The sequence below is a fragment of the Emydura macquarii genome, unplaced genomic scaffold (assembly GCF_026122565.2).
Source record: "Emydura macquarii macquarii isolate MOO-44397 ecotype Brisbane River unplaced genomic scaffold, CSIRO-AGI_Emac_v2 contig_3114, whole genome shotgun sequence".
In the NCBI taxonomy this organism is placed as follows: Eukaryota; Metazoa; Chordata; order Testudines; family Chelidae; genus Emydura; species Emydura macquarii.
This window is the reverse complement of record NW_027133251.1, coordinates 5,292,426-5,364,514: the sequence shown is the minus strand read 5'-3', so window position 1 is coordinate 5,364,514 and position 72,089 is coordinate 5,292,426.

Sequence of the window (72,089 nt, the reverse complement as noted above, 5' to 3'; positions counted from 1 at the left end):
ATGGTGATTGAGGGTTTGTAATTGCGAAGAATACCACAGCACTTTTCTGGGCTACTGAGAGGTGTTGAGGAACATGGGGCCAAAGCCATCCTTGGTGTAAGTCTAATGATGTAAGTAGAGCTGCAACAGGAATTCGTGAGACCCATAATTTTGAAATGAAGACAGGACAGATGTATCAAGGGTTGCAAATCAAATCATTACCAAATAAAGCAGAAGGACCAGAAATGATAGTTGGGTCAACCAATCTGACTCACTGCACACACATAAGCTAACTCATCCCCTTTAACATCTTATCTCATTTGTTCTTGAGTGTCTAATGATGGTTCAGATAAAAGCCATGAGGTAGTCATAGGTGCATGCTCATTTGAATGGTCAGCCTGAGACAGACCGTGTAAACTTTTGGAACTGTCTGCTATTGTAGGATAAGGACAAATTTGCTATCAATAACTAAAGGAATAGTATAACTTTCATAGAATCTGAAGGATCCCAATGCACTTTAACAAACAAGCCATACCTAGCTATCTCTCTACCTATTAGAGCTGGTCAATATTTTTCTGACAAAGCTGTTTCCTGTCCGAAAATGCTGTTTGGACAAAATCGAAACGTTTTGCTGATACATACTGATTTTTGTCTCATACTTGGATGAAAAATTATCATGTTTAATTTCAATAAAGACAAAGCCCTTCATTTTGATTATATTATATAATAATGTTGAATTGATAAAGACAAAACAAAGCAATTTAGACTTATTGAAATGAAATATTTCCATAAAGTAATTTCATTCTTTCTAAAACAATATTTTTTTAAAAATTCATTTCTTAGGAAATTTCAAAATTTTGAATTTTCACTCTGATTTGGGATGAAAGAAAATTTTGAAATGCCAATGTTTTGCACAGAATGGAAATTCTGTTTCGAACAGCAATATTATTTTGAATCCTTTCTCACACATTCTTTCCAAATCCTGTCACCCAGACATGTTTCCAGCATTCTAGTATACTTGTGTGAAATATATGCATCGAAGCATAGGAGCTTCTGCTTGAGAATTGCACAATGATCAAAGTCTAAACAGGATATGCAAGGACACAGCAGAGTCTCAACATCTTGCAAGACTGGGCCCATCTTTTTAAGTATGTACCCAGGACTGAGTTACCATTGTTGTAAGAAGCTGAACTAAGCCATTCTGGAGTTACCAATAAGAAATTCAATTGGCTGGAGAAATTAACTTCTGACCTAAGAAGAAGAGACAGTTTTCTGACCACAATAAAACTTTTTGATGAAGTTGTAGTGGGGTTGAAAGGAAAGTTTAGACTAGGACCTTGCTTGTACCGCTAACTATGGAGATGCTGCAGAGCAGTTCTACGATAATGGGCTGAAGTATAAACTATGAGTCTTTCGAAGATTTGCTGTAGTGTGTGTATGCCTGACTCTGATCTACTTTGCAATGCTTCATTGTTGCCATATGTACTGATTAAAAGGACGTAAGCATAAATACTAAGTACACCATCACAGATGTACTTATAAATACAAATATGCTGTGGAAATAGTGCATAGGTATGTATAAGTAAAGGTACAGGTTTGAGCAAGTACTTTCAACTTCTGTATTCCCTGTAATTGTATTGTCAATATATAGGCAACTACCTAAATAATACAAACATCAACCGCCAGGACTTCTGGTCTTGAAAACCGCAGTGAATCACCTCCCCACTGGCCAGGCTGGGCAAGGAAGTGAGTGTCCTCATTGCTAGTCACAATGATCAATCAAAAGTGAAGGGGGTGAGGCTGCTGCCCTACCTGGCTGGTGCAACGGCATGGCCAACAGAAAAAAACCCTGGCAGTTGAAACTCAGGGCCTGAAGCTTCCAAGATGGAACAGTGGGTTCTGATGGCCAGCCAGAATCTGGGACCATTGGGAAGGACGTGATTGTTTAAAAAAACTATTCTGAAAAAGTACTCGGAGATTACAACAAAAAAAAAAAAGTTACGGATGCTTTAAGTACCTTGGAAATGTACTTAAAAACAAGTACAGAAAATTTAAATTGCGTAAGTGCAAGAATGTAGAGAGCTTTGAATACATAAGTATGTGGATAGTTGTACTTAAGCACATGGGAACACAGCAATGATTTTACATCAGTGTAATTCCATTGTCTTCAGTTGAGTTACTTCTGATTTACATTGGTGTAAATTACAACAGAATTAAGCTCTCATCTTCGCTTCTGGCTGAGCTGCACGCGGCACAGGACCCAGCAAGGGTCGTGGGGGAGTAAAGTAGATTTATGTCGCCTTTGTACTCCTGTGATCCCTGGAGCTGTCAGGGGACAATTTAACTACTGATCTAACTTAGAACAGCCTTAGGGCTACTTTAAATTATGCCATCTGGTAAAAGCAGCTGGAGATTCACTGGAGTGTATCAGTGTATTGCTTATATTCCACATACACCCCTATGCTGGGGGCATGGAGGCCAATCCCTAGCTGGCCAGGTAGGGTGCCATGATCTGGGCCAGAATGTTTACTAGATCAATGGACTCCTTAGAATATGGAACTTCCACCCTTCCCCATCCCCTGGAATATTCATTAACAAATCACATCTACTCATCTTTATTTCTTCATTCACAAAAATGCAAACATAGGCATTTATTATTATTGTAATAATTTATATTACTGAACACCTAAAGGCTCCAACCAGGATCAGGGCCCTGTTATTTCATCACTGTAAGGAAGCGTAACAAGAACCAGTCTCCACCCACAGGAGCTTATAGTATAAATCAACACGGCAGACAAAGGATGGAAGAAAATATGTATTATCATCCCCATCGCCATTTTATAGTTGGGGAACTGAACAGAGGGTAAAAAATCTGGCTTCACTGAAAATCAGCGGCAAAACTCAGTCAGACCACGATTTCACAAATCAGAAATAAGTGACTTGCTTCAGCCTCAGGGGTGTCAGAGGAGAAAGTGAACCCCCATTCTCATGGCTCTCATTTAGCCATTGCTCATGCAGTGTATGTCAACATGTATTTGAAACCCGTTCTCTTTCTAGCAGGCTGTTTTTGGGAACCCGGTCCGTGACGTGCAGGATTAAGAGCAGAGTGTGGAGGGAAAGGGAGGGCTTGATGGAGCACAGACGCCAGAGCACAGTCGCCATTTGTAAGAAACAGGCTTAGAGAAAGGCAGCCGTGCAGATTACAATAATTACTGCCGAGCACCACAAATCCCTTCACCTCAGAGATAAGCAAGAAAGAAAAGAAAAGTATTAGTTGCAAATTGCTTTAAATGTATCAGGAGGGAACATCAAATGCAGGGAAATTCAAAGAGCTACTCAGCTCCATCTACCCAGCATTGCTTCCAAGCAGACTGTCCAGTGTGGAAAGGCTTAACATTGGCGAGCCCCTTCCCTGCTTTTAGCAATAATTCTTTAGCTGAACAGCAACAGCGAATCTATCTCCGACCTGTAGAGTTCTGTTCTTTGGAATATTGTCTACGCAGCAGAGAAATGAAAATTGCTCTTTTTTTTATTAGTATTGTTGTTTGCACAGCAGTGTGTGTGTGTGCAGAATTTCCTGCTGATTCAGAAGGGAGTCAAAATGACCTGCGGTAGTGGGTTTTTCAGTCAGGATTCCAAGGACACTCTGTGTTGAGCTGCCAATATTCACAAGCCTCTATAAAGTGACTCCTGCTGCATTCCACAGCTGGGCTGGGTAGGATGCAGTCCTGCAATGCAAAGATAGACTAGGTGAAACAGAGAAGGGACAAGATTCTCAGCTGGTGTAAAGTGAGGTCAGCTTACCCCAGGTGAAGATCTGGCCCGAAGGAGTCCTCTCCATAATTCCTGTGGAGGTGATCCGACAGTTCTTATTCAGGCACAAATCCCATTGACTTCGCTCAGAGCTATTGTTGACTCTGATGCCTTCATTATGAATCTTGCGATATTTGGAATTTTCCCTTAAAGTCCCAGCTCCTGTAATCATGTGATTACACTATAATATTAGCTTTTTTCCCTTTGTTTTTAGAGCAAGTATTTTGGGACCTTGTGGTTGTGAAGAAAATCTCCACATGTGACCTCCTAAATGTTCAGCAACTAACTAACTAACTAACATCATGGTTTTTAAGCCAATCTCAGGATTTTGCAGGGCTTGATTTTTCGATGCTTGTGGTTGGTATTACTGGCTTTTCCTGTGCAATGACTAAATGATTCTATGACATCCCGCACTGCAGCAAACTAATTCTGTTTTGTTAAATAGGGATGAACCAAATAAATCTCAGACAGAGACCTGGCTATCAAGTACACAGGCATGCAGGATGCTATCTGGCAAGCTAAGACAAAGCTTAGGAGAAGCTCAGTGGCTTTGAAGTTTATAATGGGAATGTTATTTAGTGTTTAGTGCACAAGCCTGACAGTCAAAACTTACAAGCCAGATCTTCAACTCATATATATCTTTTCATAACTAAACTGTTTTCAATGGAGCTATTCTAATTCAGACCAGCTGAGAATCTAGCTCAAATCATGCTATGTAAGCACAGTTCAGTGTTCTTATTCTGCAGAAAAGCTTTCCTTAAAGTAGATGCACATCAGTTCTTTTGGGTTTTATTATGTACATATGTGTGTTCCTACACGTGCATATGGATGCGGTATGCGTGAATTGTGTGTGTAATATTCATCAGACTCACTTTCATCCATATTACAGTATCTAGATCTCCTCAGGGGTGAGTCTTCCTGGTTTCGAATTGCTTCCTCCTCCTCCTGCTGCACTCTTTTGAATTTTAAGTAAAAAAGAGAATAAAAAAGTAGCTAATATGTATGTGTGGGGGGAACAGCAGCACAACTTTCCCTTTAATGCTTTCGCTGAGGCAAGACGCTGCCATGCTTGCCCACCTTGTTCAATTTTTAATGGTGCAAAGAACATGCTCTTTCTCATCATGAGACTTGAGCTATAGCTGTTTTGTTTGGGTTTCAGTAAGCCGCTCATTAAGTAGAGCCAATGGAAAACAATGAGCCAGAAACTGATCTCATTTGCACTGGAGTCACATTGGCATAAAACTGGTGGTAGCTCAGAATTAGATCCCAAATCATTATACCTAAATATAGAGGGCCGGACCCTCTGCTGGTGTAATTCAACATAGCACCACCAAAATCAGAGGAACTATCCTGATTTACACCGGCTGAGCATTTGGCCCACTGTGTATTAACAGGGGGTTTTTTTCTGACGCACAATTGATCTTGTCTCTTACAAAGAGTATTCGCTCTGCTTAAATACATAGGAGGGGAAATGGGTCTAGTGGTTAAAACAATAGATTGAGCTTCAGAACACCTGTGTCCTACTCCCAGCTCTGTAGCTAACTTGCTGTGTAACTCTTGCTTGGCAAAATGTCACTAAAACTTTGCTGTGAATCAGTTTACCCATGATTAAAATGGCTATAATCGTATTTACTATCTGACATAAAGAGAGCAAGGAGCTTAATTCATCTTTCAGATTGTCTCATTGTTTATTAATAATCAATCTCATTGTTACCTTGTGCTTCCCCGTCTGACTTTCTATCCCTCGGTATGTGAAATCCTGGCTTTATTGAAGTCAATGTCAAAATTCTCATTGGCTTCAAAGTCTTAGCTTACAATTTAAGTCTCTTTGCTGCCAGGGACATCTTTTTGTTGTATGCTAGTACAGTGCCTAGCTCAGTGGTGCTTAGATTCAGGTTGGGGACCCTAGGCACTTATATAATAATTCTAATAAATGGGAAGTTTTTGCAGGGAAAAAAAAACTATTTTGTGCAAATATATAGTTTAGACACTAGTTTTTTTATTCCAAGCAGTTAGACATATTGTTTATGCAGCCACATTTCAGCCTATGAATTGCTCATGAACTACACATAGCAAACATAGTAAATGGCTGAAATCCCATTGAAGTCATCAAAGGAACTATGCTGATCCATACCAGATTAGAATCTCTCCTACTATTTTTTAAGCTACAAGCCCCCCTGGACTCAATTGTGAAGTGTTCAGTTGTGCTTTGTAAGCACAGGCTCTGAAAGGGACAGTGTGGGCACATATCGACCCAGAGGCATCACTGGGAGAGAATCTGCTACCAGGAAGAGGGGTCTTAGAGTCATATTCTGGTTCCAGTTCTATTCCTAAAGTAAGTGACCCTTACTCAAGATTTATGGCAAAGCCACAGTTGTCCCATTACAAACACCCAGAAAGGCACACTGGGCACTTTTGGTTATGCACTTCATAACTCCTTGTACAGACAGAGATGTGCAGGTAGAGAATAAGCTAACGTTTATGAACTAATCTATACATCACAGGTGTAAGCAGGGTCTGAATGAGCTCTCCTCTGATATTAGGTGATGAGCTGGAGGAAAAGACGTCAGGAGCAGACTGTGCTTGCAGAGACATGCCTACTCTGTCGAGTTGCAGAGAAGATGGAGCTGCTTAGCCAAAACGATCAGTTTGGGCTGGTTTTGGGTTCCAAATCACTCTAGTATTTTAATGCAGGGGTAATGAAAATAATAACAAGAATTTTTTCAGAATGTGTGTTATTTAGCACCCTTCCTCAGAGCTCATTCTCTTGCTGTTCTTTTTTTCTGGCTACTCCATCCTCCAAAATAATATTTCCCCCAGCCACCTATTCTACCCTCAGGATCTGATGCTGAAGGTGCTGAAACTGCTCTCCATTGTATCTGAGAAGAAGTTGTGACAATCCTTATTCTATTTATGTCCTAAAGTCACAATTATGATACAGTAGTATCCTCTCATTTTTGTGGGTATTTAATAAGTTTTTGAGGGGAGGGTTATGAACTCATATCAGGCTGTGAAATCAGTACCATCTCTATAGTAATGTCTTAAGGCCATTATGTCTTCAAAGCTAATACCTTTTTTGGGGGAGGGGGTGTTCTATTGCTCTTCCAATGTCCTTAAGGGGCAAAAAAAGTAGCGGGAAGAGGGGAAAAAAGATTAAGACTATACTTTGTTATTTGTTCATTGTCAACCTATATTTTCTACTGAATGATTTTTGCCTCGACATTGTAATGAATATATCCTTTTCCATTCTGTCTTCTGGGAAAATCTTTTCCGCCACTAAATGAAGAATGTCAGCAAGTTAACTTATTGTTTCCCCGCATTAATGGTCTTGGAATTAGGGTTTGTTTGGTTTTTTTTCTTTTTCTTGAACGTATGCCCTCTGGATCTAGAGTGATTTACTTCTGCTGTGCTGTGTGTAATCTTTCTATTTAGCAAATCTATTCAGTGTTTAATGTTCTATATGTTTCGGCATCAGGAGATCGAATCGTCATTGAGAAAGGCAGCAGCCAACACTTGGATTTTGCCACCATTTTTGTTAATTTAACATTCTGAGGAGAAGACTCTGACATCAGCTGCATGGTATATAGAACAGGAGCCATTCTGTTGGCTTTATTGTAGTTACTCCACATTTATACCACTGGAACTGAATTGAAACTCTGACCATTTCTATTTATTTTTTTCTTCTTTTCAAGCCACGTAACTTTTGTCCTTCTCTGGTCATATTAACACAGGACACAATTTCATTCACTAGGTAATTTAGTTTAAATCCAAATTGCAGATTATGAAAAGTCCCCATTGAAAACCAGAGTGACACGATGCAGAGCCTTTCACCTTTAGGCCACCAGTTCAAATCCAGCTCAAATCAATAGTGTCTACACACCATTGCTATATTTGAAGTCTCTTAGGTGAGCCTCAGCCCATTTCTTAATGGCCAGTTGTCTGTGTCAGGAATACAGTAATAATGAATGGCAAACTCCTCAGGAGAAGGGGTAAGGAGACAGAACTCCCCTTTCATTGATAAGTCAGGGTAAAGCAAATTGCAGAAGCACTGTAGACAGGTGTGCCTGTTCTTCATAGATGCTAAGGCCAGAAGGGACCATTATATTCTGAGGATGAATGTAGTCAGGATGGCATCTTTCACCTGGCTGATTTAAAATAAAATGAAGCTCATATTCGTCCCTGAACTGACAATACCATTATGACCATTTCCTAAAGGCCCATGGACTTGAAAAGGAGTTCTCTGCATGGAGGGCTTGCATGATCAATTTGTCTGAGAGAATCAGGAGTTTAGCAATGGTTTAGTTTAGAAAATGTTTCATTTTTTTGCACCCTCTTTTCTCCATTATCCACCTTTCCCCTCCTTTCCCCCCCCCCTTTTCTGTTTTGCCACTGAAAAAGAAAAAGAAAAAAAGGGAAAATAAAACTAAAACACCCATGGCTTTTTTTTTTCAGTTTCAAATTTTGGTGGGGGAAAAATGGAAGATTTTTGGGGAACACATTTATTAAAATTTGCCATTTTTGAAAAAAGCCATTTTTGACAAATGTTTTTGTTCAGAATCTTTTGGTTCTTTTGACCCTGCCCCTCAGGTAAGCTGGAGCAGTGTTTCTCAACCTTTTAAGTAGCAAGTACTCCCTAACTTCTGTGCCCCAACACTCAATTTTCCACAGGATTTTATATTTACAGACTAATGCAAGCTACATGTTGGAAGAAGGGCTGAGTATATAAAGCTGTGACATGACAGATGTCAGATCTAGTGTAGGTGGGGGTACCACCTTTACACCGGGGGTTCACAACTCAAGTATGTACCTGGGCTAGAGGTGACGTTGGCCAAAGCTAGGAGGCTTTGAGCAGCATGCCAATGCTGGAGAATATAAAGCACCGTGCCAATTTTTTTGCCGTAGATTTGAGAGGAGGAAAGAGGCGAGAGAGAGAGAGACAGGAAAAGAGGGTAACTGGTAAAATCTGGGGTTGTCATAGTTGTCAATTTCATGGCTCAGTTAGAGCCGTGAAATTGACAAGTTTTCTGGGCACTAGGCTTTGAGCCAGGGAGGTGATGGGGCAGAGGAGGCTTTTGTGTCAGCTGGGACCCAGGGATGTGGGCAGGAGTCTGCTGCCTGCCTTCAATCCAGGACGTGGGTGGCTGCCACCCAGCTGCGAGACCAGCTCGCGAAATGCAGGAGGCTGCCTCTGGGCTCTCACCTGGGAGCTGGGACCCGGCGGGAAGCAGGGGGCTACTACCCATCTCCCCCAGAAGCCAGCGGCCGCAGCCTGCATCCCAGCTCAGAGATGGGACCGGGCGGGAAGCGGGCAGCTGACATGTGCCTTCCCCAAAAGCCGGCAGCTGCCGCCTGCCTCCCTTGACTCTGTTTTTCCCCAGATACCCCCTGCCTGTGTCTCGTGTACCCCCGGGGTACACGTACCAGAGGTTGAGAAACTATGAACTAGAGCACCAAACAGTCTAGGGGCTCAGGCCGTCAGGCAGGGTGGAGCAGGAAACCGTTTGGCACCCCAGCTTTGGAGGACAGTGGACCAATGCAGGCCTCTTGACCTAATGCAGGAGAGGCTGCCACGCTGGGGGTGGGGTTGGTAGTAAGGGAGCCTGAGCCCTCTCTTCTCCACCGGGTCCCAGCCCAGGACCCTAGCAGTGGTGGAGCATTCCGCCGCTGGATCAGCAGGGATCCAGCTGCAAGACACCGACCTGTATTCAGGCAGCAATGCAGCTGGACTAGAGTCGGCTATCCCTGGGCTACTTCCCATCCTCTCCTCGGGGTGTAACTGGCTCCAGAGGTCATCCACTGTATCCGCAGGCTACCCCGCCAGTGGGAATCCCAGTAGCACCTCAGCATCAAAATTCCTAAAAGATGTCATAGAAAATGAGCTCGATTCTGTTCTGCTTCTTGTCCAATCAATACAGCTCTCTCAGCTAAGTGCTGAAGCATAAACCTGTGTTTGTTCTTGGTGGTGATGGTACAATGCAAAGCAAAAGTAAACACATAATATGTAAAATAACGCAAGAGCCTGGTTTTTCGAGAATAGGCTAAAAGAAGTCTGGCAGAAACTTTGTTTTGGATTTGGATAAATCTTGCATGGACATCTCAGACGATGAATAAAGTTGGGCAATCAATCTGGTTTATAGAACAATGGCAGAGCAGTTGGTGTGTTCTCAGGAGCTGTTCTCAGTTCTCAGGAGCTGTTAAAGAATGGCTCTTAAAAAAAAAAGGATGTCCTATTAGCTTGGACTCATAGGAATGAATCTATCTAAGGTACTTATTTGGCCCCTATGACTCTAGCTTCTCACCATCCTTTAATATATTTATCTCCACCCTCCCCACCCATTCAGATAGGGAAGTGCTAGAGGCCCCATTTTGCAGATGGGGAGGTATTATTCCCATTTTACAGATGGGGAACTGAGACACATAGAGACTAATAAATTGCCTAAGGTTGGACCTAGGTGAAGGGGTGGTAAGTCAATTTACTTATCGATTCTGTGCTAGCGAATTCCCCTGTCTGACTTAAAGTATTTGCACAGACCAGGAAACGCTATTCTTGCAAGAGACTATGGCTGGATTTTCTATAGGAACCTTCTAAATACTACAAGTGCCAGTTATAACAGGATTCATTTTTTCTCTTCTTAGGAATCCAGTACCAGTCTTTACCTTAAAACACACACACACAATTAATAATTTCAAATTATTTTTTATGAATAACACTCTAAAGATAAACCATTAAGCACAGTAGTTACAATGCACCTAACATCACTAAGTAGTGATTTGTTATTTTCCTTTAAAATGAAGAATGTAACACAGGGGCTAAACCTTAAATATATATAACAGCTTACAAAATCAATACAGGCATTGGGATGTCTGACAATAGGAGATCTCCTACTTTCATGTAGGCTCACCTTGAATATTATATTGACAATTAAATAAAACATTTACTTGTACTACATAACCAGTGGCTTCAAAATCCACACCACTGAGCACATGCACACCTTCAAATAAGAAAGAAAAAAAAACAAAACTCTTGACAATTACTGTAGATGTTAGGCTAACACACAGTCTCTGGTTCCATGATGTAGTACATCTCCTGAAGACATTTGGCCTCCTTTATGGTATTTTCCCAGTTTCAATCCAACTAACTTCTGGAAAGTTACAGGAAACTGCATTGGGGTTGACCCTGCTTTGAACAGGGGGTTGGACTAGATGACCTTCTGAGGTTCCTTCCAGCCCTAATCTTCTATGATTCTATGAACCCACAGATTCAGTTTGGGTTACTCCGGCAGCTCTATCTTCGTCCTGAAGGGTTGGGCTCGCTCTGACTGGTGCTTAGGATGCTTATCAATTTTGTACCCTTGCCAGAACTCTCAGTTGAATGGTCAGAAGCTTCCTGATTCTAAGGGGGCATGTGTTTACAGGCAGGAAAGTCTGTCCTGAATGAGTTCCAGAGAGGTAGCCATGTTAGTCTGTTTTCAGCAAAACAACGAGAGTTCTGTGGAACCATCTGACGAAGTGGGTTTCTGCCCACGAAAGCTTATGCCCAAATAAATTTGTTAGCCTTTAAGGTGCCACAGAACTCTCATTGTTTTGTCCTTAATGAAGCTTTCCACCCCAGCTTCAAAACCACTACTAAGCTGTTTACTTAGCTATTACTTTGTCCTGTCGTGAGTGCAGAGGACTAGCCTAGATGACCTATTGGAGTCCCTGCCAGTCCTACACTTCTATGATTCTATGGTTAACAACTTCCTGCCCTCCCTCTAGTGTGTTGAAATAGCAACTACTTCGTTGCTGTCACCCAAGGCTCTATACCCGCCACCTTCTCTGGGAATGTTTCCATATCAACCTAGAGCAAGTAGAAAGAACAGCTGCAATTACAGCAATAAGTGTTTTTGAACACGTTTGTTCTTATCTGAACACGATGAGATAGGAAAAAGAAAAGGGGGTTGCATAAGGTCACAGAAGAACTAAATGGTGAAGTAGGAACTTGAACCCAGATCTCCCCAGACATAGATTAGTGCCTTAATCACTGGACCAGCCTAAAGTTAAAGTAATTTTAATAAGCTCTTCGTTTAGTAGTGACTATTTCTTCTGGGATTTGTTTTTTTTTTAAATCTCAATTTATTGCTGAATCATTTGGTGATGATGTTTTTCAGATGTGTGTGCACAGATCATCACTGAATAATATAATGGGATGAAGGAAAGCAAATTGGGCAGCACTTCCCAAACTATGGGTCATGACCCCAAGTGGAGTCACTTCATCAGCAGATGGGGTCACAGCAATCCGGAGCATGCAGAGAACGCCATTTCACAAAATGGCCTCCTCCACACAGTGTGACCTCACATGCACCATATGCACGAGGTCACGTTGCATGGAGGATGCTATTTTGCTCTACAAATCGGCACCCTCCATGGAGCATGACCTCACACGTATCGTACGTGTGTGAAATTATGCAGTCCAGAGGAGGGGGGACACCATTTTTAAACGGCAACACACTGTCTGGGGTAGTGGGAAACAACACATCTGAAAATGAGGTCATGCAGGGAAAATGTTTGGGAATCATTGAAATAGGGCATCTGCAGTCCTTGCCAATACAGCAAAGAAAATAAGCCGCAGAGAGCACAAACTGGCAAACATGACAGGAGAAAAGCGGGCACCTAGAATATATAGGTATATGTTATACAGTCTGTGTATGGTTATACACACCTATATATATCATATATACTCTGCATATACACACAGATATACAGACACACCCACACACATATGAACCCCAATTTAGGAGGAGAAACAATATTCAAACAGAGACTCAAAAGTTATCAGAGGTCTTGCAGAGATTCCCCCTGGAGCTGCCGAGAGCTGAGTTTAGTAGCCAGTAATTTCCAATTTCTTAGATAACATGCAGGACCATGTGCTGATTAGCCCTTAAATCACACTCTCCCTGGAAAAGTAAAGTCTTTAATTTCTTTAATGGGTAAAGACATGTCCCTGGTTTCCTCTTTTTCACCTTCAGCTGTTCAGAGGCAATTGTGAAACAGCCTTGGTATTTCTTTTTGGGCAGGGAGGGTCAGCACAGGTTGCTCACGATGAAGAGCAGTCGAGAGGGGGGCTCACATTTGGGGGGTTGGCTTCTCAGGTGGAATAATGAAACATCATTTTAACCTCTGCGTTTTTAAAGTGGCACCTGGGGTTTTTAATCTCGAGTCTCCCTTTGACGTTAATGGGAGTAGTGTGGCTGAAATGAACACTCAATGCTTTGAGAACTGGAGGGGGGGCAAAGAATGATGGAATCATAGATGCTGCAGAGGTAGAAGACCTGTTACACCAGGATATCTGGCCTGCTTTCCTACTAGTCTAGGACTCTTCCTCACAGTTCATTTGTTAATGCACTGTCCAGTCTAGTTCTGAATGTGCAAGATATCAGTCTCCTACCTCTTTTCTTGAGAGACTGTGCCACTGGATAAGCTGTTCCACATTTTACATGTGGAAGTTTTCCCTTTCCCAATCTTGTCCCATCACTCCTTGTTATTCCATTTGTAAATCCTGATTAATTCCCCTCACTCCATGTTTTTTTTTTTTGCACCCTTTAGATATTTGCAGAACACATCCCTCTCTCCCTTTACTCCTTGCTTAGTTGATCAACACATATTCAGCTCTTTTAACCTACTACCTTCAAAAGTCAAGCCCTAAAACCTCTTGGTCCTCTGGATATTTTTCTCTGACCACCCTTGACTTCCTGACTCTCCTACAGAGAACGGGGAGAAGGGGCAGGGGATAACCTCACTCCAATGCTGAGCAAAAGCAAAAGCCCCATCTCCTCACACCCACCTCCTTCTGTTCATGTGCACAGATCTAAGTAGCAGATCTAAGTAGCTCCTCAGGGAGTTGTGTGGCAGGAGACAGATGTGGAGGATGGGACTGGGAGGGAGATGGTCAGGGAACGGGGGCATTTCCTCCCCAGATGTGATCTGGAGAAGAGGAAGGCAATCCACTTTCCCCCAGAAAGTCTGAGGAAGCTTTTCCACCCCTCTCCCACACACTCAATGAGACACTGAAAGTTGTGGTGGGGGGCAGCTAACTTTGCCCCTTCTGTTCTTACGCTCAGTGAGGGAATGGGGTAATTGAGAATCACAATCTTCCACTCATCAGCTTACCAGTGTTGCCTGTTGTTGTTTTCTTATCCAAGTTTACTCTGCTTTCACCCCACCTAATGTAAGGGCATGACTATTTCTCATCTGTAACACCAAACATCATTACATCTATTTACTCTCTCGTTTCATCTCTGGAGCAATCTCATACATATCTAAGCAGTAAGAAGGAAGACAAATGAAGATAATACTTTCTTTTGCGATTTATACAAAGCGAAACAATAGGCATTTACTGCAGCAACATTTCACCAGTGCCTGGTGTAGAGAAACACCGGAAAAAAAACAACCCACAACCGAGCATGTATTCCTAATTGATGGTGAAAATACCTAAGAAAATTAATTGGCTAAAATAATCATTAAGTCCAAGCTGAGGTTGCCACTCTAACTCACCTAACATCAACAAGCAACATGCCAGGCTGTGTATGCTGGTTCTATCCATCTGTGAGGGGAATATTTCTGGTGGCTATTTTATCACCTTTACAGCCACTGTATGCTGTATGAATGGCATGAGTGGGTTGTAGCAGAATTTGGCCTATTGTGTCGGTCCTGCAGATGCTGAGATGGATGCATCCTATATAATCATACTTTAAACTTTTATGGGGCCTTTCAGCTGAGAATTTAAATGTGCTTTACTATACTTATTTATTAAGCATCACAACAGCCCTCGAGGGAGCCAAGTATATTTACCTTCATTTTTCAGATGGGCGAGTGGGGCACAGAGAGGGTAAATGACTTGCTCAAGATCTGACTACAAATTGTGGTGAGAACTCAGCAGTCCTGACTCCCAGCCCCTCTGCCTGTTTGCCCTACTTCTTCTGGATGCACCTAAGCATTGGAACATTTAGTTCTTAAAACTGTGAGCGAACATCCTTTTGTGGCTTGTCTCAACGCAGTTCTCCTTTGGTGATGTTTTTGAGCGTGGACATTATGGGTCGCGAACACCTCGCAAGTTTGGAGCCTCGGCTCAGTAAATGTAATAGAGTGAAAACATCAGGCCAGTTCTCTTGAGTTTTCATGGTCTATTTCTTTGCTTGCAGCAATGTTGGATAAAAGTATTTACCTCTTAAATGTTTACCTAATACAGTCTGAAGTGGTGACCTCAAGTGGTCTTTACAGCTCACAGACCATAACAAAATAGTATGTATTAGCAGCTGTATTCCCTTGAAACTGGTGGCTATGGCACACTATTTTTCCTCTTCCCAAGAATGCAAGTAATATCTGTTCAATTCCTAGCATTCATGGATGTCAGTGGTCACTTTTGACTTAACTTTAGAAACTATATTTATGTCGGTGGAGGGAAGAAGAAAAGATTGTAAGTAAGATGGTGTTGTCTAGTGGTTAGTATCCTGGACAGAGAGTTGGAAGCAGATTATCTTAATAGGAAACATAGAAATTGCCATGCAGGATCAGACTACATGTCCAGTTACTCCAGTGATCAGCACCAGATGATTCAGTGGAAGAATCTGCAGAAGGCAGTTTCAAGATAACCTTTCCACAGTGGAAGATTCCTCCTGTCCCCCTGTAATCAGAGATGAAGCTATGTCCTGAAGCATGAGAGTATATATCCCTTCCAAAGCGTTCTTTCCTTCTATATATGCTATTATAATTCAGATATTCTTCTTACCCATAAAATTCTTTCTTTCTTTCTTTCTTTCTTTCTTTCTTTCTTTCTTAACTGTCAGCTCTGTTACACAGTAGGAATTTTGCCTATAGTTGAGAGTGGTATTGGGTTTCTAAGAGGTAAAGAAGACTTTTGAAAACAAGCAAGGAAGGCGAAAGATGCCAATCAGTCCTAATTTACTCCATAAATACTATCTGACCAGCTATAGAACAGGTTAAAACCATCGGTGATGGAACTAGAGATGCTGGAGAAGCATCAGCACCCCCTGGCTTGAAGTGGTTTCCATCATATACAGGGTTTAAAGTTTGGTTCAATGGTTTTCACCACCCCCCAAGAAAGCCATTGAAAAATGTATGTGACCAATAATATTTGATGAGTTCTAATTAGTGTGTTAATTAGGTCCCATCAGACCCACATACTGTAGACAGTTTGGTTAGGACATCTATGTTAAAAATTGTTATCCAGACCAGAACTGGACAACAAGAGAAAGGGAGCATTTGATTGTGTTTAAGCATTAAGGGGAAAACTCCCTTCTCTGAACTACCGAATGTGTCTCTCCGTGAAATCGCCTCTGCTGTGTGTTTTGCACTTTTGACTGCTGTTTATGAAAAATGGGTCTCTAATGTGTCACAGAAATCCCCACTGTGAGTCACAGAGAATTTTTCCCCTGCTCCTTCCGTACAAAAATACCACCTTCACCTCCAAACATTTTTCCTTGCTTGCAGACAAAGGGAAGACCTTCAGCAATTGACATAACTGTGCTGTCTCATTTCTGCCTAACTGTCTCATCGACTGTAAACTCTTCAAGAACCTTCTACCTAAGGTCCCAATGATGTCTCCACCCAACTGCCTCTGACCTAAATGCCACCTTCTTCTAAGGCCTAATCCTTGGTCCCTCTGACTAATTGTCTCTCATCTTCTAAAAGACAGGCTTCTCTAGAACCTGTGCCCCCATAACCTCTCTGTCTGACTCTTCCTCTTGGTTTCCAAACTTCTAGTACAAGGCAATTGGTGTTGAGTGTACACCAGGCACTGTTTTAGCAGCAGATCATATACAGTGCCCACATGATATGACAGTTGCTTTTGCCTGGGGTTTGTGATGAGAATCCATTAGCAAGATAAAATCTACAGTGCACTTGAAAAGCATTATTTTCCCTCTCACTGCTGATCCTTTGATCTCCTCTCCTTCTCATGTTTCTGGGTTTTTTTCCCCTCTCCTTTCAACCTAAGGCATCCTAAGGATGAATACTGATGAACCAGCTTGGTCAAACCCTACAAATCATATTCAGGAAACCAATGTTTTGAGATAATGATCTGACCAAGATTTTTATGATTTGTGTGTCAGGAAATCTACCTACACTGAGGTTGTTTTCGGCCGGGGGGACGGAGATACATTGTTTAATGGTTGGAGAAAGGGTTTGCAAATAAAACAGCCTCTGTTTTGTTCCTGGATTTGACACCAAGTCATTTTAGGACTCTGTGAGAGTCACTTTCTGTGCCTTAGTTTATTCATCTGTGAAATGTGCCTCATAATATTTAGTTACCATCTCAGTAAGGGTGTTGTGAGACCAAATTAGTCAATGGCTGTAAAAGGGTTTAAGATCCTTAGATAAACAATGTTAAGTACAATGGACCACATTCAGACCTCAGGTACAATGGTATAAATCCAGAGTATCTCCATTAGGTCAGTGGAGTTATTCAGGATTTACACTGGTTTAACTGGGGTCAGAAACCTCTTATTATTAGAGATTGCCTTTCCAATCTGAACACACCTGAGCTCTGTGAGTCTCTGCCGGCAGATTTAATTATTGAATCATTACAATAACTGAACAAAACCCCATTATTTTGCAATGTTAGTGTAAACCTGGCTACCCCAGCTGCAGTCGCACCTCAGATTGGAATGAAGACACACCTTCAGCCTCAAAAACCTGTCTCCTAAAAGGAGTGTATGTCTCTTTATTTTCCCTCCCCCAAGACTTTTTATTTTAGCCCCTTCACAGGAATGGACTCACTCCTGCAAAAGCTTGTCTGGCCGCTTGAGCAGCGGGGCTAAACCAAGATATCAAAGTGAATGGTCCCTGCATAGTCCCAAGTGTTTGCTGAGAAGGGTTTATGAGGACCCTCTACTTCCTTGGCATGTTTTCTGACAATCCAGCTGTTGAATTAAGTCCATACATACATGCAGTAAACATCACAGTAACCAGGTCAACAGATAATATTCCCAAAGTATTACATGCCACTCCAAATCCATCGCACTCAGAATTATTGAATGAAAGGCTTAGGTGAACATATCGTAGCCCATGCAGTGCTCGTAAATTATTTTCCACAACTATTGTCTGAGTGTTCTCCCTGTTAGTAATTTAATAGCAGCACTGTGCACTTGTCCAGTTATGTCCCATATTAAACGTTTCTGTTTCTTAAATGGATGACACTCATATCTAGGAAAAGTTTTCAAATCAACTGTGCAACTACTTGTGCAAACACATATTCACAGCAGTATTTATATGTGAATACATATTCCTAGGAGTATGTGCCACTCTGTCTCTTTCCTAGAACTTTCTTGCAAACAGTACTTTGCATCTGTACGAGGTGACCACCAACCCTTTCCTGGCAAAGGCATAGCTTTTATTTGAATGAAAGTTCACACTTTTTCTGTAGTCGTTGCCCAGTTCTAGTGACTATACTAAATTCAGTCCAGATTGGTAGTGAATGAAAGCTATTAGCCATCTGAGGGTTCTTTGGTGGTCTATGAGTTGGCAACAGTCCAGCTACCCATAGCTGAAAAAATCATTCACCAAGATTGGCATCCTTGATAGCACTTCCAACATACAATAGCCAGACACTATGGTGATAGGCACTATAGAAACCCTAAGATAAATAGAGAGAGGGGTTTCTATGGAAGGTGTGGGGGAAGAATAGATAGGAACTAAAGACTAACTGGAGTATGGAGACTGAATTATTTGTATGCCCACAGAGATTCCGGGTCAAGCCTGAGAAGCATTGGTAAGACAATATATAGGAGAAAGCATACATTGTCAGTAGCTGTGCTGTACTTTCTCTTTCGATAAATAAGGAACTTGGATTTCCAACTTTTCCATTCCGGCACTTTCCACCAACTCTAAACCAATGTTTTAAAAAGATGGTGTATTTCCAAAAAAAGGGGAGGAAGTTCTCACATCTTTTGAGCTTTGCAATGCCCGGAGCCGTTCTCTCATATTTTTATGACTAGGTGATAAGTAATGTAATTGCATGGGGCAATTTATATTTGTAGGGTCATTTAAATGCTCCTTCTCTAAATATATGTTTTATACTTTAAGATGCTGAGGGACTTGCTGCCTGGCAAAGCATTACTTTTTAATAAGTCATTTAAAATGTCTTATGTATCATTTTATGACAACTTTACAGGGGGCTTTTTTAGGAGAAGGCGCTTATCCCCTGAAGACATAACTAATGAGTTTATTTCTTAATCCTCAGATTTTTTGTGGAATTATATTATAATGAAACCCATAAAATTCACAGGATTTGTAATGAAAGCAACCCTGGTGTTCTTAAAAAAAAAAAGAGAGAGAGAAAAGAAAGATTCAAATTTCAATTCGGAGCCCAGTGCTATCATCCTGAATCAAGCAAAACTCCCTGTGAAATGGATGGTAAGGGGGCCATCTCCTACGGGGTTTTGTACAGCATCAGCCATATATGGCACTAATCCTGTTTAGAACCTCTAGGTGCTTTGAGAATACTCGTCATCATCATCCTCATCATCATAATGGGGTTCCACAAGGGTTAAACCAGGGAAAACATTGGCTTCTCAAGCCTTATTCTGTTTGCACTTACACTTGTGGAGCTCCACTGACCTCCATGAAGTTATTCCTGATTTATATCTTTATAATCAAGGGGAGAATTAGGCTGTACACTTTTTATTTGTGGACCATATGATGTTCATTGGTGCTTACCCACAAGGAAGCAAGAGGCAATTTAATTCTTTCCATGCGATCCCTCAGCAATTATCATCCCAGTACCAAGTTATATCGTGTCACTGCAAATAACCATCATCCAGGAGCTTTCTACTTCCTCCCTATGTTGGCTTCTGATAGCAGTGCTCATCACAACTGGAACTAGGCACAATTTTTCAAATGAAACCTTTTTGGGTCAAGCAAAACATGTCATGAATGTGGGTAGAATCAGCCTAATTGTTTCAACTGGAAAATATCCTTTTTTTAAAAAAATAAACAGCCAAAAGAATTTGCCAGAACTTTTGGAAAAAAATTGGTTTTGTCTCATCTCAAAATTATTTTTTTTTTCCATTTTTTTTTTAAATTAACGGAGAATCAAAAAAAAAATCAATTATCAGTTATTCGCATAGCTCTTTCAAGGGAGATAAAATTGTCCTGTTTCACCACGGTAGATGTACAATCAGACAGTAATATCTTGCTTACTCTGGATACCTAACTAGAGAACAAAGAGATCTCAAACGGATGAGCTTTGATGGAGGAGGATCTTTCCCTGTGAGTCTAGTGACGGTTCTATAGCGAGAGCACTTAGCCACTGGTTTTGTGTCTATGAAATCCAATGAACAACTTGTTGTCGGGGGTCTGAATTTCACTTCGGGTTTTGTATAATACACTGGTGCAAAATGTAACCACCTGGAGCCAAGATGTTCAGACAAGGCAACTTGGTGCAAATCAATGTCACGCAGAGAAACAGCAAGAGTTCCTAAATGGGAAACAGTGTAAGAATATTATGGGGCATGCCCCATTCTTCTTTGCTGTAAATTCTAAACTAATTAGTTCCCAGAGCCTGGAGAGCTCTATGCAACAAACCACAATGTGTGCAGTAATGCTTTGTGAGTGCAGGAGGAAAAACTACTTCTGAAATCAAAGACAAGTGTTTATTACTACTGTAAATCAAGCTTCAGGTGCCTTCCTTAAAATGGAACCAATGAAAATCAAAAGACAATCGGGCCTTAACGCACTGTACGGCTTCCAGAAGTCAGAAGTGTGCAGTCCAGCCTGCAGGAGCGGCCTTTGCACTGCGATGTGTGAATCGTGACCATGTTGGGGATGATGAGAACCTGGGGGCTAGCAGGTTCATGACAGTATGTCATTTGTAAAGTGTGTGTTCTCGGGGCGCAGGGGCGTGCTGAGGTGGGGCGCTCCTGCCTGGTGTTTGTGGATGCTTTCTGGACATCATCAGGCAGGTTGGGTTAGGGCTGGGAGAAGGAGGACGTGTGCTACTGGATCACAAGTTGAGTCTAGCACATGTCAGAGGAGAGAGGAAAGGAGCCGCAGGAGCTTCTGTGCCTAAAGGGAAGGACAGGAAGCAGGAAAGAACCAGCAGCTCTTACTACGTGGGATTCTTGCAGGAGGGAAGAGCAGATAACTGTCAGCTATGAGGAGTGTTGTTAGGTCTGCGCATGCGGGAGGATTGTGGGAGGGTTTCCAGAGGTTGAATGGGATATTAGAGCAGAGGTCAAGAGGGAGAAGGTCAGAGAGGGGAGCCAGTATAAGGGAATCAAGGTGGGCCTGCTGTATATGGGAGATAGTGGAATCCACAGGTAGCTGGGAAGGGGAAGATTAGCAGTTCAGAGGTATCTGGGTCCCTGAGGAGACAGAATTAACAGTAATGAATGGGTTTACACTGCTTCAGTTCCTCAGTATGATTTAATGAGAATGAGCATGCCCTGCTGCAGCACTCAAAGGGTTAACAGTGATGGGAGTTGCATGTGCGCATTGAGAAGACAAGAAGTCCATTGGTACTGCATAGTTTTATATCTGTTTTTGTTTCTAGTTGTAGGCTTGAGCTGATAATTGTTTAATTAGGTACAAAGACTTTTTTTTTTTTCAAAATTCAATAATGTCTGACTATATTTTATCTGAAATAATGAACTGATACTGTGATAATAATCATGATAGAATAAAATCAAATAAAAAAAAAAACATTTAAAAGATTCCTATTATCTAGCAACAAGTTCCATCCATTGGTCGTAAACTTAATTGCAATATATTTCCTTAATGATCTGGCCTAATTGGGACTCAGAGATATGGTATCTTTTGAACGTTCCCTTCCTTTAACAAAATATTTGTAGTTGGTTCCATCTGAAGTACCTTTAAATGATTAGGTTTATGTATAAATAATTATTTTCCTCAATATTTAATCAAGACGTGGAGGAGAGGAATGGTGGGTAATAATGGAAATTAGCAATGAGAAAACCCTTTTGGGTCATCAGATTTGTTTCACTCTTTCCACCATGGAACAGGGCAGGATTGTTCCCTACAGTATATTTTGTAGTGCTTTGTCCAGTCCTCTTTAAAATTTGATCAGTTCAGGCTGAAAGAGTAGCTGGAATACAAATAGACTGTTACAGCCAAGTTCTATTCTCAGTGGTACCAGTATAAATCAAAAATATCTCCATTAAAGTCAATGGTATTGCTCCAAATTCTCACTTTAGTCTCTGCAGTCGGCACCGGAAGCACCATGTACAGCAATACAGTGCATGTAACTTTAGGTGGTTACTGGAGACTTTTTTGTAGAAGAAAATAATAGCTGCCTGGTAGATCTTGAAGCCTGCGGGTTAATCAGATATTAATTTAGGAATATGAGCTTAATTTGGGAGTAAGGAAAACTGTCAGTGTGCTGACTTTCCCTATGACCCTGGGTCCTCTACCTCACTGGGGTGTGGTTAGGTCTAATGGGTGATTAAAGCAAGCTGAGATCCTTGGATGAAACATCCTTTATATGTGCAAAATAGAGGTATTCCAGTTCTACCATACTGGGTCATAGAAAAGGTAGCTGTCACCTCAACAATGTAAACTTGCGTCATAGACCCCAAAGTTGCAGCAATTCCAAACTTGTGCCCTAAACAATAAGCACAGCAGTTCTACCACCCAGAAGTAGGATGGGGTGGGAAATGGATTTCCAGACCATCAAAAATTTTCCTTGTTCCACATTGGACAAAACCAAAGCCTTAATATTTTTCCCGAAAACACAGTCAACAAGTAAGCATCTCCCCTCCCTCAATGCCCAAAGTGGTTAGAGTACTCACTGGGGATGTGGGAGTCCTAGTTCAAATCCCTGCTCTGCCTAATCCCAGATCAAGGACTTGAATCTGGGTCTCATACATCCCAGGTAAGTGCTATAACCATTGGCCTACAAAGTCAGTTTCTCTTTAGCTTAATGAATATTTAATTATCTATACAAAATGAACAATTCTCCATGAGGAGAAATTGACTCTAGCCCGTTGAGTATGGCCCTCAGCTGGGATGTAGGAGATCAAGATTCAAATCCCTGCCCTAAATCAGGTAGAGACTTGAGCCTTGGTCTTCCATGTGAATGTCCTGGTTATTCTGGAGTGGGGTGTCTATGTCTGCTTTTGACCAGACATTCTATCCTGCATCTAAGAACCCTCCTCGTTGGAACTGATAAGTTCCCACGAAAATGTTCAGTTCCAATAAAAAGAGCTGGGCCTACAATTTTCTTAAAGTGGCTCCACACAAAGTCACCTTTTACAGAGTAACCATTTCCGTTGCCTTAGCACATAACAGGCAAGACTATGAAAAGCCCAAATTGCGCAGAGAGCTCCAACAAATAGTCATCTCACATCCTGCCCCTCCATCCTATTGTTGCCCTTCACCTTTCCCATGGAAAATAAGGCCCACTTTGAACCACATTCACACAGCACATGGCAGATGTGCATGCTTCTTTCATATGTGGGGATTGAGACACAGTCCTATTTGTGACTGTGTAAATGGACTTCAAACTATGGAACGCCTCATCACCTGATGTCCCAAATGGTCATATTCCAGTGATATTTCTTCTGTCCACTCCACGATACCTGAAGCAACTATTTGGGTCACTAGACTTGGACATTCAACACTGCTGTTTGTATACCATGTAAAAGAAGACGAATGATGGATGATTGTTCATGTGATATGCATGTGCAAATAGACGCTCTCTCTTCTATGATCAACCTTACCTTCCTATTTGAGTCATTCAGCACGAATCACAATCCACCTTTCTGTCACCCCAGTTTTCTATAGCGGAAGTGATATTAATGTGAGAGGAAGGAGGTCTTACGGTTAAAGTACTGGACTTTGACTGACTAAGGCGATCTAGGTTCAACCCCTCCCACTGCATCAGATCCTCTCTGTGACCTTGGACAAGTAATCACTTAATATCTTGCAATGGCTCAGTTCCTCCTATGTAAACTGGAGATAATGGTTCCCTTCTTCTGCCCTTGGTCTCCCTTGTCTATTTAGATTGTAACCTCTTTAGGGCAGAGCATATCTCATATTACATGAATGAGCATACTTAACCCACTATAGCCTTACTTTTGGTTGCAGTCCCTCGCAACTATTGTGATACAAACAATAATAATGTCACTAAAGTTGGACTGTGACATAAGTGAGCGAATCAGGTGAGAAGCACAATTTGATAAAGAAGGAGAAAGATTCTGACAACATGACCACATGTCAGTAATTAGAAATAATAGGGAGGGGGAATAAATAGATAAAATAAATAAAAAATAAATATATATTAAAAAGTGTGTGACATTGTAATTGAGTTTGGGTGATATATAGTTCAAAACAAAGTTTTTTTCTGTGGTTTACTCATGTTTGGCAAACTAGTAAGAATGTAGGAAAAGTTAGTGCAATGGTAGGAAATATCAACAGAGTTATGATTTAGGGTCAAGCGGGTCTTCAGGATCCTGCCTGAATAAAGGAGCAAATATATACACAAATGTAAGGCAAGAAGCTATGCAGTTGGCAGTAGGGAGGAGATAAAAGAGGGAGTATTTTTCTAAACAGTAACAACAAAACCTTGGAAACAAGCTGTGTCAGTCTTGAGTACTATTTGAGGTATGGGGTATTAATGGATGAGAATAGTCAACATAAATAATAAAATTTTGGCTAGTTGAATATAGTCTTCTAAATTAATAGACTTATAGCAAATCTACACACACACAAAATGCCTCTTTGTTTTCTATGTATTAATGATCCTGTCTGGGGCTCAATTATAATGATATCACAAATCACAACTTGGAACTGAGGCTGGTATGTTCCAAGAAGCCTAAGGGTGTTAGACACCTAAATGCCACTGAAGTTGGGTGCCTAACTTCTTTAGGAACCTTTGAATAGCTCACCCAAATCTCTTCTTGCAGACTGAGGGGAAATGACTTCTAATTACACAGGGTGTTGCCTTTAACTCCTAAAAGTTCAAGAAGAGTTCCAGGCCAAACATTCACAAATTTGGAACATCCAAGTTATATTATAAACAGATTGATAAATAAGGGAATGTGTTATCAGAATTCCATGTTCCTTCACTTCTTCCAGCTCTACCTGTTGGCTAATGATCAATGGACCCTGGCAGGATTGGATTTAAATTGATAGACGTCAGTAAGCACTGATTGCAGCTGATCCTCTGATATCAATGAAATAAATATCAATCACTAATAGTCAGAGAATTGAGTGTCACCAGCCCAGGGGCAGCACTGGGAGCCCGCTACAGGAGGGGAAGGATCCGTGACAGCAGGGCTGCAGAGGGCTCCCTGAACTGCTGCAGGGCTGGTGAAAAATGATCCCTGCAGGTGTAAGGTGTTGGGAAGGGCAAAATAGAGTAGAGACCCCCAACTAGGACTCCAAGGAGGAGGACATGTCCCCCTCCATGGGGAGAGGCATCCCTGCAGTCCTGGACAGAAGCCATTCAGCGTTGGGGGTGGCCTCCCCCATGCCCAAGGAATCCCTTCTCTTCTTCATGGCCCTAGCCTGGGGGTTCTCTGCTCTGCCTTTCCAGGGCCATAGCCTTCACCGCACCTTGTGCCCTCATAGATTGGGTGTCCCAGGCCCCGCAGCTGTGCAGGGAGCCCTCTGCGGCTCTACTGCCATGGCCCTGCTCACTCACTCACCAGCCAGGAGTGTGGGAGCCAACCCCGGGCAATCCCGGCTCAGGGTCTCTGCTCCACCAGGCCAGGACTGCAGCTTCCCCCCACCTTACACCCACATGTCTTGGGCCCCTCGGTCATCTAGGGAGCCCCTCTGAAGCCCCACTCTCAGCATTGACCTAACTATAACCACAGCACTACCCTCCACCCTTAACAAGCTTTTGCACAATAGATCGATTAGCAGAAAAATAGCTGGCTGCTATTCAAAGGCATATTCAGTCTTCCAAGAAGAAAGCAAATATATAGCTTTCAGACTTCCCTCATTTGCTGATTGGCTGTACCATTGGCTGGTCCAAGGTTGTCTACAATCTGTAGATTATGAATCGCCTTCTGTTTCAGCTCAGATAAAACAGCGTGCATTGATGATCAATAGCATGGAGTTAAAGAAGCAGGGAAAAAAAAATCTTGGCCTTACACAAACCATCCCTAAACTCTCAGGCCTGACTGATCATTCCAATGAATATTGAGTGGTTGAACCAGTGTTCTATGTGACTGTTATTAGTTGCTAGTCTGTACAGATAAGAAGATCACAACCAAAAAATGATAGCTTTTGCTTCCTAATTATAAAGGAAACCTGTGAAATCTGGATTAGTATTTTGGTCCTTGTCCTGTTTTTGTAAATTAAGCCATGGATATTGGTGGAGAGTACTTGTTCAATTCCAGTGAAGAGTACTTTTGCTTTAAAATACTTCAGTCAAAAGCAACAAAGCTCCTAATTTGCCAATTGAATGTTCAATGTACATTTACCTGTCTCACCTTGTGTGAGACAACATGATTGACTTCATTGCCCTCAAGAAACCCATATAAAAATGATGCTCAAGAATCACGCTGCCGTATTGCTGGCTATAATCTTGTCGCTTCTATCAATTACCCAAAACACGGCTTTGCCACACATATCTAGCAGGGCATTGAGGATTATGTCATCAGGAACAACTTTGGAACCTTCACAAGCTCAATAAAAAGATCAGCAAGATAATGGTAGTTAATGTGTATAAACCACCAAATACATATTGGTCTTCTACCCTTTATGCACAGTCTACCCAGCCATACATGTTGATGATTTCAACAGCCACCACACAATGTGGGGCTATGATAGTACAATACTGTGGGTAAGGCACTTGCCAAATGGTAACAGACAAAGAAACATGCCTTTTTTCTGGTGCCTGTTCAGAGTCTCTGGGTTAAGTTTAGAGACAAGATCACAGGCTCTGGCTCTCACAGGCGATTTCAATCACCCTGATATCTGCTGGGAGAGCAATATAGCAATGCACAGACAATCCAGGAAGTTTTTGGAGAGTGTTGGGGACAACTTCTCAGAGCAAATGCTGAAGGAACCAATCAGAGGCTGTGCTCCTCTTGACCTGCTGCTCACAAACAGGGAAGAATTGGTAGGGGAAGTAGAAGTAGAAATGGCTGGCAACCTGGGCAGCAGTGACCATGAGATGATCACGTTCAGGATCCTGACAAAAGGAAGAATGGAGACAAGCAGGATACAGACCCTGGACTTCAGAAAGCAGACTTTGACTCCCTCAGGGAGCTGATGGGCAGGATCCCTTGGGAGGCTAATATGAGGGGAAAAGGATTTCAGGAGAACAGGCTGTAATTTAAAGAAACCTTATAGAGAGTGCAGGAACAAACCATCCCAATGTGCAAAAAGAATAGCAAATATGGCAAGCGACCAGCTTAGCTTAACAAAGAAATCTTCAGTGAGCTTAAACACAAAAAAGAAGGTTCCAAGAAGTGGAAGCTTGGACAGAGGACCAGGGAAGAGTATAAAAATATTACTCAAGCATGCAGGGGTAAAATCAGGAAGGCCAAAGCACAACTGGAGTTGCGGCTAGCAAGGGATGTGAAGGGTAACGAAGGGTTTCTGTAGCTACAGGAAGACATTAGCAACAGGAAGAAGGTCAGGGAAACTGTGGGCTCCTTACTAAATGGGGGAGGCAACCTAGTGAAAGATGACGTGGAAAAAACTGAAGTACTCAATGCTTTTTTTGCCTCTATTTTCACAGACAAGGTCACCTCCCAGATTACTGCACTGGGCAGTCCAGTATGGGTTACAGGTAAGAAGCCCTCAGTGGCGAAGGAACAGGTTCAGAATTATTTAGAAAAGCTGGACATGCAGAAGTCCATGGGGCCAGTTGCAATGCACCCTAGGGTGCCGAGGGAGTTGGTTGATGTGATTGCAGAGCCATTGGCCATTATCTTTGAAAATTTGTGGTGATCGGGGGAGGTTCTGGATGATTGGAAAAAGGCAAATAAAGTGTCCATCTTTAAAAAAGGGAAGAAGGAGGATCTGGGGAACTATAGACCAGTCAGCCTCACCTCAGTCCCTGAAAAAATCATGCAGCATGTCCTCAAGGAATCTATTTTGAAGCACTTGGACGAGAGGAAGGTGATCAGAAACAGTCAGCATGGATTCACCAAGGGCATGTCATGCCTGACCAACCTGATTGCTTTCTGTGATGAGATGACGGTATGTGGGGAAAGTGGTGCACATGATACACCTTGACTTTCACAAAGCTTTTGATATGGTCTCCCACAGTATTCTTGACTACAAGATACAGAAGTATGGGTTGGATGGATGGACTATAAGGTTAGAAAGCTTGCTAGATCATTGGGCTGAACAGGAAGCGATCAAATCAGATGAGGTTCAACAAGGACAAGTGCAGAGTCCTGCACTTAGAACAGAGGAATCCCATGCACTGCTATAGACTGGGGACCGACTGGCTAAGCAGCAATTCTGCAGAAAAGGACCTGAGGGTTACAGTGGACAAGAAACTGGATATGAGTCAACAGAGTGCCCTTATTGCCAAGAATTGGGCTGCATTAGTAGGAGCATTGCCAGCAGATTGAGGGAAGTGATTATTCCCCTCTATTCGGCACTGGTGAGGCCACATTTGGAGTATTGTGTCCAGTTTTGGTCCCCCCACTGCAGGAAGGACATGGACAAATTGGAAAGAGTTCAGAGGAGGGCAATGAAAATGATTAGGGGACTGCGGAACATGACTTATGAGGAGAGACTGAGGGAACTAGGCTTGTTTAGTGTGTAGAAAGAGGGGGGATTTCATAGTAGTCTTCAACCACCTGAAGTGGGGTTCTGAAGAGGATGGAGCTAGGCTGTTCTCAGTGGTGGCAGATGACAGAACAAGGAGAAATGGTCTCAAGTTGCAGTGGGGAAAGTCTAGGTTGGATATGAGGAAAAACTTTTTCACTAGGAGGGTTACCTAGGGAATTGGTGGAATCTCCACTGTTAGAGGTTTTTAAGGCCTGGTTTAATAAAGCCCTGGCTGGGATGCTTTAGTTGAGGTTGGTCCTGCTTTGAGCAGGGGGTTGGACAAGATGACTTTGTGAGGTCTCTTCCAACCTTAATATTCTATGATGTTATGATTTTATGTATACAAGAAAGGCACTTTCATTCTGCCTGCTGGAGCAACGGCTACAACCCAAGTCTCTGTTTCCTTACCAAAGACCAGTTTGGAATCACTCAAAATGCCTCCAGAATTATTCTTGGCACCTCTCCACATATCTGTCATTGACCAGTGATAGTCAACCTTGGCACTGAACTTGTAGTAAACCTGTCATACCACAATGGTGATGGAACTTTGAAAAGGCAAATTGACCAGGTTTCACTGAAACAATTAAAGCCACCATTGGTACAATTCCACTGAAGCCTGAAATTGTTGATAAAAATCTGCTGTCTCATCTGAATAGCTGCAAGAAAAAAACATTTTCCCTGGCTATTGAAAAACCATAAAGAGAACAACAATCACTGTAATGGAAATACACGTATGGTGGTACCATAGCAGTACCATAGCACTTTGGTGTCAAAGATAATAACAATCACTGTAATGGAAATACACCGTATGGTGGTATCATTGCAGTACCATAGCACTTTGGTGTCAAAGTCCAGAGACAATAAGACCAGGGATTGAACCTTCAATCAAGGTCCTGCTCTGCTCGGTGCAGCTAGAGAGGATGTGGTGGGAATCAAAGTTAGCAATCTTTGCAGCTCCCCAGCCCTGGGTAGCCAAACCAGCCCTTTTTGCCGTTTAGAACGGACTCAGATGTAGAATGGGATTTTAAATGATGGTGTAAAGTAAAGTATGTTACCCTAGAAGTCAAATAAAATGTGTGAATCTGGGCCAGATTCATCCCTGGTGTAAGTGGGGGTAAGTTCACTGTATTTAGGACAGATTTGCATGAAGGCATGAGACTTTTTCACCTCTTGTTTTCTCTTTCATTTCATGTCACCTATTGATGTACTTTGAAAGACTGGCAGGAGAGTTACTGGGTGCAATGACTTGGAGCAGCACTCAGCTATCTCGGATATGAAACGGGCCCAGTGAAAAGCTTTGCAAAAGTGTGAATCTTGAATGTTTTTCTGTCCCCAGAATAATCTATGCAAATGGGCTTTGCTTTGTCTGGAACTTCAAGAGCGGTCTGAAAACACCATCTTCCAACTGGTAGCCTGAAGAGGTAATGGGTTGCCTTTGAATTGGAGCAAGTCTACATAGGTCCCAGACTGCGTGAACCCCCATAACCGGGTCTTCCACACATGTAGCTATCAAGTCAATGAGTCTTTTGGGGCCTTTGCTTAATATGTTTTGTGTTTTGCCATTAGAGTAAATGCCAGTTCTTGTTGTTACTTGATTCCCCAGGCTTTTGGAGTACGTTTTTAAGTCCTCATTACCCCACCTCCCACTCCCCCAGTGGAATTCTTAAGTGACAAGAAGCTGGAAAAATACAGATGGCATAATTATATATTTTGCAGTTGATTAATCACCACAAAACATTAATCACATTTGGTATAACAATACATAATCAAATTCTTTATAGTAGGAATTAAGTTTCTTTCTGTTAGGGAATGGATTCCTTTAGGATATTGACATGGCTTTTCAGCATCTGTTTTGCACCAATTCCACATCTGCATTTGATGTAATCTGCTTTAGGGCTGTGCAGAGAATATGGCTTTAAGGTCTGTTTCATGTTTCCAAATGCACATGTTAATAATAGCAGAAGTGCAGATAGGGAAATATCTGCCATAGCAAACTATTCCACGTGTGCAGTCCTTGTCCAGTCTTTGCCTTGAATGATGCTTTTTCTTTTCTCCTACTAAGTAAACCTGTTCAATAAAATAGGAAATTCCTTTTGAAACAAGTCAAGTCTATATTATGTTAACAGGAGAAATGGTGTTTAACTAGGGTGATGGGTTTATCAGAAATGTGAAAGCCAATCATGTTATATGCATCAGTATTATTATAGGACATAATTAAAGTTTTTAGTTACCTGGCACTATCTTTTGCAATGGTGTTTTCACTCCATTTCATTTTCCTTTTTGTATTATAATAGTGTAACCCTTTTGGGTGTGTGCATTAGAGAGTGCTGAGGATATCAGTCTGTAACAGCAGGTGCTTTAGAGCTGGGCTTTTTAGCGCTCGTGCTTTTAGTTTGGGAGGTTGCCTGTTCAATCTCTAGTGTGTCAGTCAAGGCGGTGGCTAAAAGCCCCATCTGAGATCAGCGCCCCATTGTCCTGAATGCTGTAAAAATACATACCAAAGGGCAGTCCTTCAGAGGCAGAGTTCCTCCCATATTCCCTTCACACACTAGAGGGAAGTAACTTACTGCAGCCCTTGAACCGGGGCAGCTTACTTCTCCTCCTCAGACATGGTACCAAAGCTCTGTACACTCCTCGTCTCTCTTTATCCCTTCTGAGCTCGCTCACTTGCTGAAGGACCTACCTGGAAAGAAGGTGCTGCACTCTGTATCACTCCTGGAACCAAGATCTGAGTGGGTCTTACAAGGTCTTATAAAAGAGGAGGTCACTCAGCGGAATAAGATACAGACATAATCTAGCCCTTAGGGACAGATTCTCCCACCCTTCCATTGAGATGTACCTTACTCCATTGAAAGCAGGGGGAGTACATAGTAACATGGTGTGCTTACAATCTTTGGTTCATTCCATTAGTCTAGCCGAAGGAGACTGAAGTTTTGGCTGCTCTGCCTACCTTGGGACTGAAGTTAATGAGTAACCTCCTGGCACCTGTCAAAATGGAGAACTCCCCGTGCTGCAAAACAACCCCACGGTTAACAGGACACCTGCCAACCTAGGGATAGATAAATATTTAGGGGACTATGGAGACCCGAGACTAGAGGACTCCTTAACTTACAGACAAAACCAGAAGGAGGTCCAACAGCAAGAAGTTGAAGTCAGCACTGTTTTGGGCTGGAAATAAGATGTAAATGTTTAACATGGGGGGTAATTAGTTATTGGAACAGCTTACCATGGGATGTGGTGATTTCCCTGTGAGATGGATGACTTTCTAAAAGACATACTGTAGTTCAGACATGCATTATTGGACTATGTGCAGCAATCAATGGGTGAAATGCTATGGCCTATGCTATGAGGTGAGATCAGATGATCAGAGGGGTCTCCTCAGGCCTTCAGATCTATGACTCCCCCAGCGACGTATCTAATTATTTTTACGTCCCAATCCTACAATTTTCAGTGGAACTATGTTATAATAAAACCCATAACAGAAACAAGATTTGCAGTGAAAGTAACCCTGGTATTCTCTTAAAAACAGGATTGAAATATCAAAGATCAACTTCGGAGCAGTCTTGAATCAAGCAATACTCATGGTGAAATCAGCAGTGGAGACTATCCCTGTTTCACAATGCTTAGCCCACTGGGGTCTCTAGAACGTGGTTCTCTAATAGTATTAATACTACTGCACTGAAGATGTGAAGACAAAGCTCTGCCCATTCCCCAGTCTTCTCTGCCTACTTCCCACTACAAGTATTAGTTATTCAGCCCCTATTCACCATCAGTAGCTGAGATGTAAAGAAGCTTTGTAAGGAAGACGGGAGATCTTACCCACTCTTATGTCCTTGTAGACCACTTCACGATCCAGCTCTTAATTCTGTACTGTAGCCTATAGAACTAGCCTGCTTGCTTGCATTATATAGAGATATATATCTTTTCTTATATATAAATTTATAATTCTATTGTAATCACACAATCATACTTACATTTATATGTTGGTGTAATGCAAGGTACCTTACAGGACATCCTGGATGACAGCTACATTATTATTATTATACACATATTCGGGAACTAGTGTTGAAAGTGTTGACGGTATAACAAAAGCAAGACATATATGGTCATGTTTGTCCTAAATGAGTTAGCAGTTAGCAGACATACTCGGGACCTTTGTCCTAGACAAGTGTTGAAAGTAATGATGTCAGGCACAAAAGGTGAGGTAATGGAATCTTTGAAATGGAAAGTAAAATGTCATGGATATCCTTAATATTCATGAACCTGCCAGCCTATAGAGTATGGGTACCCCAATAATTTGGGGGTGGAAAATCCAAATATGGACTTAGAAGGAGGACCCATATTCTTAGGGTATAAGAAGGGGAAGATTGAGCTGTTTGGTGCGTTCGCCATCTACTCCTGCTTGAAGCTTTTTTAGTTAGTGTTAAGATTTCTTCTTTATTTTATACTTAGTCTTAATTTGTAGTGTTAGTCTTAGTTTATAGCTCTTAGCTCTTAGCAGTGCTTATTCCACCCCTCTGCTCAAGAGTTGAGGAATCAAACAGCTCTCTCAACCAGGGAAGGGCGTGAGTATATTAATCCAAAGAACATCATAGAAATATATATATTATATGAATCTTTAAAATTAAGATTGTATTATCCATTATTCATTTGATTGTTTATTTCCTACATCAGTCATTTGTTTATCATTTTATGTTATCTTAATAAAACTTATACAATTATACAAATTTGGTTATCACTAAGAAACTTCCTATTGTACACCTGGGGGTCCTTATATATAAATTCTTCTGGAGCCTGATTTAGGACAATAACCTTCTAATCCAAGCAATTGGCAAACCTATAACCCTATTAAATAATGAATACACTTGAAAATCAGGCTACAGTACATAGTCCATATCTCACTCATAAATCCTACTGATGTTCATAGCCATTTTGCCCAAGGAAGACCCAACTGAATATTTGAAAGTATGGTGTGGCAAGAGGAATAAGAGCTGAACGATCCTTTACTTACATTGAGTAGTAAATTCCTGTTCATGTTCACTCAGCATGGCACTAGCCTAGCTCAGCCTAGCAGTGAGTCAATATAATTGTCTTTGATCCAGAGTGTTTAACTCCTGAATTTCGTGTCTGGATTCGGGATGTCCTATTAAGGTTATCTTATTATTTATGATAAATTATTGTTGGAAAATTGGCCTATAATCTACAAGGAACAAATTTGTATATATTTACGTGCTTATTAATTCAGCTAAACTAAATCTTCTCAAGTTTGGTTTTCAAATAAAGAGCTGGGGCATGTTAACCCTGTTTTCTGAACAAATAAATGTCAGTTGGTGTTTTATATGGGGGGCAGGGGATGATGTTACTGGCTTCTATGAAGCACTTTTAATGCTGTGAGCAGCGATTCTGTATAAATGAAATGACTGATATTCTGCCAACAGAAACCTCAAAAGGAGGTTGAAAGACACGAGAGCTGCCTCTGAAGTTGTGGGATAGGGAAGTGTTATATTTTATTCTGCCTTCTAATACAGGCCCAAAAGCATGGGTTTAGTAAAACAGGTCTGCTGTCTGAACCGAGTCCAAGTCAGTCTCTCCGCACAGGCGCAGTGATGAAGAACCCGATCGGTGTGTCATGTAGAATGTTCTTGTTTACCATAGGAAGGAGGAGAGCACAAGTCATAGGTTTCATTTTCAGTTTTACTGCATGGCAAGGAAACACTGGACCTGACTCTGAGCTACATACTCATGCTGGTGAGCAGTTACTTCCACAAATAGTTCCACTGACTGCAACAAAGCAGCTTTGGGATAGAAGTGCCTATAAATATAAATGTGAGTAATAGGCTCTGTATCTTGCCCTTAATCCTCAAGCACTCAAGTGGGCATGGCCCTGAGCAAGGGATGATGGGTAAACTGCACCATCCAGAGGGTAATCCTACCAAGTGCTTTGAATCAGACACCCTTCTGAGACACCATTTCTCCCCATCTGCTCTAGAGGTGAAATAAGAGACCACAGTCTTTGAAAGGATGCGGCTTATTTGCCCATTCAGGCCTGGCCAGACGTGTAGCCAGCAAGCAGGGAGAAAGGCAAGGCTCCAGCCACTCTTTGCCCACTCTCTGCTCCCTCCTTGCTCACAGGGGTGGAGGGCAGGGAGCTGTGCTCTGCGCCAGGTGGGAACTCAAGATCTGGGTTGGGTTTGCTTAGCCAAGCAGGGTCAGAATGCTTCTGGTACTGCCACTGGGTGGGATGGTTCTATGCTGTCCCCAAGAGAACTCTGTGACTACCAGGCATAACTTAGACTTCAGCAACTTCACCTCAGTGTTTGCAGTGTTCTGTAGGAAAATTCAAGTAGTTTTTCAAATACTGAGGTAAACGTACCTATCTACTTCTGTAAGGCAAAAGAGGCAAGTATTTAAGAGTGACTACTACATACAGCTACCCTTTGAGAAGTGGCGAGAATATTTTCTGAGAGCAGCCTGGGAATCTACCACGGGGACGGGTGTGGTATAGGAACTAGAGTAGAAGAGAATAAAGCTAAATACTAAGGTTCTTATTCAGTTTTCACTCAGTTCTTCCACAGCCAAAAATCCCCGAGATGTGCATGGGTTTTTTTGCCTGAGTAAAGACAGAATAGAAAGCTTAGGAATAAGCAATTTTCAAAAAAGCACCTTGATTAGCTATCTCCATTCTTGTTTAAACATATTCCTGCTATATTGTTGACGGAAAGGATTTGCATATGAAAGCGGAATATGCTCCGGTGTTGGGGAAATGGTGAGGTGCTCTCTGCGTATTTATGGAAAACAAACTGTTAAGGAGTGACAACTCGCTCTGAAATTGAAGGGGGAGGCGGAGGGGGGGAAGAGAGAGATGGAAATCTGGCAGCTTTTGACATGTATGCATAAATCTTCCTGAAGGGTAGAGTCACCTGAGGATAGACAGTGAGAGAGACCATTAAACCTCTGGATTCCTTAGGAACACATGGAAATTTACAAGGAATAGAATAATGCCTCTGAATGTGCACTGAAGGCCATCACAAATGCCTCTGCTGCCGAGGCGTTCAGCAAAGAGGGACCCCGGTCACGCATGCTCCCTGCACGCAGCAATAATGTTTGGCCCCCTCGTGACACTCCACAGTGCCTGCTCACCATGGGCTGGAACAAATAAGAGGGAGCAAGTAGCTGCGCAGCTGTAGGAATAGGATAGGAACCGGACCGTGCCCCTGAGGATATGCCTGCACTGCAGCCGGGGTGTGATTTGCAGCTTGTGTAGCCGTGTCTGTTCTTGCTAGCTCATTAAAAATGGCATGGCCTGCACCAGCCAGCCTGTCCCCGGCCCCCCTCCAGGTATGTAGTCACTTGTGCAGCCCTCACTGTGGCGTCCTCCTTTCTGTTGTTTGCAAACTAGTTACCGTATGTCTACCCAAGCTGCAAATCACCGCCCCACCCTCTGGGTAGCTGTGCCTGGAAAGAAGCCAGGAGTCACAGTCTGGTTCCTGCCTCCTCCTCTCTCCATGGAGGGAGGTATGCTGGGCCAATCCTTTCCCTGGTGCCATGTGCTTCCCCATTGGTGCTGGTTGGTATATTGGGGGCGGGTGGAGCCAATCCACACCCATCCGCACGGGAAGAAGAGTGGTAAAGCCTGGCAACAGTCGCTCTCCATCCCATGAAGGGCCTTGCGATGTGGGTAGCCAGCGCAGGAGGCCACGGGGGCTCCATTGGCCCCCTTACTCCTCTACATGGGTGGGCAGAGCTCATCTTTGAACCCACTGCCACTGCACGCACTGTGCTCCGGGGCGTTCATAGACTGCGTGCTGGTCCGTGATGGCACAAAAGGGCCTGCAGGCCTGGACAGTCAGCCACAGCCTTCGAGAGTCATTAAAAAGTTACTGAGCTTTAGGATAAGGTTTGTGTTTGCAGCCTTTCTCCGTCCTGGGAAAAAGAAACATGGGCAAAAAGAGACTCAAACAATTCACTGTTTGCTTTATCAGACGAGAATGTGCTAGAAAATCAATAGTGATTTTCTGAAATTCAGCACTTAGGAAATTCTTTCCTCTACCTTACCACGACTTTAGACAATCCCTAGGAAGGCTAACAGTAAATTACTTAAACTCTCTCTCTCACTCACCCGCATCGCTAATTAGACCTCTCATAATACCATCAGATTGCTCAGGCCTGGCTGTTGTTATCAGCATAGGGCAGGTGTGTCAACACAATAAAGTTTCTTTCGGGTAAAGGTATGTTAAATTGTTTAGGGGGTACGATGACCATATTTTCCAAAGGGAAAACAGGACACTGTGTGGGGAACACTCGAGCCCCCCACACGGAGTTGGCTTGAGCCCCTCACCTGAGCCTACCCCTCATGTGGGACTGGCCTGAGGGACCCCCCCCCGGGTGCAGGGCTGGCCTGAGCCACCTGGCGTCACTTCTTGCTCTTGAACGTTCCTCAAGGCCCCTCTAGGGGGGCACACCCCAGTTTTTGGGGAAAAAGCGGGCATTTGTCCCATTTGCTCTTGCCAAAAAATCAGAACACCCAGGACATAGGGTGACCATATGTCCCTGCCAAAATGGGACACGGGGTCACCCTATGAGGTGAGATTTTCACAAAGCTTAATTTAGATGCAAGTCATCAAATATCCTTCATTATTTTCATTGTCAGTCAGACTCGGTGCTCTACTGCAGGAGGTTATGACTTACCTTCCGTCGGTTGTCAACATTCTCCTTCCTGAGCCATCATCTCTCTTCTTGTGACTTAACAAAGCATGAATCTGTAACTCGGTGTTCAAGGTGCTACGTGACCCCTCTTGGTCCAATGCACAAAGCATGTGAGTCTGTTACAGATCCCAACCAGGAGAATGAGTGCCAGATTTTTTAAAGTATCTACTTGCCTGATGGGATTTTCAGTATCACCTAGGCCCCAACATGCATCAAAATCAAAGAGTTTTAGGTGCCTAGATGCTTCTGAAAATCCCATTAGATACCTAAATACCTTTAAAAATCTGTCTCTTAGTCTCTTAGCTCAAGTTTATACCTCTGGAGGTCCCAAATTCAAACTTCAGTGAATTTATCTTCCCAACAACCATATAACATAGCGAAATACAGGGAAATGAGACACAGAGAAAGACTAAGGGGCAGATTTTAAAAAGTATTTAGGTGCCTAAAAATCTGGCCCTAAGTCATTTTCCCAATACCATATAAGAATTTAGGAGCAGAATAAGGTACTGGAACCACCTTTGCCAAGCTGCAGTCCAGAGCCTCAACCACAAGAGATTCCTTCCTGATACGTTTCAATGGTTTTTTTCATGGACAGAAAAAGAAATCACTTCTGGCTTCATGAATTCGAATATTTAAAAGAGCTCTTTCTAGTCTAACTGAGATATTGCAAATGTTGCTAGCAGATTCTCCTTTGGTGGGGACATTGGTCTGGGTCAAAGCCAATGTTTTAAATCCCTCTCCAGAAAAGAAAAGAAAAGAAAAGAAAAGAAAAGAAACTCAAATTCAGCAAACTTTTATAGAGCAAAAAGAGAAGAGCCCCTGACTATACAGTTGTGTATTCTCAGGAGTTTATAGTTCTCAGGACTATATAGTGTATATATATATATATATATATATATATATATAGGAGTATATAGTTCTCAGGATTATATAGTTGTGTGTTCTCACTTCTTACTGTGCTGAGCGATCCATATTTTAAATGTCCCCATATACCATTATCATGCATAACAACCTGTCACTTTTATTCATGTCTTCTTCCCAATATCCATATTCTGACATTACCATTGAAGAGGTTGAGTGTGCTCAGTGGCTCCTTAAAAATAAATAATTGAAAGCTACTGTAAATTGTATTAAGACCTGACACCACTGACCCTCTCCTGCCTCGGTCCATGGCAATCTCTTTAAGTGTATTCCCTCCTAAATTGTATTGTAATTTGAAGATGCTGAAGTTTTAAGTTTTTTGACTCAAATGCAAGTTTCTTTTCTGATACATAATTCATTTTCACTTTGTTCTCGGTGCTGCGTGTGCAATCGCATTTTTGGCAGCGAAATGCAGGCTGAAATCAACAACTCTGTAAAGGGTGAGAATGAAATCAGAATGGACGGCTCGGCGGAAGAAATATTAAGCATGTCACAATGTTTTGTACTCTATCTTGTGGAATGGAGACAAAAACCTCAAACAACTATGGGTTTAATAGGAAAGAATGACATTTAAAGTCTGAAAATTATCCACTGCTGATGTCATGCTGTTGTTGCATTTAATTACTTTTCACATCACATAAGCTGATGACTTCTGAATGTTTTCAAGCCAGAAGATTTTTTTTTTTGATGAGCAGCATATTCTCCCACTTTTCATTTTTTAAGGTGGAGGAAATCAGTCAGTGACTATAGATTGGGGCCAGATCCCCATCTGATATAAAACAAGATGGCACCATTGACTTCAGTGTAGTTATACTAATTTTCCCCAGCAGAAGATCTAGTCCAGCAACTCTGAAAACCCTGTGCCCTCCTGGACCAAATCCTCAACTGTCTTCAATGGAACTATGTTGATTTATACCAACTGAAGAACTCACCCCTTTTCTTTTCAGTATCAGTAAAAAGAATGCATCATAACAACAGATTCATTACAATAAAAAAGTGAATGGGTTCATTTTGCAATAAACCAAAATATAATTATAATTTTATTCCTGACACATTTTAATAAACAGAAGATTGGAAATGAGTTCGCAATGTGATATAGCAATGAAAAAATGTCATTTTGAGCTGCATATGAAGAGACATCATATCCTGGAGCATAGAGATGACAGACCTTTACTATCTGAGACCATACCTAAAGCATCTTTGTGCCAGAAACATATAGAGAAACTAGAGGAAATTCAGAGATGAGTAACAAAAATGATTAAGAAATTGGAGAGATGGATTTTGAGGAGACATTAAAACAGGTGGATATGTACAGAACAGCTAAATAATAATTAAGGAAGGCCAGTTCATGTCAACATGTATCTGAAGGACGTACACATGAAAGAGGAAAACGAATGATCTGGAGTGGTACAGAAGTAATATATTTGAGAGGACTGCATTAAAATGGAGGAAGGGAAATTTTGGACCAAATATTAAGAAAAATCAGCAGGTTGATTGAACTATAGAATGGCTCCCCAGGCCCATCTCTTTCCTGAATGAAGTCACTTAGAATGTATTGCAGCCAACAATCCTGCATCGACAGGGGAATAAACAAGCTGGCCTAGTTGCTGATGCTCATAGATGAGACACACGATGTGGGGGAGATAACATGGTATGGGGCTGATGGGTCCGATTGGCAGACGTTTCAAAGGGCAAATCCATGTCAGGAAATAGTGAGTGCCAAATTCGTCCCTGGGCTGTCTTCAGTGGGGGTTATATTAGGGATGAATTTAGCTGGCCCTGAGTTTTTATGCATAGGTGAGTAACGCATCTTAGTGATCGGCCAGAGACAGTTGTTGAAGTCCACTAGGCACCAGTTGTTATCACTCCAACACTAATTCTGATGGAGGCTGGGGATGATTTCACCCTCCTCTGATTCATGCCCTTCCAGCTAACCACTTTACACCCTTCTAATTAATATAAAAAACACAGCTGCAAATGCAAGCACCACAACTGCTGCATCTGAGCACCCCACTCCCTCTTTGAATCCCTCCCCTGGCTCCCCCTTCTCTACCAAATCATGTTCAAGCTTTTTGTCACCACCTTCAGGGCCCTGTGTATCTTTGCCCTTCCTTATCTGCCTGCCTGTGTCTCTTTATGTGTTTCTGCCTGCTCTCTTTGTTACACCATTGGTGCCAATTTTGTTTGTCTGATACTCCTCCCAACTGCCAGTAAGAGTCCCCTCGGCCTGGAACACCTGCCCTAGGGTTCATGCCAGGCCACTTGCCCTGTCATTGTTCAAATGTTGGGGGGTTGGGAAAGCTGGTGACCATCCTCTACTTACGGAACCTTTTCTCAGGTTACAGGATATTATCTCAGCTCTATTCAGCTGCTAAACAGCAGGGGAGGACAATTGGATGAAACAGGTCCTGCTTCCACTGGAGTCCATTCTTCCTGAAAACACTGAGGTGCACATCCTGATTCAGGAAGAGAAAGGATCTGGAAGACAAAGAAAAGATATCAGATGGGATCTTTAACAAATCCCCCTTTTGAAACCTGACACAAGAGCGTAACCAAAAAAAAAAAATCAAAGTAGATTACAAGGAGAAAAAGGAAAAATGTATGAAATACAATCTACATCAGTCGATTTTGACAGCTGTGATAGCATAAGCCTGAATTAATGTTCCATAAATATACATTGGGTATTTCCATTATAGTAATGTCAGCTTTCATTGTCAATTGAGCAGGTGCCTATATAGTAAACCACATATGACTTCTGAGCTGAGCTGTGAGCAGTATGCTCTGATATGAAGTGCTCCTGTTATACAATGGGACACAGTCAGCCTTCAGTTCCTCAGTACTAGAAGGAAATAGTGTATTTCCAAAGAAGCAATGGGAGATTTTAACTGGGAATCTATTTTTGATGTTCATGGGAACCCTTTGGATAAATCCTTTTCCAAACCTAACCCTAAAAGTGCTGCTACATGAGTTGGAAGGAGCAATAGCACTCTTTCAACCCAAATGGTCCTGTAGTAGTTTAAGAATCAACACACCTGCTAAACACACAGATATCTTCATAGACCACAGAAATGCATATAGGGCAAAACTGGAAGAATGGTCTAGTGATTAGGATGCTACCCTATGACTTGAGAGACCTAAATTCCACCACAGACTTCCCGTGTAAACCTGGGCAATTTGCTCAATCTTTCTGTGCTGGTTCCCCGCCTGTAAAATGGAGATACTAGCGCTGCCTCACCTCTGGCAGGTGTTGAGGATACATGCCTTTAAAAAGATTGATGCTCACAGATACCATGGTGATGGCGGCCACATAAATACCTAAAACGGGTAGAACTGATTAACAATTCACGGCAGTGTTGGATAAGACAATGTAGGAAGCGAAGAATCATTTGAAAGGAAGGTTCATGGAAGCCACTGAATATTATACCTTGATCCGGTTGTAAGGTGGGAGGATTTTGTTTTGTGAAAATGTAATTCTTTAAAACAAATTAAACATTTTGAATGTTGGGGGTCAGTAACATTCAGTGCAAGTGGATATGTGGGTACTAGAGAAATCTGAGCTTTAGTCTGGTCCTTAGGGAAGCATTAAATTAGACTATGTAAAACTCTCCATTGGCCTATAAAGCAGAAACACAGGCAGTTAGGTAAGTTGGTCAGAGAGGAATAAGGGTACACCCTTTTCATTGCATTACCACACCACAAGAAGCATCTAAGAGGGAAGTCTTAAATTAACAAAGCCTTAACTTCAAGCAAAATAGGAATCAAATACTGCATATTCTTAAAGTGACAAACAAGCTGCTCTGAATGAAGTGTCACAGTTCTCCTTAGCAGAAAGTAAGGCAGAATATAATTGTTTGTCATTTTTATTTGTTTCGGCTCTCTTCAAATTCCAGGAACATTTAATCGGACCATAACAAACTGTCTAAACAACCACGCAGTGGTTGTTTCCATTGCATCAACAACAAAGTTAACAGCACGGACTTATTTCCATTAAAAATATATAATTTTTATATGTGAGTTGTCTCTAGCTCACTGAAAGTCTTATTTCCCCAGCTCACTGCATGAGACTAGTCACCTATAGCATAATTTAGTCTCGCAAATGCTGGATTTAATGAGGAAAACTAGCATATTGGAACAGCAATCTGTTGTATTGGTCACATCCTCTCACAATCTCTGCCTGATCTTTCTAGTTTTGGCAAATTCTGAATTAGAAGTAGAGAAATTAGAGATGTGGTGATCTTCTTCGTACCATCCCAGCTCCCCCTCTGAGAATCAGACCACTTTTATTTAGGCGCCTAACTTTAGGCATCCAGTTTTGAAAAGTTCAGCATCGGTGATTTGCTCCTGGCTATATGTCAAGTTAGTGAAAGAGTGAGGAACGGGTATCTCTTCACACTCAGGAACCTGCTCTGACCATAACCGATACGGTGTTATGATAATGATTCTGGTGATGAGTATTCAATCACTTTCCCTTTGTGATTATTCCAAAGCCTAATTTCCTTCTATTCAGCCTAAATTGTCCTTGTCTTCACGTTCTCCTTTTAAACCTATTTCCTCCTGTCTCATGTCTTCCTTGATAATCCATCTGCCTCCACAGTGTCTACACCATAGATATAGTAGTAAATAATCATTATTCTCACCCCCCCCATTAGTCATTCAGAAAAAGCTGGATGTATCTCACTCACTTGATTTCTTTCTCATAAATCAAATCTAGAATAATATGGGCCCCTGTTCAATAGCCAGCTCTGCCACTGCTGCTTTGTCCAGGATCATTGGGATCATATGCAGCAACATCTGGAAGAAAGGCACTACTAACCCTGAGAGAAATGGCTACTAAGTAATAAGAAGGAGTCACTGCACTTTTTCTCTTCCCCTGCTGGTGAACAGCCGACAAACAAGCCGCTGTACAATGGGTGGGGATGGGAAACCTCAGGGTTTAAGGTTTAATATGAAAGTGGCCCATATAGTAAACTGTATGGTACTCCGTGTATTACCTCCGAAGGACAAAGATCTGAGGAGATCCTGCCAGGATTTGAAATCATCATTCTAACATAGTCCAGATGTTCTAAACCAGAAGATTAGACCAATAAGCAATCTCATTCAGAAACACAAATAAGACCCTTTCCACACAATACACAGCTAATGATGTGTACTCATTAAAGGACTTGGAGGTTAGTTTTGGGAATGTATTCATAAATTCAGATAGGTTACTAAATAATCTGAACTTCATGAGTATGCAAAACTAGGCTATATGGGTTGCAAGGATGGGTTGTCTCTCAAGATTTCTATTGTTTCCTGTCACACCAGGAATACCCCAGAATCAGTCCGTTTCTCAACATCTTGTTTAAGTCCCAATCAGAACCAGGAACAGGAGAGAGACATGAAAATGAAAAATAAACTTAACAACAACAAAATATCTGCAACTCCTAAATGATTTAAGTTAGTTCTTATTTTATATTAACTGGTTCACTCCTTTCTAATATAGCAGGTATTAATTGTGCTACCTATTCCTATCCACAGCATCCTCTGAACCAGCTGGGGAGAAGATTAAAGCATCTTATAATTCCCTTACACTCAAGATGGAAATAAGATAAGTATTTCTGAATCCTACTGTGGTGGAGACTTAGTGTAATACACAGGTCTAATGTGTGTGAAAAAGTACACTTTTAGTGGCTAAACACACAGCTAAAGTTAATTTTGTTTAGCCTTAGTGATAGACACCTGTACTTTTGATGCTGAAGGTCTCAGATATGATACCAGACCATGGCATCTGTTTGTGAATGAGGCCCCAGTTTATTACGATAGCAGCAATGGAGTTTATGCCTCTTTCTCTGCATCATTTTTGTGAGCAAATAGTGCATCATTTACCAATTGCATACCTTCAGAATGGACCTCATATGAAAAGACCACTATAGCACAACTAAGATGCACGTTTTTTCTCACTGCTTTCATTTTACTGTCCAGGTGTTTTTCTCCACATGCTACAGTAGAGTTTAATTCTGATGAGATAAAACATCAAGCAGTCATCATTTGAGTGATTTCTTCAGGTGCACAACTTTCAGCATGCTGTCGTTGTATTTCTGGAGCCAACAGAGAAAGAGAGAGATACACAGGCGCAGAGGGAGCTCATGGAAAACACAGCTGTCTGCTGTGGTAGCTTTATTGTTCTGGCTGCAAAACTGAAACTAGCACAAAATTGAGGCTTTGCACTGGGGGATGGTGGAGTACAAAGGCCCCTGAACATGTAAAGGGAGAGGATATCACACCCCTCTACCCTACTTTAAAAAACTTTCCCAACACATATACATTAGCATTTACATGGTTAACATGAAATACTATAAAGCATTGCAGGCTCTTAAATTGCAAGGGATTATTCTGCCCTGGAATAGCAACTCACTAATTAACCACTGATAAATTCAGGTTCACAACTGGTTTTTCACTCTCTTGTGATAATATGGTGATGGTGGTGTGGCAGTGTCCTGAGCAACAGGGACAGTCAGTGGGAAGGAATCAGCTGAATCCAGTATGGAATCTCCTGGATCTGGTACCAACATTTCTTTCGACAAGTCATTAAAATTAGGAGTTGTAACAGAAGGAGGTTCAATTGGAGGAACAGAAAGTTCTACTGGAACATGCCTGGACTCCAGTACTAGTCGAGGTGGCAACTGGTTCATATGTCATTTCCATAAGACACCATTGGATAGTTTTACCATAACAAAACAGGTCTGGTGCATTTTACAAATTCTCCAGGTACCCATTTCATTCCAGAATTGAGGTTGTGAGTTCACACTAACTTGGAAAGAATGACGATGAGTCTCACATCATTGAACAATTTGCATAGCTTGGGATGTGGCTACACATGAGGCAATATCAGGGCACAGCGGGTCCAAATGGGTTAGTCAAAGATCATTTCAAGAGAAGAGTTGCAGGAGACTCCTGGGTAGTAGCATGTTGTGTATACCTGTAAACAAGGGGGAAAATGTCCAATTCTGACTTAAAATAGACTTGTTAGCTTTTCAGGCATGCTTAAGTGTTTGTACAAAGCATTCTGCTAGTCTGTTAGTAGCAGGATGGTATGGAGCTGAGTGTAAGCTGAATTCCATTTGAAGCTAGGAACCTCTGGAATTCCTCAGAACAGAACTGACATCCATTGTCACTCACCATCTGTAATGGTAAACCAAACTGGCTAAACAAGATACAAAGATGTCCAATGGTCTTGGCACCTGTAGTAGAAGTCATTCTGAAAACGTCTGGCCATTTCAAATGGTTGCTGACTATGACCAAAAACATATCACCTTCTAAGAGTCCGGCAAAATCCATGTGAATAGCTGTCCAAGGAGTCTGAGGCCATGACCAAGGGTGTAGACAAGCTAGGCCAGGATCATGCTGAATTTGTTGACATGTAGTATAGCACTTTGCCTTCCTCTCAATGTTTTTGTTGATTCCAAGCCACCAGACATGACTCTAGGCTATGGCCTTTGTCTGTACAATGCCAAAATTATCTTTGTGAAAAGCTTCCGAAACCTGAGATTGATGTGATTTTGGAATGATCACTCATATACTTCATAAGATAATTCACATCAACATGACACAAGTTCTGTAAACTGAGGAGTCTTATGAACCATCACTGTACCCTGTAGTACCATCTCCTTCACAGAAAAAGCACGTCATCTTTAATGTTTCTTTGTTGATGTCTGTACTAGTGGCGGACAACGTATCCATGAAATTGAAATAGAACTCTTGGTCTGAATTTTTTGGGGGCTGACAAGAACTTGGTCTTGGCAGTTGCAACAGGCCATCAGCTTGTCATGCTGAGTCCCTTTACGGAATTGAATAGAGTAGGAATGTGCTGGAAGTAGCAGTGCCTATTCTTGCATACAAGCAGCAGCTAAGATAGAATTCCATGTTTTGGTACAAAAAAAACTGAAAATAAGAGATGATGATCTACCAGCAAGATAAATGTCTACCATCCAGATAGGTACAGAACATCCAAATTCTTAAGAGAATGCTTAAAGCGTCTCACTCTATTTGTACAGAGCTCTTCTCAGGAATAGTTGCAGGTTCATGATGCAAAGATAACTGGTTTCTCCATGCCATTAGGAAAAACAAGGGAAATAGCTGCATCCACCTCATATGATGAAGCCTCACAAACCAATTGCAATGGTAACAAAACATCAAAATGTGTAAGAACTTTGGCTGATGTCAACAGTTTCTTTGCTTCTTTAAATGTGCACACACTCTCTTTAGTCCATTTCCATTTTTATGTTGCTTGTAAAAGATATAAAGGTGCCACCATACTGTTGCCAGATTAGGCAAAAATTAGTTAAGCTGTATTAAAAATTAATATAACTGTGACATGTTCTCTGGCAGTGGTGCTTGAAGAACCATCTTCTTTTTCTCTGGTGATTTTTTTAAGCCTGTGGCATCAATTACACATCCAACGTATTCAACTGAAGTTTTGAAAAATTCACATTTGTCTCAACATACTCTCAGTCCATGGTCTTCCAAACGTTGCAAGACAGTGTCCAAATTTTGAAAATGATTCTTTTGATCCTTTGCCGTAACAAGGATGTCATCCAGACAACACTGAACTCTGTTCAGTTCCTTCAGAATCTCATCATGGCTTTTTGGAACAGGGCATGTGCTGTTCAAAAGGCAACCTGCTGTAACAAAATAAGCCCTTTTGTGTGTTGATTGTGAGATATTTGCTAGATGCCATATTGATCTCCATTTGTAGGTATGTATTGAGCAAATCTACTTTACTGAAAGACTGTCCACCACTAAGAGTAGCAAACAAATCTTCAGTAGGTAACGGACACTGGTCTGCAGATAAAACTGGATTCAACATCAGTTTGAAATCTCCACAAATTTGGACTGCCCCATCCTTCTTGATCACTGGTACGATGGGTGGAGCCCATTCACTGTGTGAAACAGGTGACAAGACTCCGATGTTCACTAACCAGTCCAAATCAGCTTCTACCAGAAGCATCAGAACATAAGGCACAGCTCTGGGCTTTCAATATTTCAGCTGACTGTCAGACTTAACAGTGAGCTTCACAGATATGTTTTTCATCTGTCCAAGCTCTTTTTAAAAAATTCTGAAGTGTCTGTCTAGTATTTCTTGAAAATGTTGAGGTGCTTTTATGATTACCTTAATGTTGATCCAATTCCCCTTTAGCTTCTCAGGCCAAGATCTGCCAAATAGTGGTGGATACTTTCCTTCAGTCACATACAAAGGTAAAAGGACCAATTGTCCAACTAGTTGAACTTTCACTGGAGTATCCCCTTTGGTAGTAACTTGTCTCAGTATAAGTCTTCAAAACAATGGAGGCTTCTTCCAGAGGAATTTGTGACAAAGTCTGGTGAAAGGCAGATGAACAAATCAGTGAAACAGCAGCTTTAGTACCAAACTCCATCCTTGTAGGAACTTTTTTGATCAAGGGTGTAACTATGATGCCATCTCTGAATCCAGCTTCTGATAACTAATGTAGTGCTAGGTCTTGTTCAGTGTCACTAGAGCTCCTGTCTTTCCCAAAATTATGAATTCCTGATTTTGATCCTTTCTTCGGTTCAGTCTTCATAGGTATCTTCTTGGGTGCATGGTTATTCTGTGTTGCTGGTTGCTGAACTGCATGACAGGTCATGGTGATGTGTTCTTCCTTTTGACACTTTCTGCAAATAACCTGGCATGCCCAGCAATCCTTCTCAGAGTGTGTAGTTGTCACACAATGGCCACATGGAAATTCTTTATGTCATCATTTGTCTTGTCAATGCAGGAGGTGAACTTCTCGGTTCACACTAAATTCCAGAGAATCTTTCTCTGTGATCTCCATTGCAACAATCACTTCAACAGCCTTTTTGAATGTAAGCACTGATACAATAAATAGCTTCTTCCAGACCTGGTCATTGCATAATTGAGAGACTAATTGGTCATACAGGGCATCACTTAATGTTTGTCAAATGCACAATGCTCTGACAACTTCTTTAAAGCAGCAATAAACTATCATACCAACTCTCCACTTCCCTGATGTTGCTGATGAAACCAGTATTGTTCTGCTATCATCAGTAGGGTGAGAGAAAAATGCTGCATTTCTGCAGTAATTGTGGCATTATTGGCAGTTTTAGGCAGAGTTGGAGACAATAGGTCATGCAGCAGTGCATATGCCTTCAGTCCCATCTCTGTCAGCAAGACTGAAACTCGTCCATTTGGAATGGTGTTGCTCAAATTACTTAAAACATTTGCGGTACACTACCCATGATTCACAATTTTCATCACACTCACCAGCATTGCCCACAAAAGGAGTAATTTCTCGGTTCTTCTGATGGACTTTATGCCTCCCAGACGCCTTTTCCACAGGGAAATTCTTTTTGTTACTGAACTGTCTGCCTCTCATTGCCCTCTACTGGCTATGTGCTTACACTCACTTTTGGCTATATTTGGGCTCCCTATGTTACAGTACCCTTATTATAGATCATAAAAGATTAGAGTTAGAAGAGTTAGAAGAGACCTCAGGCGGTCATCTAGTCCAACCCCCTGCTCAAAGCAGGACCAACCCCAACTAAATCATCCCAGCCAGGCCTTTGTCAAGCCACACATTAAAAACCTCTAAGGATGGAGATTCCACCATCTCTCTAGGTAACCCATTCCAGTGTTTCACCACCCTCCTAGTGAAAATGTTTTTCCTAATATCCAACCTAGATCTCCCCCACTGCAACTTGAGATCATTTCTCCTAGTTCTGCCATCTACCACCAAGGAGAACAGCCTAGCTCCATCCTCTCTGGAGCCCCCTTTCAGGTAGTTAAAGGCTGCTATCAAATCCCCCCCTCATTCTTCCCTTCTGTAGACTAAACAAGCCCAGTTCCCTCAGCCTCTCTTCATAAGTCATGTTTCCCAGCTACCTAATCATTTTTGTTGCCCTCTGCTGGATTCTCTCCAATTTGTCCACATCCTTTTTGTAGTGGGGGAGCCAAAAACTGGACACAATACTCCAGATGTGGCCTTATCAGTGCCAATTAGAGAGGAATGATCACTTCCCTCAGTCTGCTGGCAATGGTCCTACTAATGCAGCCCAGTATGCCTTCTTGACAACATGGGGACCCTTATCCTTTGTTCTGTCTTTATTTGCCTACTTCCCCCTCTCGATCTGGCTGGTTCATGCTGTCCCAGGAACAAAAACAGCAGTCTGTCACCCTATGCCTCTAGGTGGACTTAATCACTTTTTTCAATGGTATTTTTTACTTACTTTTTCTTCTTCTTGGTCAGGCAATGGGAGTATTGGATACTCGTGGGATATAAATTCCTTCTCGGCAAATGTTATATTTCTGGAGCCAGCAGAGGAGATAGATACAGATGCAGAGTGAGCTAATGGACACACACCTATCTCCTATGGTGCCTTTATTGTTCTGTCGGCAGAACTAAAACTAATATGAAAGTGAGGCTTTGCATTGGGAAGCAGAAGAATGCAGAGCCACTGACCATTTAAAGGGTCAGGATATCACAGTCATTAGGTTGCTAAGCTAATCAAGTTACCTGAGTCCTCATTCCAACACTTAGAGCTACTCAGAGAGTCCAGCAGAGTTTTAAACAAGACTACACCAGCACTGAGGGTAGATCTATTCCTACTTTTGAAGTTGGTCTGCTCTGGTTAGAAGAGACATTACTAGTAGCTAATTACTTTCACAGTAGTGACACAGAGCTGCAGGGCTCTGTACTGTTATACAGAGTGGGCACAGAAGGGGTTAATGTTGCACAGAGCCTGATTCTCCTTCCAGTTACACCAGTGTAACTCCATGGATTTAATAGAGTTATTTCTGATTGGTGCACCAACAAGTGAGAGGAGGCTTAGACCGATATGGTTCAGTGGCCTAAGGGTAACGACACTGCAGGTAATTGGATAGTATAGTGAGGAAAAAAACAGTTATAGAAGTTTGGTCAGCGGACCGTGCTACACTCAGAACTGATACAGGTGCTGGGCTCTGACTGGAAAGAGAGACAAGTGGTAGTCTTGAGTTTACTTCTTGCTGAATTGTTTGTCATGGCCTTATTCTGTGGAACCAGTAATCTTCATGTTGGAACAGCCTTCTGCATTTTCAGTGCAAATTTTGCCTCACAACTATTCAGAGTCTAACAGAACAGTTCCTCTTTTAAGCATTAGAAGGTGATGAAGCCATGTGGTCCTGTAGATAGGAGACTGTTAAAAAAACCCAGGGTTCTAGATCTAGATTTATCCTTGATTTATTGTATAATCTGGAGCAAATCTATGTGCCTCTGTTTTCCCTGGCTAAGAGTGTACACTCTTTGGGGTAAGGACTCCATCTTATGTGTATTTAATATGTTTAGCGCAATGGGGCTTGAACTTATTCAGAGTGCTGCTGAAATACAAGTAAGAATAGCAGAGCAATAGATAATTTGAGCGAGAGCAACATGAATCTAAAGCAGTGTTTCTCAAATAGTGTTCGGGCTGAGTTGAAGGGTTTCGCGAAAAAGCGGAACTGCGCCGCCGAATTTAACAGAAATCGTGCGCCGCCGAACAGCTGTCAGCGCGCCGCCGAAAAGCCGCGAGCACGCCGCCGAAAAGCCGCGAGCACGCCGCCGAACAGCTGATCGCGCCGCAGAAAACAGCTCAGAGAGCGCACCGCCGAAACCAGCCTACACCGCACCACCGAAAAGGGGAAGATTTTCTGGACTTGGCGGCGGAGGGTATGGCATGGCCACGCAAGGGTGCCGCAGTGAAATATGATTGAGAAACACTGATCTAAAGATATATTTCCAGATAATAAAGTAGTGAGCTACAAGAGGCAAGAGCAGCAGTGAAAGCGATATCACCAACAATGCAAGAAGCATCAACGAGAAACCAGATTCTGATGCCCATATTAATGTGAAATGAATTGTACCTTCTTTCATGAATAGGCCCACTGACTTCAAATCGGCTACTTCAGAAGTAAGGTACTACCCAGCTTGAATAAGGTTATAACAATCTGGTCCTGTGAGACAAAAAAGAGAGGAAAATGGGATGTTAGGCCTGGTTTATAATGGTATTTCATCATAAGCATTAAATGAGATTTGCTTTCATCATTCAAGATACACATTTTTCATCCCTTCCAGACATCTGCCCATTTCTTTGATTACATTTAGCTATGGTGAAAGATGCTATGTTGACAGCTTTGTAGCATGCTCTTAGAACTGGTACGACAGAAAAATATATCCAAAGTTTTAGCAGAACCACTTAAAAATATTTTTCAGATTTTTTTTTCCATGAGGCATCAGCTGTAGATTGCTATTCAGATGAATGGAAGATAATAGGGAATGTTCTTGCAGTTAGTTTTCTAATCAAATCAGACTGGATCTTGTTAATAAAAGTGACTCGTCTGAACAGAACTGTCTGTGATTAAATGATCATTTATGTTATTGAGAAACAATTGCACTGGATAAAAAAGTACAAATGATCCTTGGTTTGCTCAGATTGAAAGTCAGCTGGAGTACTGTGTCCAGCTGTGGGTGCCACACTTTGGTGAAGATGTGGAAAAATTAGAAGGGTCCAGAGAGGAACAACACAAATGATAAAAGGTTTAGAAAACCTGGAAACAAAAGGTTAAAAAAACTTGGGCATCTTTAGTCTTGAGAAAAAAAGAGTGAGGGGGGAACTGATAACAGTCTTCAAATACGTTAAGGGCTGTTATAAAGAGGATGGTGATCAATTGTTCTCTGTGTTCACTGAAGGTAAAACAAGACCTAATGGGTTTAATCTGCAGCAAAGTAGATTTAGATTAGATATTAGGAAAAGCTTTCCAACTTTAAGGGTAGTTAAGCACTGGGACAGGCTTCCAAGGGAGGTTTTAGAATCCCTATCACTGGAGGATTTTAAGAACGGGTTGGACAAACACCTGCCAGGGATGGTCTAGGTTTATTTGGTCCTGCCTCTGTGCAGGAGGCTGGACTAGATGATCTCGAGGTCCCTTCCAAGCCTACATTTCTTATGATTCAATGAGCTTTTTAAAAACTAAGTATCGAGTCGGAATTGATTTTATTTTTGAACAGAATAGTTTATCTTGTAATCACAATACCTAGCTTTTGCATAGCATTCTTCACCAATAGATTTTAAAGCACTTTACAAAGGAGGTCAGTATCAATATCCCCATTTTAGACATCGAAGTCTGACCTGCCCAATGTCGCGCAGAAATCCAGTGACAGAGATGGGAGTAGAACCAAGTCCTAATCTGATGCACACTCCGCTAGGCTGTGCACAATTTCCAGCAATAGAAGCTAAAGTAGATATAGGAGGACCCTGGTTGAAATGAAACAAGGAGAAAAACCTACTGGAGTTCATGTTAAACATCACATTTGATAATTTACAGTTTGTTTGCTTTTTAACCACTTTTGATCATTGATAGAGCTGGTCAAAATTTCTTACGTTTTTATTTTTTCATAATTTTTTTAAATGAAACTGAATTTCAACAGAAAAAGGGAAGCAAATGTTGACATTTGCACAGATCCAACAAATTAGCAAAGCCTCAAAATTAGCTCTACCATCAAATTAACTGGAAAAAAGGTCAGCTCCTGATGTTACTATGCTTGATACAAATTGTCAGTATTAAAAAGTCTGAAATTTCACAGCCATCTTTTTAGTAGGATAAGTTTTATTTTAAAGATTTCTCTTTAATTCAGAAAATTCTTCTGAACACAGAAGGTGAATTCATGTTTGTCCTTATTTATGCCCTAGCTTGGCATATAACTTTACTCATGTAATCAAGAGAGGAAGGATTGTTTGGTTACTAGAAGGCCAGCTTGGAACTTGGGTTCAATTCCCTACTCTGCCATAGCCTTCCGGCCTTCAGGCAAGTCACTTACGGTATGTCGATACTGATGACGACAAAGTCACCGCCGCCAGATCGATCTTTCTGGATCAATTGAGCAGTCAGTGTAGACCCGCTCAATCGATCAGGAAGTCGACTGAGTAAAACCATCCCCCGCAAGTAGTGTAGTGCTGCGTCAACGAGAATACAGTTCCCATTGGCGCAGTGCAGTGAAGACAACGTGCAGAAGGAAAGCACAGCAGTCGACAGGATTTACGCAAGCTACTCTATGTAGCTTGCGTAACTCCCCTCGACTGCCACCGAATCGCCAGGTTGGCGTAGACCAGGGCTTAGTCTCTCTGTGCCTCTGTTTCCCATCTGTAAAATAAGAATAGTAACATTGCCCTACATCACAGGGGTGTCATAAAAATAAATACATTTGAGATGGTGAAGTGCTCAGATACTGTGGGGATGGAAGCCAGACCTTAGGTAGAACTCCCATTGATTCTATCACTTGGGTCCTAATGAGACCCTTCTCACAACTTCATATTTTTCTCTGATGCCAGCTGTGCCTTACGCTCCAGAATACTGTTCTATGGTGGCACCAAATTTTCACTCCCCTTTTCAGCTACTTTATCCAACTTCAGCCTTGTTTAACTGATTACAATGCTGAGCACATCAGTGGCATTCAGTAAATAATAGTTTGTAATTAGTACTATTGAAAAAAGAGAGAGAGAAAAACATCAACATAATATTTAGCGGGCCAAGTTCTCCTTTCGCTTGCATGGTGCAACTGAGAAGAGTTTATTTAGTTCCCTACTTGGAATTCAAAATTACCTACGTTAAATGTTAGGCACATCCAGTCCATAAAAACATAAACCTTAATCAAGTATAAAATACTTTCCATAAGTTACAGAACAACACCTCCTCTCCCACAGCAACCAGCATGCTTCCATCTCACTGTCTTCATCATTATCATCACCTCTGAACCATCACCTGTACCATCACCCTTGGAGAAAAGCAGAGCCTTGTGCCTTTTTTTTATAGCCCGGCTTGACAAAGCCCTGGCTGGGATGATTTAGCTGAGATTGGTCCTGCTTTGAGTAGGGGGTTGGACTAGATGACCTCCTGAGGTCCCTCCCAACCCTAATCTTCTATGATTCTATGACTATGATTCTATATCCTGAAGGGTACTGAATCTGGCCTCCGAAGAAGTAAGTTAGAAATAGATTGCTGGAATTCAGGCTCCCTCTCTCATACCTGCCGGTAATCTCCTCCTGGTTAAACAGGGTGTTAGTTTGAACAGCTGAGAATATCATAACTGCTGTAGTACCACATGACGGGTGAGATGATCTCCCAGGTATTCAGACCACAAACCGTTTGAGACTTTATTGGTAAAGAACAGCTGCTTAAGCTTGGCCCAGAAAGAGACTGTAAACTGGTGCAGGTGCCAGAGCCATTTGCTTCCTCTGGGTAAAATTCAACCCAAAAAAGGGCCTGCAAAGTGGCTATCGGTCCTAAAAATGAGGCTGAAGTGTTGCACCAGCCTTGTGCTGTTTCCCTGCACAGGGATGAATCTGCGCCTGCTGCTTCATCTATAGGGCCCCACATTCAGCACCAGCAGTGATTCCCGAATGTTTTGTAGATGGTGTCCCAGGTAGAGCGCACAGCAGCAGTCTAATCTCAAGGTGACACTGGCAAGGAAGGCCAAAAGAAAAGGAAACAGCACCCTTCCTGCTAACAGCCCAATGTAACTTATCTTCTTGGGCCCAATGTAACTTATTCTTCCTGAGCTTCTTGTTGAGAGCTTCTAAACTCCTTAAGCTCCGAGTAGTTTTTACTCCCCTTCCACCCCTCATGGATTCTATTCTTGTTTTTTTCTCCTGATGGAGTCCCAGGGGATTTTGAGGATAAGACTGTCTGAGCAAGATTATGTCACGTGGTTTCAAAACAACAGCTTTCTCTTTAGTCTCTCTTCCTTCTCCAAGGATTTTGGTGGTGTTGCTTCAGTGGTCTGTGAAAGTTTGACAAGCTTTTAGGCTGGAATCCCCCATGGGTCAAATTTCCTGAGGTCTGGGGAAAGCTCCTTGACCTTGTTCGACATGAGTCTGCTGGTCTAAGGGTCACAGTTGGCTCATGCAGTTGGCTTTTGGTTGCTGTGTGTGTTGTGTTTGTGGTGGAACCAGGGGCATGCTCAGGATCTAAATGTGACTACTTTTGGAGGGGCACTTTAAGGACTGGCCCCTCCACCCAGTGCCGCTAGGTCCCACTGCCTCCCCCACCCACCAGGCCCCAACTGCCTCGCCAGGTTCCCTCTCATCCCCCCAGAGACCTTGGGCCCCGCTGCCTCCCCACCCCCATTGTCTCGAGCTCTCTTCTGCATACCCCAGGCGGGCTACTTATTGGAGACTGTGGGTGAGGAAGAGGTGGGACTCAGCAGGCTTCCCTGTGCTCCCTCTTGCAGAGCTGTGTCCCCAGCCCAGCTTCCCTGCTCCAGATACCATCTAGTGGGTTCAACGGGAACGTTAACTGCAGTGCATTTCCCAGGCACCTCCCTTCAGCTTTAACCACTTTCTCATTTACATTTAGAAAAATGACATATAGTAATTAGGTTCCTAATAAGTTTTCTTCTTATCCAAAAAAGATTCCCATTTAGGGGGGAAGATAGAATGCCCTAGTCCAGAAAGGAATTGTCCAGTCCAAGTACCCAGGAATGGTGAAAAAAAAATAATGTAGCTAACGTAAATGTGCCTGCATTGTTCCTATGCACATCTTTGTCAGGTATCCTTGGCTAATCACCATTGTGACAGTATCACCTGAGGAGAGAAGAAGTCTCTCAATTAGAATCATAGAATCATAGAATATTAGAGTTGGAAGGGACCTCAGGAGGTCATCTAGTCCAACCCCCTGCTCAAAGCAGGACTAACCTCAGCTATATCATCCCAACCAGGGCTTTGTCAAGTCTCAGCTTAAAAACCTCTAAGGATGGAGATTCCACCACCTCCCTAGGTAACCCATTCCAGTGCTTCACCACCCTCCTAATAAAAAACTTTTTCCTAATGTCCAACCTAGACCTCCCGCCCTGCAACTTGAGACCGTTGCTCCTTGTTCTGTCATCTGCCACCAGCGAGAACAGCCTAGCCCCATCCTCCCTGGAACCCCCTTTCAGGTAGTTAAAAGCCGCTATCAAATCCCCCTCACTCTTCTCTTTTGCAGACTAAACAAGCCCAGTTCCCTCAGCCTCTCCTCATAAGTCCTGTGCTCCAGCCCCTAATCATTTTGGTTGCCCTCCGCTGCACTCTCTCTAACTTGTCCACATCCTTTTTGTAGTGGGGGGCCCAAAACTGGACACAATATTCTAAATGCGGCCTCACCAATGCCGAATAGAGGGGAATAATCACTTCCCGTGACCTGCTGGCAATGCCCCTCCTAATGCAGCCCAATATGCCATTAGCCTTCTTGACAACCAGGGCACACTGCTGACTCATACCCAGCTTTTTATCCACCGTTACCCCCAGGTCCTTTTCTGCAGAGCTGCTGCCCAGCTCGTCGGTCCCCAGTCTATAGCTGTGCATGGGATTCTTCCTTCCTAAGTGGAGGACTCTGCACTTGTCCTTGTTGAACCTCATTAGATTTCTTTTGGCCCAATCCTCCAGTTTGTTTAGGTCACTCTGTATCCTATCCCTACCCTGCAGGGTATCTACCACTCCCCCCAGCTTAGTGTCGTCCGCAAACGTGCTGAGGGTGCAATCTACCCCATCTTCCAGATCATTAATAAAGATGTTGAACAAAACCAGCCCCAGGACCGACCCCTGGGGAACTCCGCTTGTGACCGGTTGCCAGCTAGACATGGAGCCATTGATCACTACTCGTTGAGCCCTATGCTCTAGCCAGTTCTCTATCCATTTTATAGACCATTCATCCAACCCATACTTCTTTAACTTGCTGATAAGAATACTGTGTGAGACAGTATCAAAAGCTTTGCTAAAGTCAAGGTATATCACATCCACCGCCTTCCCTACATCCACAGAGCCATTAGAGCAATTAGGTGGATCCCAGGCCATTTAGAGCATTATAGATCAGAACCAGTACTTTTAACTGGACCCAGTAACCAACGAGGGCCCAGTGCACATCAGAGAACACTAGAGTTGTGTGCTTGCTTAACAAAGGGTCAGCCTCATTCTTCAGTGTATTCAGTTTGAGGATGGGTTTAAAGTGGAGCCTATGTAGGGCACATTTCACTAATCTAAGCCTGAGGTGCCAAAAACAGAGATCAAAGGAGTGAAAGCTATATCTGAAAGAAACAGTCAGAACTTCTTGGCCAGACGATGGTGAAAAATCTACTGTGGTTAGTTCTGCTATAGGGTCATCTGACAGTAGCTGGGATGCAGTAATAACCCAGACTGCAAGATCATGTAACAAATGGCATGTTCACCCCGTCATTAAAAGAAGCAGATATAAATCTCTTGGATCTTTTTCTTGTTTCTCCCTTCCTACCAGCTTTACTCCCACTATATCCAGACTAAGACTTCATCCATGAGCCATGAGCTAACAAACACAGGATAAAGTGTGCAGAGCACTCCCTGAAATAGAGATATAGAGTGCAGGATGACAATAGCATACTGAAAATACTGTAGTCCATAGCTCCTCATATTTGTAACTCTACATCCTAGGGGGAAGCCTGGAAGTAACTCTGCACATATTCTGAGGTAAGAACCATCCAACCCAGACTTATAGGGAAATTCTGCACACATAGGGAGAAAACAATACTGATGTGCAGATCCTGGAGGCGAATTCTACTTTACACTTACATTTTCTCTCCTTAGGTCGTGCAGATCCATGAGAATCTGGGTAGTACCTGCTATATTTGTAACATATGATGACAGGTGCCACAAGAAGTTCTAGACACGATCATGATGAAGATATGGTAGCACTTGGGAAACCCAATCTAGGATCAGGCCCCTGTTGTGCAAGGCACTATGCAAACAAGGAAGAAAGACCACAGCTCCTGCCCCCAATCCGTGTGTGAGGCACAGACTGAAAATAGGTCAGAAGGCTGATGTAACACCAAAAAAAAAAGGCTGAGATTTTTCAAAGGGGCCTAAAGGAACTGGGCAGCCAAATCCCATACATTTATTTATGTATTTTATTTTATTTGTATTGCAGTAGCACCGAGGCACCTCAGTCTTGGACCACAGCCACATTGTGCTAGGTGCTGTACAAACACAGAAAATGAAGATAGTCCCAGTTCCAAAAATATTATAGGATTAGATCCCTTTGCAAACCACGACCAAAACAGAGACTGGCAGATGTCTCAACCCGTCACTCACCTCAGCATGAGCTGCCTTCTTGTTCCAACGCACTGAAACCTCATTCCTTGATCACCTCTCCATGCACTGGGAGGGAAAAGGCCACTTTCCGCAGCACGGAATATAATCACGCAAATGAGAGAGGGCGAGGGGAAAAATGTCAGGCAGCTGCGGGGGGAGAGGGAAGGGCTTTCAAAAGCCATGATGAGTGAGGATTCTTTTCTCTTTCTTTCTTTAACCACTTTCTCATTTACATTTAGAAAAATGACATATAGTAATTAGGTTCCTAACTCTGCCAAAACTTTAAATAGGATTCTTTAAAAATAGCCTTTGAAAGTTCAGGTCTTTTTTCAACAGAGGAACAATAGAGTCAATCTAGTATTTTTTTTTTTTTTTTAACAATAGTCATTTGGAAATGCAGGCTGAATGCTGACAGGTTTTGACTAACAGAGAAAAGTTTTGGAGCCAACTGTAATACTTTGTATCTCTTTCCCTCTCCCTCTTTCCTCCATTTCTTTCATTTCCCTCTCCTTTTCACTTGCTATCAACACTGTATGCATTAGAAGTGGAGGAAATTCTATTCTTAAATACTTCCAGTCGTGTGGGTTGTCGTACTTGGTGGTGCTTCTGCTGCTTTTTCCACAAACTAAACACATTTGACTGCTAATTTCTCATTGAAAGACACTGGAAGGTTCCTGAAATTAATGGTGTAAGACAAGTTTACAAACTGTCAGGCTCTGAAGTGAAAATTAGTGTGTCACCTTTGCCGAGGCTAAGTACGCGAGGTTGGAAAGGCAGCAAAGATTCATAAAGATTCTCAGCAAGGAAAAAAATTACCGCTGATATTTCAGACTTGGAAATGTGTGTGTGTGTGTGAAAGACAGAGAGAGATAAAATATTGGTGGGGGTGAGGGAAACAGGTTTGTTGGCACAAAGAGGAAATTGCAGGACTTTTCAAGCAGAAAACTCTATTTTACACTGAGAAATCAACAGCTTTGTTAAGGACCCGCTATTGGTATCTTGCTGCTCCACAGTATGTGCAGGTCCCTGAATAATGCTTGTGGGGCATTTTTAAGCCAAAGCCCTAAACTTTAGTTTCTTCAGAAGCAAAACCATCAATGGCAGAAATATACATGTCAGGGGGGTTGAATCTCCTCTAGCACCCTCGTCCATCAGGAGCAATGCAGCTAAAGCAAATGGAATCATATGCCAGTGTAAAACCAGGGTATAGGAGAAAAATGAGAGCTATTGTGTGCAGCTAAGAATAGACACTTCTGTTTACTCCTTTACCCAGGGCCCACGACAGACATAAGATGTGCTGGCAGCCATTACAGTTGCTACCCCAAGGAGGGGATTAAAATAGCGACAGTCTATAATATTGGAGACGGTACCCTATAGTAAAATCTCCTATAAGCCATACCTAGACTCCTTTAGTCCTCGGTATCAATTCCTGCAAATAGTCCTTTGAAATCAATGATAAGGAAGGACTCGGAGGGACATTTCTATTCTAATCATCATAGTGTCTGAGTGGATGTTTTGTGTTTTGGTGGCTGTACATTTGAGTCAGGAGCATCTGTGCCTTTCTTGTAGACATCCCATTTGGTTCAGAGTAGAACTGGTTGACGTTTTATAACTAAGGAAAATGTAACTGAAAAATGGCCTTTTTTAAAACAAAACGATTTTTTTCTTATTTTCAAAATAATTCATGTTCTCAGCAAAATTTAATAAGAAAAAGGTATAGTTTTTGCTTTTAAGTTTTCATCCGCCCTCCTTTACCTTTTTAATGTACATTTGTGCGTGTGTGTCTATATATATATATTTTTTTTTCCCTTCTCTTTCAAGTGGCAAAATAATAAAAAAGATATAAAGAGGAGAAAGGAGGGAGAGGTGAAGAAGAAAGGAGATCCAGGGGCAAATATGACGATTACAAATAGAAAATCATGGAAACCTCCAAACCCAAAATGTTTGCAAAAAATGAATACATTTAAAATGGTTCCTGTTTGAAATCTAGGGAATGAAAATTATTCTGAAAATTTTCACAAAAATCTCTATCATTTTTCAACTCGTTCTTGTAATAGTGAAAATGGTTACCTATCCATATGTATCATTGCAAAGCCTACTGAAGCAGAAAAGGACAGACAGATGCTCCTCGCTCTCCAAATACTTCATACATGCCTGAATCTCTCTCAACAGATGCCTATGACATCTCTATCTGATTTGCCTTCCTCACAGAAGTTGATAAAGTACAGGTAGGAACTGAAGAGAAACAGTCAAATGAAAGAGTCCCATTCAATTACAACACATGAAGGCAGACGACTAAATATCAACAGATTTTTTTAAGTGTTTGTATGAAAATGATAGAAGTCTAAATGCTAAGATGGGTGAACTTGAGTATCTGATATTAATGAGGCTATTGATATAATCAGCATCAGAAAAACTTGGAATGATGACAATCAATGGGACATGATAAAAACAAGGGATGATAGTGTAGGTCATGATGGTGGGGGAATGGTACTACATGTGAAAGAAAGCATAGAATGAAATATATTAAAAACCTTACATGAATCAAACAATACAATAGAATTTCTATTGATAGAAATTCCTTGCTTGAATAATAAGCGTATAGCAGTAGGAATATACTACTGACAATCTGACCAGGATGATGATGATGATTTTGAAATGCTCATGGAGATTAGAGAGGCTATAAAAATAGAATAATAATAGGAGTAATAATAGGAGATTGCAACTATTGACTGGGTACATGTCATCTCAGGACGGGATGCAGAGATAAAGTTTCTAGAACCATTAATGACTGCTTCTTGGAGCAGCTAGTCCTGGAATCCACAAGGGGAGAGGCAATTCTTGATTTAGTCCTAAGTGGCGCACAGGATCTGGTCAAAGAGGTGAATATAGCTGACTGGCTCAGTAATACCAACCATAATATAACTCCATTTAACATTTTTGTCAGGGGAGAGGGGAAGGAATACCAAAGGAGCCCAGCACAGTAGCAGTTAACTTCAGAAAGTTGAATATGAGGAAGCTAGTTAAATGGAAATTAAAAGGAACAATCATAAGAGAGAAATACCTGCAACCTGCATGTTCACTTTTCATAAACACCATAATAGAATCTCAAATGAAATGTTTACCCCAAATGAAAAAAAAAAAATTGTCAGAGGACCAAAAATGCCACCATGCCTAAGCCACTGGATGATCGAGATGATTGAGATGCTAAAGGAGCACACAAGGAAGAAAAGGCTATTGCAGCGTGGCTAACTAAATTCTTTCTTCAGTCTTCACTGCAGGGCATGTGCAGGAGATTCCCGCACTTGAGTCATTCTTTTTGGGTGACAAATCTGAGGAACTGTCCCAGAGTGAGATGACAGTAGAGGATATTTTGGAACAAATTGATAAATTAAACAGTAATAAGTAACTAGAACCAGATGGTATCCACTCAAGAGTTCTGAAGGAATTAAAATATGAAATTGCAGAATTATTTACTGTGGTATGTAACCCATCATTTAAATCAGCTTCTGTAGCAGGTGACTGGAGGATAGTTAATGTGATGCCAATTTCTAAAAAAGACTCCAGAGGCGATCCTGGCAAATACAGGCCGGTAACCTAACTTCAGTACCAGGCAAATTGATTAAAACTATAAGAAAAGAATTATCAGACACACAGATAAATATGATTATTTGGGGAAGAGTCTACACAGTTTCGGTAAAGGGAAATCATGCCACACCAATTTATTGTTTGTGGGGGTCAACAAACATGGATAAAGGTGATCCAGTGGATATAGTGTATTTGGACTATTTGGAGATAAGAGGAAATGTCATGTCATGGATCAGTAACTGGTTAAAAGACAGGAAACAAAGGATAGGAATAAATGGTCAGTTTTCAGAATGGAGAGAGATAAATAGTGATATTCCCCTGGGTTCAGTACAGGACCAATGCTGTTCAGCATATTCAAATGATCTGGAAAAAGGATGAGGTGGAAAAATTTGCACATGACACAAAACTACGTAAGATAGTTACATCCAAAGAAGACTGCAAAGAGTTACAAAACTGAGTGAGAGGGCAACAAAATGGCAGATGAAATTCAATGCTGATAAATGCATAGTAATGCATATTGGAAAACATAATCCCAGGTATCCGTACAAAATGATGGGGTCTAAATTAGCTGTTACCAATCAAGACACAGTTCTTGGCATCGGTGTGCATTGTTCTCTGAAAATATCTACTCAATGTGCAGTGGCAGTCAAAAAACCTTACACAATGATATGACAGATGTCTATAAAATCATGAATGGTGTGGAGAAAGTGAATAAGGAAGTTTTATTTATATCTTCACATAACACAAGAACCAGGGTTTACCAGGGCTGGCGTTAGGGGCAGGCAACCCAGGTGACCACCTTGGGTGCTAGGTTTGGGGGGGCACTGGGCTCAGGGTGCTGTTTTTGTTGTTAGTGACAAAAGGGAAAACAGAATGTTTGAAGTAAAATGTTCCAGGTATTCTGTGTATGGATTCCTTTTTTTACTAACCTCCTAGAATGTTCTGGACCTCTGTAGATTATCGTGGAAACTTCCAGACTTTCTGAGAACTACATTTTCCTTGAACCTCCTAGAATGTTGTCAGCCGTGATCTCATGGGTATATAAGGGGCAGGATGTCCCCAGTCAGTCAGATATAATAATGAACTGAAGTGAAGTGAGAGCCCAGGTGCGATATTGAGAACCTTGTTTTATTCTGTAATTTTGAAAGTGTACTTGTGTTTTAAGACTTGAAGAGTGTAAGCTGCAACTAGTAAAGGACATATTTAATGAGATGTCAGAGATAGCTATTGAATGCCTATCTGCACAACAATATAAAAAAATACTGTTAGATCTTTTTTGTCATGCTTAACATATAATGTTTGATGAGTGTGGAACATAGACTTTTGCTCTCCCTAAAACTGTCTGTTTTCTCCTGTAGAAAATAAAAGGTGTCCCTCAAAGAAGCCTTCAGGAGCCCAGTAAAGGAAGTGAAAAGCTCAATTGCAATCTAGTTTGGAGCAAAGGGCAAATATGATGGGAAAATATCTGAAACAGAACAACAAAGATCAGGCTTTAGGCAGTAGCGATTGTCCCAGTGCACAAAAAATTGAGGAGTGAAGCATAAATGATGGAAGTCCTTTTGCTAAGGAATTAGCAGATTACCTGAAGATAAGGAATGGAAATGTGAGGAAAATGATAGAGAATCATCCAGTTTCCCTGAAGGCGTAAAGGAGAGTGATGATAAAGAAGAAAGTGGCTCACATTTTACTCACTCGTTGACACTGCTCGAATGTCCATTGAAGAAAGGTTCAGACAAATGAAGCACCATGGAAAGTCCTGGGGTGGGGGGTTGTATGACCTTAGCAAGCTGCTGGTGGACAGGAAAACCCTTTTGAACAATCATATGGACTTTCACCGGATGCTGACACATGGGGAATGTTCGGACATCAATGATAAAGACCTCTATGTCAACATGGACAATATCTGTCACATTTTGCCACATGGGAAGCACTCTCCACTCCAAGTTCTCCAAATCATTCATGATGCAGAGCTGAAGGACACTTTTCCTAATGTGTGGAGAGCTTTGAGGATTTTGCGCATGTTGCCGGTCACAGACGCAAGTGGGGAGCGCAGCTTTTCGAAGCTCAGGCTCATGAAAACATATCTTCGATCAACAATGGCCGACAAAAGACTGACATCGCTTGCTATTTTATCGCTTGAAAATGCCATTGGCCAGTCTTTGGATCTCTCTGACACTGTGCTTCAGTTTGCAAGGGCAAAGGCGAGAAAAGCAACCTTTTGAAAGAAAGGACTAAATTTAACATTCTAAGGCTGTCACCTACTGTAACACTATTTAATACTGGTACACCCAATATTGGTGCACAATTCAATTTCTTGATGTTAGTACGTTTCAGTTATTCTTAAAATTAAAAGTTTCTATAAGCTTAGAGGATACAATTATTTTATTTGCTTATATAGGGCATGAATAAATACAGATTTACAGATCCTAGCATGCAAATGTATCATCTCATATGACAGGGATAAATCAGGCATGCAAATCATGCATCAAAGTCATCAAATGGACTATAAATGCAATAAAAATAAGGCATTCAAAAGTTTAACAAATGGAAGAGGAGGGGTGGTCAAGACACCCCTTGCCTGGGGCGTCATTTGATTTAGGGCTGGCCTTGGGGGTCACCCAATTAAATTAATAGTCAGCCGGTTTAAAATAACATAAGGAAGTACTTATTCACACAACTCAGTCAATCTGTGGAATTTGTTGCTGGGGATGTTGTGAAGGCTAAAAGTATAACTGGGTTCAAAAAAGAATTAGATAAGTTCAGAAAGGATAGGTCCATCAAAGGGTACTAGCCAAGATGGTCAGGGATGCAACCCCATGCTCTGGGTGTCCCTAAGCTGGTGACCACCAGAAGGCAGGACTGGACAACAGGGGATGGATCAGTCAATGACTGCCTTGTTCTCTTCATTCTCTCTGAAGCATCTAGCACTGGCCATTGTTGGAAGACAAAACCATTGGTCTGATCAAATATGGCCATTCATATATTCTTGAGGACTAAGTACTATAGTTAACTATCGTCACTGAGCTCAACTTAGGAGTTTTTGGTAGAAATGTAATGGCCTGTGATACGCAGGGGTTTGGACTAGATGATCTAATGGTCCTGTCTGTCCTTAAACTCTATTAAACTATGAAATCACTAGTGGCTTTCTCTACTCATAGATTATAAGACCATCCCAAACTCACGTTGATAAAACCTTTATTGCTCACCATGCCTTCTTCCTTTATGGATATGTAATCATGGTGATCAGTTCAACTGCCACTCATCTGAACCCATCTCATGCACGGAATGCAGTCATTATTCAACAGTTCATAGCAACTCTTAGAGGACAGTGTAGGGAGTAAAGAACTCTATGTCCACTTGAAATTGTAAAGCAATCTTAGGAAGGTGCAAAATCTAAATACCTAAATTGAAATTAGGACAGGAGACCAGAGCTGAACTCCTACTCTTGGGAGAAGTGTCATGAGATCTTTAGTAACCATGAGTGATCGGTACTGTGTTATTAAGGTTTATGTGAAAGACAGAAGAAAAGAGTTTTAGCATTCTTATTTTTTAAAAGATGTCTTTTTTGTCTAGGCTCTTTCACCCAGCACTCATCCCCATTGTCAACAGTAATGATCATAAAAGGAAATTCATAGAATAGAATACTTGAGGTGTAAGCAATTTCTTTTTTACAGTGAAGTGGGTCACGGATGGAAAAAAAAAAAAAAGAGGAAGAGAGATCTACTGAGAAATACATGTCCTGTACATTGAGAGCTAATTTAATAAGCAGCTTCTCCCTGCTTGTGGGCGATTAAACTAAATTGCCAGTCTAAACTTTTCTATGCTGCATTTCAAATGTCAACACATTACATTGCTATTCCTCTTAATTTCTCACAAAGAAAATGCAAAATGAATTCATTATGCTGGAGTAAGTGGAAAAAATGATGAGTTTCTCCAGAAGAGTAGGCAATGGGGAGAGATTGGGCAAGACGATTATATTGAGATATTTGAATAGCTGGCCATTAGCAAGAGGATCCCCATTACTTTACTGATAATTATATCCTCTTCGCTATGACTTCCCTGTGGAATAATACAATGTTCCCAGTGTAAGAGATAATGAAAAATACCATTCAGGTGGTGCATATATGCCAAGAATAGGATGTTGTATTTCTTCCCTTCCCTCCTCATGTAGATTGTAATAGCGCACACCTACGCAATATGTTAATGCCTGTTTGGTTGTTCGAGGCTGTGTACAGGGCAAATAAATGTATCTTGAAAATGGAGCTGGCAGTGGAATATCATTCTCCCGATGTAATTATCTCTCGTGTTTAGTGGGCCCGGTGTTTCGCTGAGTACATTTTTGTTAGCTATTATGTAAATGACTTTCAAAACCCACCATGGTGTAATAATGAGGACTTTGGAAGGGATCTTATAGAGATGAAATTATTTCTTTTTTGAAGAAGTGGGGGCAATATAGCTGTGCATGCTTTCTAATGAATCTATCATTTTGCACACGTGTTTCTGTTCAGTAATCAAGCAAAGTGCTACAAATAAACAAACAAAAAGGAAAAAAAGGAGGAAAAATAGAACAGAAGAAAAACACCTACTCATTTCCGGCAACTACGGTTTTGGTTTTTTGTTTTTTTTCCCCAAGCAATACATAAAATCTATCATGTGTTATTGCTGCCTTATCACTTCTTGGCATTCTTATTGCTCTTCTATTTTCATTTTGAGGGAATCTTGCTGTACTGTATATCTGTCTCAGATTCATTAATTTTCACCGAAAAGTCAATTTGCATCAAAATGCTTTGCTGTTTGGCTGCTGCTTTCCATATCTAGGTGCCTCGTGGCTTGCTTGAGAGCTTTCATTTCAAATTATTTACAAGAGGGGCAGAAAAAAAATGTCATTGAAATTGCACAGGTTGGAATCCTGTAGGGTGCAGTGAAATTATGCTCTGAGTTTCAAGGATGAAGTTGGACAAGTGGATTTTCTCGTTTGTACTTTTTTCCCCCACCATGTTCTGGCACTTACTACTCAAAGGGGCTCATAAACAAATGCAGATCAAGTTCATTAATAACTTAAGGAAACAATATTTGTCTATGTGTTCATACTGAAAACTGTTTTAAAATGTGTAGAAGTCAGACATGCATAGGTGTTAAAATAGTGTTATGAGTAAACAGATTTACTCTGGACCTTATGAATGAATCATAATAAGCAAACTGCTAATACATTTGGGGTTTGATTTCATTCTCATTCACCCTGGTGCAAATCAGAAATGACTTCAGAGAAGATAGAGTAAGTGAGAGGAGAATCAAGGTTTCCTAAGCAAAAGAAAGGAATTGATTCAGCATTTGTAATCTGAAATTCCACCTATCGTATAATGATGCTCTTTCTCCTTGAAGGAAACTTTCCTCCAGATTTTGCCAAAGGACAGAAGTGAAGTTCAGCCAGTTGGTGTGAAGGAAAATAATGTCTAATTTGTTCATATTTTTTCCAAGAGGAATGATAAAATTAGGCAGAAATTCTTGGATGCCTCATTGTTGGATCCTTTTGCAGTTAGGCACCCAAATAAGTGGCCAGATTTTCAGAAGTGCTGAACACCAGCAACTCCAGTTGACTTCAGTAGGAGATCCAAGTATCCGGCATGCACTTAGATTATATGCTCTTTAGAGAAGGAACTGTCTTTTCATTCTGTATTTGTATAAAACCTCACACAATGGGATTCTGATGCATGATTTGGGCTCCTAGTCATTACGGTAATAATAATAATTCATAAAAACCCAAGCCTCTTGATTGGTTGCCTAAACGTATGTATGTGCCTAATGTTTAGAGAACCAAGCTGGAAAAGTTTGGTCATAGATTTTTAAAGCAATTTATGATATAGAGAACTTTGAATTACATAGCTCCTGGAATTCCAGGTTGCAAGTATTTGGCCAAGAATATTTTAGCTATTTAGTATCTTGAGGGGTGGTGATACATTCTGTTATATCACTCAGTTCATTGTAAGATGTTAGACATTCCTGGGTTGTGAAAAGAGTGAATTTGTCTGTCCATAACACATGCTTTTAATTAATATGTTATTTCTGCCTTCTAAATGTTTTCATTTTTATTAACACCTAGTAAGAAAAACTGTTTCTTACAGTATATGGATATATTAGATGGATAGAGAGATGGGGAGTCTGAATGGATGAACAGACAGATGGAAGGATTAGATTGGGATTTTATTTTATGACTTTTTATCTTACTAATATTTGCTTAAAGTTATTTTTAATGTTTCATTTCATTAGTGTTATGCCTAATGTTATTTCACTTAAATTGTGGCTTTTTTGTGAGTCATGTTACACTGCTGGAAATGTCTGGACAGAATCACAGAAATGGAATAAATCTATTAATGTCAATCTACTCAATGGTCCTGAAAATCAATCAATAGAAAACACGTTTTACATATTTCACAATGAATTTCTTCCTGACACTCAGCAGTAGTTTTTTTTAACTTAGAAAATGCATATTTTTACTAAAAAACATCCAATTTGAAGATTTAAATGTCATTATTCAGTCTTGATGCAAGGAAACCATTATATTTTGCCCTATGCTTGACATGGCAGGGGGGGACCTGTAAGAAAGAGAGAAGGTTATTGGTTCTCCATGTCCAGTCAATCACTGGCCTTTCTTCTGAAAGTTCCAACAAAAATAAGAATCATTGTATTTAGGATAGGAGGATCAGCATCTGTCCACTTATAATTTGACTGAGACAACCAACTACATTCACATAATCTTTCATCCAGCCACTAGATGCTGGTGACTTTCACTTAGGCATTAAGGACCTGATACAAAGCCCATAAAGTCAATAGGAGCCTTTCCATTCACTTCAGTGAAATTTGGATTAGGACTAAAATATCCAGATTCTGCTGTAAAATTAGAGTAAATTTGGGCATTCCCAAATAGTCATGCTCATTTCTTGAAGGGAGATCACACAGTGCCTATAAACCTTCACAGCCGCTCTGATCCCCATGTAACTGTGATTCATCATATGGTACTTAAACTGATAAAGAATCATGAAACTCATCACTTCCAAGGCCAGAAGGGACCATTGTAATCATCTAGTCTGACCTGATATATAACATAGACCATAGAATTTTCCCAAAATAATTCCTAGAGCAGATCATTTAGAAAAACATCCAATCTTGATTTTGAAGTGGAGAATCCACCATGACCCTTGGTAAATTGTTCCAATGCTTAATTAACCTCACTGTCAAAGTTTTACACCTTCTTTCCAATCTGAATTTGTCTAGTTTCAACTTCCTGCCATGGGATTATTTTATACCTTTCTCTACTAGACTGAAGAGTGCATCATTAAATATTTGTTCCTCATGCAGTTACTTATAGACTGTAATCAAGTCACTTCTTAATCTTCTCTTTGTTAAGATGAATAGATTGAGTTCCTTGAGCCTATCCCTCTTAGTCATGTTTTCTAATCCTTTAATCATTCTTGTGGATCTTCTCTCAAACCTCGTCAGTGATGAACATCCTTCTTGAATTGTGGACACCAGAACTAGACACAGTATTCCAAAATACGTTGCAACAGTCCCAAATAGAGAGCTGAAATAACTTCTCTACTCATACTCAAGATTCCACTGCTTATGCATCCCAGGATCAGAATCACCATTTTGCCCATACTGCCACACTGCTGATTATCCACCATGAACCCAGAATCTTTTTTTTTTTAATGTCCCTACTTCCCAGAATAGAGTACCCCATCCTGGCCTACATTCTTTGTTCCTAAATGTATACATTTACATTTAGCTATATTAAACCACATATTGTTTGTTTGTGTCCTGTGTACCAAATGATCCAGATTGCTCCAAATCAGGCATGCCATCCTCTTCGTTATTTATTGTGCCCCCATTTTTGTGTCATCTGCAAACTTTTTCAATGATGATTTTATGTTCTCTTTTAGGTGATTGATAAAAATATTATATGGTATAGGTCCAAGAACCAATCAGTGTGGAAGCCCACTGGAAACACATCTGCTTGATGAAGATTCCCTATTTACAGTTATATTTGTGACCCAAGAGTTAGCCAGTTTTTAATTCATTTAACATGTGCTATGTTAATTTTATATCATTATAGTTTTTTAATCAAAATGTGATGTGATACCCAGTAAAATGCCTTCAAGTCTAGGTATATTACATCAACACTATTGCCTTTATCAACAAAACTTGAAATCATAAAAAGATATCAAGTTGGTTTGAGCCATGTATATTTGAATTAATTACATTACTTTTCTTTAATTCCTTATTAATCAAGTCCCATATCAGCCGCCCCATTATCTTGCCCAGGAGCAACATCATGCTGACAGGCCTATAGACTCATAGACTCTAAGGTCAGAAGGGAACAATATGATCATCTAGGCTGACCTCTTGCACAATGCAGGCCACAGAACCTCACCCACCTATACTTGTAATAAACCTCTGACCTATGACTGCGTTATTAAAGTCCTCAAATCATGGCTTAAAGACTTTAATGTTAAGAGAATCCGCCAGCAAGTGAACCGTGCCCCATGCTACAGAGGAAGGCAAAAAACCGCCAGAGACTTTGTCAATCTGCCCTGGGGGAAAATTCCTTCCCGACCCCAAATATGGTGATCAGTTAAACCCTGAGCATGTGGGCCAGACTCACCAGCCAGACACCCAAGAAAGAATTCTCTGTTATAACTCAGAACCCACCCCATCTAATATTTTCCAGAGATACTAGTGGCATGAAAAGTATGTTATCTTTGCTATATGATGAGACTATATCACCTGTTTTTACCCCCCAGATATAGAATTGAAATATTCATTCAACATTTCTGCCTTTTCTACCATTTTCATCTAGTAATGGACAAATACCATGAACCAATACTTCGGGGAATTAATCTGCTCAGACCTGCAGCATCTTCTGCTGTGTCAGACCTAAACCTTTCCTGCTAACAGGGCCAACTACATGGGATGTGGCTACATTCATTGAAGGATTGTGATGCAGTGATGAAACTAACTGTCTTGGATCAATTTTAACCCTGGTGCCCAGAAATGAAAGGTTAGCTCATTGACAGGGTATCAGCTAGACCCTACTACAGCCTCAGCAAAATGCAACATGATGCTCCTACGCAAAATGGTGAGAAACAACTATGGTTATAATTATGGTTTCTTTTCACAGGAGACTGGATGAAATATTAACTTATTGTGCCATCTAAGAAAATTATGTACTGATAGATACTGCTATATAAGTAGATGGAACAGACCAATTGCCAGTATGTTTTTGTGGCCTCACTCTGACAGCATGCAATACCAGATTCTTTAGAGAAAACAAAAACAAACTGACGCCTTACCCTCACTGTATCAAGGGAAAAATGTCTTCCTGACTCTGTGAAATGATCAGCAGCAGCACTTAAAAAGATCATGAAAAGGTGACTTCGTGGTGCCTGAAATAAAGATCCTACATTTCAGATCTTGAAGTCAGCTCTTAGCTATCACAGGGATCACAAAAGAGAGAGCGATAGATAAGGTTCTTTCTTACTTACGGGAGCTGATTTACTTGTTTAGCAGTGCTCATATCACTTGGCAAACAGCTCTCTGTACCTTAAGTTTGGGTCTGCCCTTCCAGCAACTATATATATCATTTCCCATTATACTACCGGCTTTTCTTTTTTATCCATTTTTATACGCATTCTATGTTCTGCTCACTCCTGCGGGGGCAGCTGATCCAGGCCAGCTGCACGTCTTTTTGACTGATATGTACTGTAAATATGTTCAGTTCAGAGAACTTGCTATAAAGGGTCTACCCCAACTGGAAGGAGCTGTCTCCGTATCGTCCCTGATGTCCCATCACTGTGAAAAATGGGCACCTTAAAACTAGGACAGGAACAGAATTCACAGTGGTGGTCTTGCACTTCATTTTAGCATTTACAGCAGCCTTGGGATCTGACTAGGGAACCTGAGTTGTGGAAGGTCAGTGTATGTGCTAGCACTGCATTGAGCAGATGAGATCATAAGCACACTGCTGACTTCAACCTCTGCTCTTTGATAAAATATATTAATTAACATAAGCTTCAAGTGATTACAAAACTGCCTCTAAATCTGGGCAACCCAGCAGCAGCTACTATAAAATACAGGCGCAGGCTTCAGTGACTGTTTTAGTTTAAAGAGTGTGAGAATTCAAAGTAGGGAGATGAAAACTTTTGGGATTA